A 70,502-nucleotide genomic window follows, 5' to 3' on the forward strand; every position below is an offset into this window, starting at 1 on the left:
CGACTTAACAGTCACCAAGTTGCATTCGAAAATACGCACTTGACTTGACTTACTGTTGGTGTAAATATTTGTATTTCGTGCTATTTTTAATTAATCTTTGCCGCAAAAACACAGTGTTCAGCTGAAGGCAAACTACGAAAGAGCAGAAAAAACATGTTGTTTTTTGTTGTTGTTGTTTCGCAACAGCAATTCAAATATTATGTAAAAGACTTTCGACAGGTGTTGTGTTGTGTTATTATCAACAGTCAACAGGATTTAAGATTGCACTTTCAACCAAACACGCACAAAACGTTATGGTCAAAATCATTAATCTTTGACAGGTAATGCAGGATTAATTAAATCTTTCAACATGACTTTGAGGTTGCTAATCAATCACAGGGACAGGTGCTGATTGCTTATCGGCTTTAATTACTTCACAATCGTGTGTTTGTAGGTTTTTCGTCTGTTGTGCGTCTAACACCTGTATACAAACAAATCGACAACAGTTTGTGCAAGTCTGCTTGCCCTCGACCTCAGCGAGCACCGCAAACACGCAAATGACGTGCAACGAAATTTCTATGGATTTTCAGGGCCGATACAAATAAGTAAAAAGGGGGTCGAATTCGAGCCTAAACTTTTGTTGTTATTTTGCAGGACAACTTATTCTCGAAGTCATTGAAGGGGCAAAGCAACAAAAAAAGTTTATGAGTTATATAGTCCGGTACAAAAAATGGACAAATGGGGGTGTAATTTTAGGCCCAAACTCTTGTTGTTACTTTGCTGGACAACTTACTCTCGAAATTATGGGTGGTAAAGACAAAGGGTGGTAAAAATAAAAGCTAAAACGCACATTATCGTTTTGCTGGACGGCTTACCATTGACCTCAGTTTTAATTCAGTTCAAACCGGCATTATAAAAATTCTGATAGAAGCTTGTTTTTTAGGTTTAATATGTTACGTATGGGTTTGTATATAATTGAACCCTAAATTCGACCTCCTTTAACCGATTTGTGTAGCACCCTTCAGAATTTTATAATATCCGATCTAACGGTTTGAACTGAACCAATGTCATAAGTCAGAAAAACATTTTCAAAAGCGTTGTTGTTATGCACGACAGAAGGCAAAATTTATTAAACATGGGGTGAACTTCGGGACATTTATTAGACCACAGAAAATCTACAGAAAGTTAGACGGATTAAACCTATACGCAAACAGTTTTTGTTTTCTGCTTAAAACTTTTACCCACAGTTTGTATCAAGTACTATTTTCTGTCTCGATTACATGACGGAGTGCGTTATCGCGCCTGTGGTCCTCTTATCACTAGGAAATCCACACACACAAATGTATACAACTTTAATCCGTCAAACCCCTAAACTACAGTTGCTACAAAACATCGGGTCCGACAAAAGATCGTCGCCTACAACGGCGCGATTTTATCGAGAAGTTGTTCTACCCTTTGAGCCTTGTGTACACAATCTGCGGTTTGAAAGAAAACCAAATGGAAACATGCGAAATTTCACGCAGAAGCCACACTTGGCGTATTTATATATCATCGTGAATTCATAGACATTATTTCTCAGTACAAGGTCTTGAGTTCGGGAAGTTTTTTTTAATACGATTTGAGTCGGAAAATGTGTAGTTTTCGAAAATTTGGGGAACCGCATGAAATCTCTTTTAAACTATATTTAGGTGGCTTTTGTACACTTACCTCGTTCTGTTTAAATCAATGCAAAATTCTAGTTTTGTTGTGTTTAAAAAAGCGCTCATCTTCAAATTAGAAAAAAGTGGAAGAAAATTAATAGGATGTTTCCCGTAACCCGTAAAATTCTTATCTATAAAGTTGTAAATGATTTTCATTACTTTCAAATCTCCCGTATACTGTAGTAACTTTATTTCTGTTGTTTTTTGTGGTTAAGTAAAATCGTATACCAGACAAATTACCTTGCACAAGTGGTAGATTGGAATCTTTAACCAAACCAGTAGAAGATCACGTTTAAACAGTCGCAATATGATTTCGATGGAGCCACGGCAGTCAATATTCAGGGAAAAGCATTTGGACGGCGGAATCAATATCCCGAAACTAAGCAAAACCAGCAACGGGATACAACGCGGATTAGACTCTTTGATTGAAGCTGAAGAAATTCGCATAACACGAGTCGTGAAAAGAGGAGGTGATTTTTTGGTCTTTTTTGTGTTTGGTAAATGAAACTAAGATACGATATAAAAATGCCAAGAACGCCTTAAAATGTTCTGGCCAAATACGGTCCCATTTTAAGCTGGCGGTTTTGTAACCTGCATGTTGAACCCCAAATTCTTTCGACCACAACACAAAATTTACGCCGAGTTTATAACCAGCAAAATTAAGCTTATAATCCGGCTAATGGAAACTTTGCAAGCTCCCGGAATTTGCAATAACAAACTCCTGATAATTAACAAAGCTTGTTGCAAGGATAGTCAATTTTTTGTACGTAAAGTCAATAAATTATACAAGCATCCAGACAATAAATGATAGCTGCACTGATGAGACCTTATATGTCGAAACAGTATAGGCTACATTGTCTGCAGCCTAATAATTTATAAATATTGTTGCATGAAAAACGCCATTCAAAATTAAACTGCTTTACAACACCAAGGTTGAAATTAGGGTTGTCTCGGGTGCGTCTGGTTAACGAACTGCTCGATGTTTTCATAGGAACAATCTGCAAGGGCGTGCACCAGTACAAAGTGACCGACGAACATGGAAATCTTATTTATACGGCAAAGGAAGGTAGGTGATTTACAGGGTCGGTAGAGTGTTTAATATTGTTTCCAAAAAGTTTGTTTCTATTAGCATTTATTTTTAAATTTGTTTTTTATGCCAAAAAATAGCCCTTTCAGTGAGAGATTGACACAGTGCTTGACTGGGCAATGCTTAGTATTCTACGATACACAAATCGTATACATTTTACAAAAGATTTTAATTCAAAACGGCAACGACTGTTTAATTTGTCGTTGAAATAAATTCCCGTACATTCTACAGCATTGATGTTCCTTATTGAACGAGTTTTAAACGGTAAACTCTAATCACAAACAATTTGTCTTCTGATCGTATCTGCGCCCTTAAATCACCGCTATACGGTTTGATGATATGCAGACCTAAAATTGGAATCAATTTGGCGGATAAACAGCAAATAAATTACGCTTTAACGGAATCCACTTATTTGTGTTATCAGGCATTAATAATATCATTAGACCGCGGTAAATATACAGAGACCTTATCCGTTAAAAGTTAAAACACGCTTTACCAGATCGCATGATATCATTCGCTGGCATTAAATACCACAGACGAATAAAGAACAACGTCTAACTTTGAAATATTGTTTGTTCAAACATTTTTCACGTTTTCCTTTCAGTGACAAGAAGCTTTTCGCGAACAAAACATAATGTACAGGTTTAAAAACATTTATCTAAATGTAGAATGAAACAATTTTCGCGGCCACACTTACTACTGAATCATATTAAAGGTATCTTTGAATCACCAAGCATGTGATTTTTGAGCGTCTGCAAAAACAGTCGAATCATGATTTTAAACATTTCTTATTGACCTTTGCTTGTAGGCAAGATTAAATTTAAGTTAAGAAATCGCATACTGCTTACACATTTTTTGCCGACTAAAAAATCCATACTGCGTATAAAACTCTCAGGCTATGTGGCCACAGCGTGCGTAGGCTATCTAGTGTTTCACAAGGTGGTCCTCAGGAAACTTGGGCTTCTTAAAAACGACTCGGGTTCGGTTTGGATTTCGGGCTCCGATTTCAGGCCCGTTTGCAACACTGTGTTAGACACATGACAAAATTTGGAGATCATTGCACTCATCCAAACGGTTGAGTCGCGATTGGAACCAATCTACTTAACGGATTCAAGCAAAGTCATTTTGTTAAGTCGACATTACAACCACTAACGTCATAAATTCTAACAAGCTAAATGTTGGAGTCGGAATTAGAACCACCAACCTTTAATTCAAGCAAGGTATTTGTTTCAAATCGTTGAGTTGGAATTACAAACAGCACCAACCTTTACAAATCTCATGCAATTTAATTGTTTTAAATACGAAAGAAAAACATTTTTAGAATCGTCATGTTGTTGTGTGCACTGCTGCGGGCCGGCTAGATCTTACGCCATGACAGTGGAAGATAAGGTAGGAGAACCAGTGATGCATTTCGAACGACCTGTACGATGTGATGACGCCTGCTGGTGCTGTTGCGGGTGCGCTCTAATGCGCATGCGCGTCAGGAACGCTAGTGACGTAGAAATTGGTGAAGTGGCACAAAAGTAAGTTTTTATGCTGTTTTGTCGAAAAATATTTGACAATACATTTACGTCTGAGGCAGTGGGGTCTGTGGAGTGTTTAAAGCAATGCTTTCTGGGTCGAGACCCAAAACTGGGTTGCCATCCGCAAACACAGTAACTGACATTACAAAAGTTATAAGTGGCGCAAAAAGCATTCGCAAATATTTAAAACGCAATTTGTGTAAAAAAATGCTGACGGTTAGAGCTATAAGGTTTGGGCTGAGGTTTTATAATAATAATAACATTAAAATCAACCGAAATACTTAATTCCTTATGTTAAATTTAGTCCCTAACCCCGTTCCAGTCTCACTGAAATAACTGCGCTCTTTACGCCATCTATTGGCATTTGGAAAACTTTAGTAGGCCCACTGTGAGTTCCTGTGATAGTGGATCTGCCATTTGATTCGGTTGATCTTATGATTACAGAAGCATTTTAGTTTCACATTTCTGTCTTATGATTTTTTTGCAGCAAAAAATTACTCTTGGGCTTATTGGCGAAAATAACCAAAACTTGCGATTTTTTCAATCTTCGCTTATAATTTACAGTTAGTATTTTGGTCGCTGCAAAAAGAGGTTTGGTAGGACTGAATTAAAGTAGTGAGTAAACTTATTGCAGCAATTTTATCGGGTCAAAAGTTCGCCTAAACACGTGAGGTGTGAATCGCTAACGCATTTTTAACCTTTACCGATAGACAAAATCCTAATTTTCTTCAACCCAAAATATCACGGACTTTTATAGAAATCAAATAGGTTTTCAAGTTAACATAAACAGAAGCCTTTGCGCTGTTGTGGGCCGTCTGCCCAAAACAAACAAAAACACAGTTTAAGTAAGTTCTACAAATTTTATAGCCAAGTCGGGCCATGATTTTCGGGCCGGGTTCGGGCTTAAGTTTCAATGAAACGCTATTGAATTGGACCTGGCTAACACTCAGTAGGCCTACATAAGTGCGGCAATTTCACCAACTTTCAGGCCGGGCTTAACGCTCGTACTTTAGAGTTCAGACCCAGTTTCGACCCTATACGCAAACTCGGTTACAATTTTGGAATTATACGGTACAGATTCAAAGCCGAAATTCTGAAAAACGATTTAAAGATTCCAACGAAAGGCCAACGAAGTATAAAAAATATTTAAACAGAAATTCTATGTGAATAAGATACTGGTGACGCTGTCAAGGCGAACGTATAAAATAACGTATATAAATCTCACAATCTTAGGACGATTAAAGTAATGTTTTTCATGGACCTTAAATCTACACACCAAAAGGTTCATTTTTGTCTTTTTCCACCTAGCAACCAGCTGGGTGACTCTATTTTTAAGTTTAAGTGTCAAAAATGTCTTAAAAAATTATTCAAAAAACTTTTTTAGTGGTTTCTGTAACACCTAACATACTTAGGTTTAGCACGTACCCCTAAATGGATGAGTAAGTATTTTGCAACAGTTACAGTTTGATTTCTCGCTAAGCGATAATACGCATTAAATCTTTGGCGGATAATCAAATACTACAGGCCAAAAAGCCATTAGGTCATTAATCCTTGTTCATTAAACCGACAGTAAGTTATACAAAGTAGCAAAATCACCCGCAAAACGTGCATTTATTTACCCTGTGAGAAAGGCGCTATAGTATTGTTACTTTGATGTCTTCAATAAGAAATTCTCATTTCACAACCCATGAATCTTGCGGTGCAGACTTGCACCATTGAAAATGCGTAGGCGCTCGTAACAGCCGTTAGAAAGCTCTTCTCAAATCGAATTAAAAGCAGAAGAAATTCTCACAAAGCGCTTTGTCCGTGCACTGTTTGACCACCTTAGGAAATTCAAAAAAACGTTTCTTTGCCGTTTGACCTTGTTACATAAGGTTGAACACGCGTTCCCAACCAGATTTGTGTAATCATTCGTGACCAAATGTTGCTTATATGTGATTAAAGGGCCAAAACTCAATCGCAATTCCAATTAAATATACTTTAAAAACTATACTATTTTTCCAGTTTTTTTTCGTAATAAAACGGTTTGATTTTAAAATCATCAACCCTCTTAAATCACCTAAAAATCTATTCTGTCTTTTTTGTCCAAAATTCGAAAATGAATCACAATTTTGCTCGTTATTGCCACCTAACGGCTATATTTTTAGGTGGAGTTTGTGGAAAGAAAAGTTTTCGATTGTTACCAACTTAACCAACGAGAAATGTACAATTTATGGACCGTGTCTAACCTGCCGATGTCTCACTGACATGTCATTCGATGTAAATATATAGGACTCAATGCTTCACAACGATTTTAGGACTTTATCTGTTGTTATTCAGGCGTAAAAAGCATTGGATTTACAGACTGAAAGTTTTGTCTGGTGTTTTATAAAACTCTATATGGTTAACAAATTCCAGCTGTCATGACAGTGCTAGAACCTTATTTCGATCTCGTTGTTATCAAAAGCTGTTTCCTTTGTCAAAAAGTTCAACTTAACTGCAAAATACTTGCCAATTTTTTGCGAAACACAGATGCCCCACACTTAAAAGTTTAAAAACTACTGATTATTTTTCTAACAGGTGATTTCTGAAGACAAAGGAGAAGTTGTGGCTGAAATATGGAAACGTTGGGTCCAATCAGACAAAGCAGAGACGAATGAAGACCATGAGCATTTCGGTGTTACATGTGAGTACTGAGCAAAACGGATTAGGTTTTGTCCTTGGTTACCAAACAAGCATTAGGCTAAATGTTAAACTATCTACTGGGCGCAGAAAAAGTACAGTAGGCCTACTTATAATTCGTTGCTATGTTATTTCAACTAACTCAATATAAACAGTACTAATTAAGTCAGCGTATTTCTAAAAAAAAAGAGTGGCAATTAGACTTCCAGCTCGACAAGGCATTCAGCCGCCATTCTACCTGTCAAAATAAAATGAAGAAAATCCAGCATTTCTCATACCCCTTTGAAATTGTTTTACAGTTAAACGACCAAGAGGTCCTAATTTCCGAGCTTTGCTTATTGCCTCTGCGTTTCTGCTGGTAAGTAAGCCATAAACCTGTCTTTACGGTAGGCCTAGCCTAGGGCCTAGGTTACTAAAACAGTTGTTTTCTGTTGCAGAACCACATGTTCTTTGAAATGAGTTGAACCTCTTTTGGCAAGTCTTTCGTTCGACGATGGTCCTCATTCTAGCGTTTTTATTGGCTAAAATAAATTTCGAACAAGGCACCATTTTGTTCGAAACATCAATTGTCCTTACTATTAATCAAAGTGTACCATTTCGCGTGTTAAAATTTTAAAAGTTGAACAAATAAAGCGTTTTGATACCGGATTGTGCTGTTTTTGTACACAACAGGTCCATCAGCGTTCAATTAAAACCTAGTGTCTTCCAGCTATTTTTAAATTAAGATGCGCCACACGAACTATTTCACACAGTAGCAGTCTTTCGAAAGACTATCCTTTTTTTGTTCGTAATAAATCTTCTTTTTACCCAGGCCCAGTGGTGGGATTCAGCCGGTTCGCGCCTGTCTCATGAAATTTTGAGATCAGCGAACAGGTTAGCATTACTGGTTACTGTCAATAGACTTTTTGCAACAGAACTGGCTGGAAAATATGACTTTCGTGATAGAACCGGCTGACAAAAAAATTGAATCCCACCACTGCCCAGGCCCGTAGTGATGCGCCGCAACATTGTTGTGCAACCATGACACAAAGGTTTCAACAAGCGTCGGTGCCACTTGTTCACAAAAATAATTATGTACGTGTTTGCTAGTCAAACGATGGGTTTGTGAGTTTAGTTATTAAAAGTTCACATGTTCTTTTTCTTCAGCACCGTTTGTCACACGCCAACGTCTTTAAAACCTGAAGGTAACTAGATCAAATTTACTAACTTTAACAAAAAACACCAGAATGATCCGGCACTTCCACAGGGAAGGCAACACACTGGACTTTTTGTAGGCATGAGACATTCAAGAGTTTCTCTGCCACAATTAGGCAAACAAAAAACCCACTGAATTTCACTGAACCAACCTGATTTTAAAGACTGTTCATTCCAAACAGTGTATAAGGTGGGTGAACTGTACAAGTAAAGGGGCTGTTCTTGATTATGTCTGTAGAAACTACTATGAACAACAAGCAGAAACTTAACGCACCACGAGTAACCATAAGACTTTTTAAAAATCTAAGCAATCAGGCTTGTTTTTGATGTAACCTTTTTGCTTTTTAACAATAGGCAGAGGTTTTAGAAATTTCACGCCACTGTGACATTTTTTTCAAGCATCAAGGCATGTTTTTGATGCAACTTTTTCTGAGACGCTTTGTAAAAATAAAATCGCAAGCAGCAAAAATGACAGACAACAAAAACTCAAATGACACCATTCATCCAAGAAGTGAAATGTAAAACCTTGGGAGTGCACATCTTTTTCATTCCATATATTTTTACCATAAGCTCCATAAACAATCGGTGCTACCTTGTAAATATATCTGTGTTTCGAAAACTTGATTTGTCCCTGAAAAAGAAACAGAGTTTGATGCTTTTTTAACTCCCAAAACAAGGTCATCCCATTAAAAAAATGTTGCTTTAAGTTATTTAAACACCTGAAATTCAAAAGTGCAATAATCAAATTGATACAAACAAATAAAAACTATAACAAATTTTAGCCAACGGCTCTCAAATTTGGTCCTTGTTAATGGTGAAACAAAGAGAAAAGTAACCACAAGGTAGTAAAAAAAAAAAACAATTTTGTATCCAAACCAATTTGTTCTGGATTTTTGTAAAAAAAACTACTTACTTAAGACTTTCATTGTGTGTTTTGTATTCCATAACAGTATTGGGTGGTAGATTCAAAACACGACGCAAAGTGTCTCTAATTCTTGAAGTTACCTGTTCATCCCCAGCAGTTCGATTCCAAATGGAAATAATGTCCTCCTTTAAACCAAAGTTGCCAATTAAAATGTCACATATAAAGGGATTGCAAAGTTAACACTGTGTTAAAATAGCCAGAAAAAAATTTCTGCAGATTTTTACAAAAATTATAAAGTAGCTGAAATGTAGGCCATTCATGTTGTGTAATGACAGCTTTTGTAAACTTTTGAATACTTATTGCCATTGTTATCAGATCAACAAAAGCTTAAAATCAGTGGTCTCAAACTTTTTTGGGAGCCAAAACTTTAAAGTAAGTCAGGGGCCGGATTATTGGAACTTTTGTTGCAGTGATAACATGACAAGAAAATATTGCGTTATTGAAATAATGCATTGTAAATAATGCATTTACCCGATTACCTACATTAAAAAACTATAATGTAATAAATAACAAACAAATTTACAGAACAGCAAACTGAAAGAACCAGTGCTATATTACTCTGCGTGAAAACAATGGCATTTGGCATCTAACCATCCATGTTAAGAAATAGGTTGGGGTTCAACAAGAAAAGACACCACCAAGACAGAATCCACCAGGCAGTTTTAGGCGCCGAAAGAAAGAGCACACACACAAAAAATGAAATTCTGCAGTATTGGTTTCCTTTAAATTAACAGCCGTTTTTTTAATTTAAAAACAAATGTGTTCAGTGGTAATCAAATCATTTACAGTGCATGAGAATAAAAGAACATCACACATTTCAAATTGTGACAAAAGCAGTATATACAAAACCCCTGTTTTAGTAAACTCAGTAGGTTTTAGTTGACATTACCTGAAATCTAATGGATATTACAGCTCCACAGACTTCATCACCAACCATAAATTGCTCCCCTAACATAGCAAGAATCAGATTTTCCCAACAGCGTGCAACAAGTCCTTTGCGCAAACGGACAATCCATTTTCCTCCCAAGCGATTTGCTTTGTCCTAAATGATGAGTTAATCATGCAGTAATGACCTAACAATGATTAAGCTACCTTCTCCAAAACTAAACTACACCCAAATTTGACCTGCATAATAGAAATGTATGCATGAAAGATATGCTCAGCAGTACCAAACCTAAATATTTACACATTTTTTACAGTTGCATACCTCCCATAGCGGTTTAATTCCACCCTTGAAGACATGAATGTCACTGTGTCCAGCCATCTCATTCACTCTTATCATATGGCTGTAAATTTTCCAAAACTGCTCAACCTGAAAATAGGCATACCATATTAAGAATGCTAACTTATTTGATTTCCTTCAGTAACAGAGAACTAAAAACATGTAACGCTTAAATTTGTAGTGGTATTATTTCGAATCAATTTTAATTTTGTTTGAGTAGTGGTAAATATAAAACAACAACATCATATAAGCTGATAATGGTAAAAAAATATTTTTACGCACAATGAGATTAACGTTTTGTTACAGTATTCTTCCCATAAAAGATAAACAACAACTAAGACATAAACGACTTGATGAGTTTTAGATAAATCAGTAAACAAAATATGTCCTCACACTAAAACTTACAGAGCAGAAGGTTCCGATGACATTCATATTTTTCTCAAAACTTGCTGCATCCTGTGCCCTTCCTGGTTGTTTCTTGGAGTACCAAATACAGTAGGTGTATTGCAAAGGGTGTTCTCCAGGTCCTGGAACAACATCTTTATATGATGGCACAGAGTTTTCCTTTGCCTCTTCTGAACCTGAACCGCTATCCTCATCTTGTAACCTAAAAAAGTAAAATTTAGAATAAAATGACATTTGTGGATTTCAACCTACTGACAAAATATCTTTATTTCTTTCTACTTCAAACAGTAGAAATAACATCAAAATTATTCTTTACATATTTTTATATTTATATAAAGTTGGCATCTTGACCTACTGTTAGCATAAGACATTGCCTGCTACGAAAATAAAACCAACTAATGAAAGTTATGATAACTAAGAATCAACTTACGCTTCGAATTTGTTGTTCATGATTGTACTTTGAAAAAGGGTTAAAAGCCTGATCAGCAAATAGAAAACTCAATAAACATGCGCTGATCCAAATTTTACGACGAATTCAATCCTCTCCTCTCTGTAGTCTTAAAACTTTGGCTAAGATATTTTATTGAAAAAAACAAACAATAGTGTCGTAGGTTTTGTCTGCAAGACGGTATTTTTCGCTACGCTCATTCGATTAAAGAGGAAAAATAGAAAACGCGGTGTAAAGTAAACACAACTGTAAAAATAAAGTTTTATTTTTATTTTAACCACGACATAAAAATGTTTTTCGCATATTCCATTGTTGACAAATGACCGATAGCCACTATTTCTATTATTTAGATCGGTGGTTTCTAAACCATTCGTGGTACGCAGAAGCTTTGGTACTAGAATAGCATTCTGAAGTTCTGCTGTACTCAATTAAAATCACATCTGTAAAATACCGCAGAACTGTCAGGACACAATGAAATAGGGATATTTTTTTAACCAACACGGTTTCCGAACTGTATCCATTCTTAACCGCCCTGGTATTGAGCGAAACTCGGCTCTGCATTCTTTGGCATTTGTTGGTTTCAGAAATCTGCCAACGTAGGAAAAATAGACCTATCACTTGGTCTTGGTCGCATTCAAATCAGAGTTTGGTGGTAAGCAGAATTGGGAAATTTTTGGCAGGTGGTCATTAAAAGGTTGACCAACAGTAATTTTTGACGAGCAAACGGATCTACCAAAATATTCATTCTTTTGATTGAAATAGCAATCAGAATAAAAATAGATTCGTGCATGCAAGGCAAGCTAGGTTTTGAAAACTCGGCCTACTACATAACGAACTACAAACAATGTAGTACTTTAAATTGTTGAAAATAACTTGAATATAAGTTTTTTAAATGTTTTGCGTGCCACGAAAAATAAACTCATCATCATCATTCATTTTTCTGTCACGCTTAATCCTTTTGAGCAGGGGTCGGCAACCTTTTTTGCACTGTGGACTGTTTTTTTAAACTAAAATTTTATCGCGGACCGGTCTTCAAAAAACTACAAATATTTAGCATTAAAAACGCTTAAATTAGTTTATCATCCCCGGGATACATGGGCACAATGTTTTAACCTAAAAAATTCTACGGCCCGGTAACGAACTCCTCGCGGACCGGTACCGGGCCGCGGACCGGCGGTTGCCGACCACTGCTTTTGAGGGTCGCGGGGGCAGCACAGAGTTGCAAGTCGGGCCGGGCTTTTCGGGCCGGGTTCGGGTTCGGGCCGGGTTCGGGCCGGGTTCGGGCTTAGGTATTTGTGAGAAAACGGGCTTAAAACGGGCCTGACTTTACGTTCCGTGTCCGCCATTTAAAAAAACAAAATAAAATCACTCGGCTAAGAAACTCTGGCTTTGACCTAATGCCCACTCTACTCTAAAACGTATTGTTTACCCCATGGTCTACTATTGATCATTGTATTTGTTGTCTATCTCTTTTTTCTTTCTCATCCTGTCAATCAAAATTTCGGGCCTAAACGGGCTTCGCAAAAACGTTTCGGGTTCGGGCCGGGCTTCGGGCTCATACTTTCGGGTTCGGGCCGGGTTCGGGCTCAGATTTCGGGCCCGCTTGCAACTCTGGGGCAGCAGCTCAAGATTGAGCCTCCACACCTCACGGTCTGTCACCACCTCCCTCAGTTCGGAAAAAAATAAAATAAACTGACAGCGCCAAACACGCGTGTCTTGGCTACTCACTATCTGCTGGAATTTTTGCACATCGAACGGTTTTTCCAACGTCCAGTGTTTGCAACAACAGCCTAACGTTTGTAGCCAGGCTGTAATTTTTAGTTAATCAGCAACGAATAACATAAAGTTAACATAACCTTTAATAGCACCTGGACTACACTGAGTTCTTGGAATCGCATTTGTTTTTAAGCTCTCACAAACAATAGAATTCTTGGAAACGGCAGTTTGCTGTTGGCCTGATGGTATTTTTATGGCCAACTGAGAAAGGCGTGTCCAGGCCATATGTGAATTTGCTTGTTGTTTTGATGCCTAGACCAGCCTATATGAGAAGCTGGACTACAAGATCATTTCTATTTTCGGTTCCAGTTTTTGCTTTGGAGGATTTGATTACTAAATGCAAACAATCTACTGCAACTTTTTGAGCTTTAAACTTACAAGTCAAAATCTTTACAGAAGCTAGGCTATATTGCTTCCATTTGTAAACAAACTAAAGGTGCTGACGCAGCATATTCAAATCAACAAAACGTGTTGATGCAGACGTACGTGTTTCATCATGTGTGTTCAATGGAGAGAAGGTAGGCTAAGCTTTTGGCTTGAGAAAAGTAAAACGCTTTTGGTTGTCTAGAACAGTGCTTGTCAACCTTTTTTGAAACTGTACACCCTTTTAACGTTTACTCAAAATTTGTACACCCCAGTGAAAAAAATATTCAACCCTGTAACACACTAAAACTGTGGTCCTAACTGAAATAATGACGAGCACAATACCAACAAGCCGTAATCCATAATTCACTTTCTACTTCAAAAAGAACTACCATTAACAACGATTATTATCAAGTGAAATATTAAATTATGATCTCACAAATAGAGTTTTGTAACTTAAAATCAACCTACACTTGAGATGTATGTTGTGCCATGAGTTGTACACTCCAGTCAGTCGGTTCTAAAACTGAAACCTACTTATTGTGTTACCTGGTCATAGGTATGTTCTATTTTGTATCTGGTACACCCCAGTACACCCCATCAAAGTGGTACACCCTTCAAAAAATATTGTACACCCTGGGGTGTACGATACACCCGGTTGAAAAGCACTGGTCTAGAAACAACAGGCAAAAAGCTGCAAATACAATCATGCCTTTGTTTACCTTTTCTTCTGTGGTTAACGGACGTTTTTTTAATTACTATTGACGAAACAACACGATATAATGCGCTTTACTTAAAACGAGTCCACCATTAAGACGCCCCTCTTTGATAATTCGTTCTATTGGCCTATTTTTAAATTTAGCTGTTTCATCTTGGTGTTAATCAAGTTTAATGGTGTGTTGTAATAATTAGCATACTGCTAGAAAGACAAAAAAATGTATAGCCCATCGAAAGTGTCAAAGCCTAAGTAGTTTGTCAGCTTGTGCCGCGAGATGACGGACAAAATACAAATTTACAGCAGAAAGTAGCGACACTAATAGGAACACTCTGCTGGCACGTAAAAGTCTCTAAATCGAAAAATGGCATGGCATGCCGTACCTTTCAATCAACTGCCCAAGTCTTCCGTATATTCCGCTTACAATTTGCTGTTGTGATGGATATGAAAATCTTTTACATGTGCTTAGCACTAAAAAACCGTTTCTGTAATTTTCGACATAAACTTGAGACGACGTCGTTTCGCTCGGTTGAGTGTTAAACTTCGGGGTTTCCCTATTTTGCGAACGTCTCGAAGAAAGCAGAAACACGTGCGTGTCCAGACAAAAAGTTAATGACGGTTATTGTTGTTCTGAAAATAAATCCGTAACAGCCACTATTCGCATGAGCAATAAAATTGGAACCCACAAAATGGCCTAAACACAAGACTTTTTGCGTTTAATGAAACAAAACGCCTAATGCAAACTAGCAAAGTATATTTCCTCAGTGCATTAATTTTGGTAATCAACCTAATCTGGTGCTTGAAGGAAGTCTACGTTTTACATTCCTTTACATGTTTAGCAAAATAAGATTTTTTACCTACTGTTTATGTGGCTTACAATCAACTGCGGCTTACATATTTATATCATATCAAAATAATTTCCACACTCCTGCTTTATGTTTTGTTTTTTGTGTTAAATTTTTTTTGGCATGTTAGCTTTCCACAGCAACAAACACTCTGCTGGGAATATTTTTTTGTGTTACTAACAATTGTCTACAAATAGTTGTATTATATACTGTATAATGAAGTTTTATTAAACAACAGTAGCTGATGTCACAAAGTGCAGCTTACAATCGAGGGTGGCTTGCAATCTACTAAATACAGTATATTGAGCTAGTTCTGTAACTCCTGTGTTGTTGTTTTTTAGGCAAACATTACATCATCTACCTCACCTGTCAATTAAGTATTGACCAAATACTATTCAATCACAAGTTTGTTCATTGGTGGCTTCTCAAACAAACTCTCATTATCATGATTTGAAGTGTTTGCTGTATGAAAAGCTTGTCAAACACTTGCTATAACTCTGAATGCAGAGGTAAGACGATGTCAACCCCAAGTAACCTTTGGACAAAGTTGACTCTGGTTCATTGCTTCAAAAACATCATGAAACAAGCTGCACTGTAGTTTTTTTCATGAAATGTTTGACACTGCAAAACCAAAAAAGTGTCAGTTTGTGGGTTTTAAAATACTAATGTTATGTAAACATTGGAAAGTATATTTACCGCAAATACCATCATATTTTTTTGTTTAACTTCTTGTTCTGTGGTTAACAAATGCTGTTTAATTACTCTTGGCAACACCTGGATGTGCTGTACTCAAAATGAGTCCACCATCAAGATGCCCCCATCTTGTATGTGTCCTGTGTATCCTGTGCAAGCAGGCCAACACTGGGTATGGGATGTTCAAAGTAGAATAACTGAGTATTCTAGAATAATTGTCTCGAAATAAAATATCGAATCCAGTTTTTATATCATTTTGGCCTAGCAAACGAAGTTGAGACATTCGGTGGTTAATTTTTAAATCCCTATTAAACTACCTGCCCTTCTGCAGTACAAAAGTGTCAAGTGCAAATTTCTAAATATGCCTCCAGTGTGCCACCGTTGTTATGACTGGATTCGAATCCAAAGGATTAGATACTTTGAACACATTAAATGCACTGACAATCGAGGGTGGCTTACAATCTACTAAATACAGTATATTGAGCTAGTTCTGTAACTCCTGTGATGTTTTTTTAGGCAACATTACATCATCTACCTCACGTGCAAATTAAATATTGACCAAATTCTTTTGAATCACAAGTGTATTTCTTAAACATGGGTTGTTTGTTCATTGGTGGCTTCTCAAACAAACTCTCATTATCATGATTTGAAGTGTTTGCTGTTTGAAAAGCTTGCCAAACACTCACGATAAATCTGAATGCAGAGGTAATACTATGTCAACCCAAAAAGTAACCTTTGTACAAAGTTAACTCATTGCTTTAAAAACAATGTAAAATGAGTTGTTTCATTATGCATTAGTAACGCCTGACTTAAAGTTTTACTGTAATGCAAATGTTTTTTTAATGCAAATGTTTGACATTGTAAAATCAAAACAACTGTGGTTTGTAGCTTTGTTGATTGGTGTTAAATACTAGGTAAATATTGAAAAGTACATTTGTTAAATGATAGGCCGTATTAGCTTCTGTAGCCATGGATTTCAATGTTAAACAATGATTTGGCATTTCACTATCATTAATCACATTATATATATGTTATTTTCCAACATGTAAAAAGTGATTTCTTAATGATCAGATATATTGTTAAAAACTCTTCAGTTGATTTAATCAAATATAGAATAAATACAAAATATAAAAACATGTTTTTAAATTACAGGGACAGTCTGGGATTTTTGCTAGTTTCAGTAAACCTTGAATGATGGATACACCGACTTTAGACAGGACTTGGATAAGACCAACACTTTTACTGTGTACTTATGGATTTTTTACATATGTGAAGCCATCTGAACCATTTATCACACCATATTTAATGGTACAGTATATAAAAATGCTGTATAACTGTGTGGTAGTTTTTAAGAGCAATAATACAAAAATTGTGCAAGACACAGTTCGCTTAATACATTATGGGTACATTTTCCCACTCTTTGTTTACATTTTTTTTGTTTTTGTTTGTTTATTAATTTTTTATTTACATTTTGTATTTGGGATGTGAAAAATCTAAATGTGTTCAGTTAACAATTAATTTTTGTTATGTTTTCTGGTTTGCAGACTTATGTCTAACTTAATCCACCAAGAATGTTTGCATCATAAAGTTTTGTTGTCACAAAAGTGTTAACAAATGAATGTTTGTAATGTCACAGTAATATAATACGCTAACCAGTAAGTTTGTGGCATAGCAGTGACCATAGCAGTGGTGTTTGAGAGTTTGATGAAAGAAATACACCAGGCTTAAAATTTGCAAGGTAGTATCAAATGGACACAATATATTGCTATGTGCACTTTGGGCCGTAAGCCTTACAGACCCACTTTTCTGAGTTGTGCCTAAAATTATACATCTAAACCCCGGAGTTAGACTACTACACATCCAAAGATATGCATCACACAAAAATTAAAATTAAAGTCATGTTTAGCATTTGTTTTTGTTTTAGGGGCCAAGGAAAAATCTGACTGAAGAGGAAGTAGTTAATGCAATTTATCCTGTTTGGATTTATTCCTACCTTGCTCTGTTGTTACCAGTGTTCATGCTTACTGACTATGTCAAGTACAAACCTGTCATCATCTTACAAAGCTTGGGGTAAAGTCAAACATTCGAAATATGTCTTAACCTTAAAACACACAGAAAATGCTGTAGTTGTGTTTACCATTGGCCCTTTAGAAAAGTCTAATTTCTCCTGTGTGAACCAGTTACTTTTCTGCTGTGGTGGCATAGAACAGATTTGGTGAGGCATGGCTTGTCAGCCTATTACTCCCAACCAACTGGAGTGCTGTAAGGTGGCTACATTAGCTCATATGGCCAATCTCTTGTAACCAGCCACACTGATGAGACCCAAAAGGCCAAAACAGTGTGCACTGTCTGCAGCTTATCATGTATTGACTTGATGCTTTTGTATAAAAATAATTTAAATTGGTATACTGTTAAGTGTTGCTGTAATTTGACAAGACAGTACTGTATACAATTTGAGTAAACCATTCTCCACACTTAATATCTTCTCAGTATTATCTCAAGCAAAACATAGCAATAAATTGTTGTTGTTTTTCAAAAAAAAAAAACATTCATCAGTATTGTATTTGCATTCAGAACATTTAAAACTCCTAAATTAAAAATGATACTGCATCAATAACTTTCATGCATTTTAACATACATGAAAATTTCTTCTAGGTATATATCCTGTTGGCTGCTGCTTGTCTTTGCTAATGGAGTTCCTTTAATGCAGTTAATGCAATTCTGCTATGGAATAGCAACAGCTGGTGAAATTGGATACTACTCGTACATTTATAGGTAAACATTTTAAAAGTTTTAACTATGCAATTAAACAGTTCATTTTCTTAACATTTTTTACTTAAAGAAATGTAAATTCTATTTGTTGCGTAAAAAATTGAAAGAGCTAACAATACATCAATATAAGTAGGCCATGGCCATGGCCATGGCTGTGGTAGGGATTTCTGATTCCTATGCAGTTAAATGGATTATACTATTTACCAAATAGTGACTATTTGGATCCATCTATATATATACATTTTAATCAAGTGTTCCTTTTCAAAGTTAGCCTGATTATAATGTAAGGAGCTAATTGCATTGTATTATCAAATGTACAGAAATACACAAAGAAAAAGACTGTCAGTCAGTATTATACACAAACATTACCTAATACTGTAAACCTTGGTTATTCCAGTCCCATTTAGACTATGCAAATTTGTAAGATTTCGCGGCGAACCGGATTAGCCAATCAAGTTTAAAGAGCTCTTCTGGCAAATGTGATTTTTGTTCCAACGTTTCGACTTCCTATACAAGTTGAAATGTCGGAACAAAAATCACATTTGCCAGAAGAGCTCTTTAAACTTGATACTATGGCTGGCAGCAATAGCTTATATATCGGATTAGCCAATGTTAATTTAGTTCAAGCCTTACCACATTACAAAGCATTTCTACACCAAATTTTGTCTGAGTTAGACAAAGATCGAATTATGCATATCTTAGTTTAACTAAGGTTTTCTATATTTATTTTTGTCATAGCATTGTAAAACAAGAGCATTACCAGCGTGTGACATCCTATGTTCGAGCAACTACATTATTTGGTCTTTTCTTTGGATCATTACTTGCTCAACTTTTGGTGTCCCTGGCCCATTTGGATTACCTCTACCTCAATGTCATATCCCTCGTTAATGTGACCATCGGCTTCTTTATCTCTCTCTTCCTTCCAATGCCAAAGAAGACCCTCTTCTTTTTTGTTGAATCCAAAGATGAGGATAACACAGAAGTGGGAACATCATTTTCATCCACTACTATTCTTCAGGAAAGCCAAAATGTGAGATGTTCTTCATAAGTTGTTAAATGTGCAATAAACTCTGCTATTCATGAGTGTTTTCCAACCTTTTAGTAGTAATGATTTTTACCCTTTTGGTTGTTAGCTTAATAGATTAAGCAACATGGGGATAACTTGCTCTTGGTGTTTGTTCCCTGCTTAGGTTTAGCCTTTTTATGTTGATGTATTGTTAGATTTTATAATATACTAGAAGTTCCATTTCTCAAGGGAAAAAAGTGTTGCATAAAGCAGAAAATATCATAAATTCAAAATAGTTTGTTGTTAAATAAAGAACTTCTGTGCAAATATGTTTTATATAATTAAAAAAAGAATTCTTTGGCAAAACACTATGGTTTTAAAACTCCCAGGTTAGAAACCACTGCTCTGTGGGTTTATTTCCATCAGGTGCAAAATAAAATTGTCTTTGACACAACCTTGTATGTTTTTTAGGCTAATTTTTCAGTAAATAAGACATAACATTGCATTTGACATTTCACAGAACCCACTTACGAAAACTGCAACTCCAGGCTGGAAGATTGTGTTGAAAAACTTGTGGTCTGATGTAAAAGTATGTTACACCAATGTTGTACTGCTTCGATGGTCCGCATGGTGGGCTTTGTCTACTTGTGGATGGTTGTTGGTTGTCAACTACATACAGAATTTATGGGAGACTATACAGCCTAGTGATCAGAATGAAATATACAATGGGGCTGTGGAATCACTTGCAACTGTTCTAGGTACTTATATTGTAAACAAGAAACAAGAGTGGGTCATGTACTTATATTCGAGTCTATGTGATAGGTAGCATACTGTATGGTTTTTTTTAGAGAAGTTACTGTACTGTCATTTTAATATTGTTGTTCATTATTCACCACCTTTTTGAGCTTCATATTATAAACAAAACTATTAGTTAGCGGACTGTCCCATATGTATCATATAATGAACCACCTGACGGAAAAATTAACTCTTACTTTTGTACCCGATGTGTGTTTAAAAGCGTTTCACCCATGCAACAAATGCAAAGTGCATTTATGACTGAGGTATTGTGTTACAGCAGTGTATGTATTTCCGCATTTAAAACTTTGATTTGTCCAACAGGGGCATTAGGTGCATTTTCTGTTGGCTTTATCAAGCTAAACTGGGCAACATGGGGAGAACTTGCTCTTGGTGTGTGCTCCCTGCTTAAGTTTGGCCTTCTGATGTTGATGTATTGGACGGAAAACATTTGGGTTTGTTACGGAGCCTATGTGATTTTCATCTTCCTCTATAACTTTGTTATCACGATTACACAGTAAGTGACATAAAAATCTTTTATTTTGCACACCTAGGGCTGTGATTCTTAACTTTTTATGGTCCATGGGCCATTGAAAGTAAAACTTAAAATCTATGGCCCCTGTATACTATTAAAAATGTAGAAAACCTTCAAGTCAAAAAGTTTGAAAATGGAATAAATGAGGTAATTGGATGCACATACCAGTATAATGAATCTGATTTCAAAATCGAAATTCCTTTCTATTGTGAAGAAAAAGGGCTTTTGCTGTTGTTAATTGTTGATAAATACATTTTGCTTTGCTGACAAAGTTTTTGGTAAGTATACTTGCAACATTTTTGGAACGCCATTCATTTCTGTGGCCAGTGAAAAACTAGTTATGCATTTAGCATTGTAGTAAACAAGACAAAGTCACAACAATACACAGTATCACTGATGGCCAAACTTTGTGCAGCATTAGCAAATATTTAAATGTCTTGTTGACTGCTTTGGTATAAATTGCACTTGTGTGGTTAGGCAGTATGTAGATTAGTGGTTGCCTGCAGGCTTAGGAAGTTGCACTGTTTTCTACATGAATTGTATTTAATACAGAAACAGAATGCCTGATACAGAAACATAACAGCATTTGTATGAATACAGAAACAGAGCTGAATTTATTTAGATTAGGGGTCAGCAACTCCTGGCAGTGTGCCAAGATTGGCACTGATTTTGGCAAGCCAAAATGATGTGCATGTTTAGACTTGTTTATAAGTATGAATTTAAACTGTTACATTGCTTGTTTTTAGGTTGTTTATCACTCAATAGTCTTTAACTCAAGCTTATATGCACAGATCTGTGTGGTTTCTGTTTACTATTGATCAGCTGCCAGGATCAAGTTATGTTTCTTAAATCAATCAAGTGACTGTCTTGTTGCTTGCAGTTCTGTTTTATTATTTTTTTAAAATGAAGGCCCGGATTTAAAACAAATATTCTAAAACAGCTGGATTTTGTAACTCATTATGCCAGTCTTCGCTATCCTGAATGGTTAGTTACCTAAGTCAAGTATAGTCAAGTTGTGGCAAATAGTTTGAATCAGTATTTGCCATTTTGGGCTTGTTTCAACCAGGCATTTATACTCTTGTTGATATGTTACACAAAACTAAGAAAAATATGTGATTGGTGAAAATATGTCGATTAAATAAAGATCAGCAGTTTAGACACAAACTTTTGCAACACTAACCAAGGTCATCTGTTCAGGTTTCAGTTGGCTGTTGGTCTCACAACACAAAGATTTGCTTTGGTTTTTGGTGTAAACACATTTGCAGCTGTTGCCCTTAATACAGTTCTAACAATCATTCTCATAGACAGAGTGGGCTTTGCACTCGATGTGGAAACACAATTTATCATATACAGGTAAATACATGACAATTAAAATGAGTTTAGCTGAAGTATTTCACCCGCTAAATCAAATGGCATTAAAATTCGGGATTGGTAAAACAATTCAAGTTGGCATTTAAAATGAAATACAGATTACCACCTGTAAAAGTAGATATAAACTTGCATTTGTCACAAAGTGAATAAATCATCAAATACAAAAAAAGCAGATACCTTGTCTCAAATAAAATAAATGGAAAAATCTGGTACTGTACTAATCACACATTTTTTAAGTTTGTGTTTTTTTGGTTTTGTTCAAACATTTTCGACATATTGATTTCTTATAATAAGTAATCAAGTTATAGAAACATAATGCATGTTACTTACTGTGGTTTATGCCCAGTTGTAGCATCAAACAGGTTTGGTGAGGCATAGTTTATCAGCTTGTTATTCCTAACAGACTGGAGTGTGTAAGGTGGCTACGCTAGGTCATACAGCCAATATCTTGTCACCAGCTGCACTGATGAGGCATCATGGGTTGAAACAGTGTGCAGCTTTCTAATACATGTTTTATTTTGCAGTGGATATTTTGGAATTATTTCCATAATTTTCCTGGGACATGGGCTGTATTATTTAGTCAAGAATGGATGCCATAGGCAACCTGAAACTGAAATGCAATCAGATGTGAAGGAAGTGGCTGACAAACAATTCAAGGAAGACACAGAAATATAAACAAACCAAAATAAAATCGATCAATCCAACAATAATAAATCAATCCTACAATAATAATTTTTACAACCCATATACTTCTAAAGTGGCATGTTTGAATGACAAGTGGTTGCTTTGAGATATCATGTTGTTGACAAAATAATTCAAGTAATTTGGAGTTCATTAACTAAAAAACTTTTTGTACTACCTACAAACATGTTTGTACTTCCTTCAAGATTTGATGAAGCCACATCTTCTTTATAATGTTTTAATTTTTTTATATGCATCAGATCAAAACTGATTTCAGGGATCATGAAGATTTACCTGACTTGGGTAAAATACTGAAATCTATACATTTGTTTATTAATTGTTCAGAGCTACAGTTTTACCCTTGTGTAAACTTCAAAATAAATTGTTGCACTGAGTATTTTTGGATGTTTGATACATTGTAATATTTTTTTTCTATATTGTAGACTATGCAATAATTATGGAGTATTTTTGATCAAGTAAATATTTTGCCTGTGTAAATTTCTCTAAATGTATTTTTCATAAATTAATTTTAGTTATCTTTTTTATAAGAGTGCTTACAAAAAAATGTAGTTGCATTCTCTTTCAACAGGCCATGATGACTTTATTTAGTAAAGTTTATAATAAGTAAATTAAAGAACAAAAAATGGCAAATGAATATCGAAAAACTGAATCATGGATATATCCCACTGTATTGCTTTGCTTGTGTGGAGTTTTCAACTATCTCAAACCTTCGGAACCATTTCTAACACCATATTTGATGGTACGTTTCCAATTGGTCCTTACTCCGAAAAAATATACTTACGACACCAAAGTACAGCTCATGTGTAACAAAACAATAAAATATATTATTTCCTTTTCACCTAAAACTAACTTAATTGTTTATGTTGTTAGTGAAACAGGCTAAATTGGTTCAACCTACATAATTGCTTAATTTATATCAAGCCTCTTGCAGGCCTGTCTAAGCTATTTTATCATATTGGTTTTCAAGCATAGCATTTGTATCACAGACTCTTGCTTAATTTGTTACAAAACACCAATCACCGGTCTCATCGTACCTTTCTAAGATACTGTAAGACCAGTGCTTTATTCTGGCATTAGTTAGACATTTTAGAACATCGGAAATACATATTGCACTTATAGTTTACATTATTACTGTGTTCCTAATAAAAACAAATGTAATCCGTTCTTTACTTAACAGGTATATATAGAAAGTTATTATTTTGTACATAAGTATTGATTGTGATTTATCCAGTTTTTTACCTATATGCATGTGCAAAGAAACAAATCAGTGCATTGCTAGACTTCTAAAATACACCTGTATATATTTGTTAACAAACTTATGATCAAATTACCAAAATCATAAAAGATTATGAAATTATCATCAAATAACAAATCAAAAATTTACAGCAACCAGTAATTTTACTAGCGAGAACAAGACAATTTCGTGTTTTTTTCATTAGGGTCCTGAGCAGAATCTAACATCTTCTCAACTAGTAAATTCTGTTTACCCAGTTTGGATATACTCCTATCTAGCTTCACTTATTCCAGTATTTCTTATTACTGATTATGTGAAATACAAACCTGTTATTATTGCACAGGGTATTGGGTAAGTGAATTTTGTTTCAATGTATTTTTTTAACCTGTTTTGTCTAGAGATTGTTAACAATTGTTTTTATAAATGAAACAGAAAATTTAAACAAATTTGATGTAGCTATATCTTATTCTACTTCCATCTAAAAGAAATCCTAGATATGTTAGGGTTGTCATTTATATGGAGGAAATGCTGGATGGTTTCAATAACTATGTTTGGTGACCCCAAAGTTATGTTACAATTCATTACACAGCATGTTGCACATTACCAACCCCAAAAGTGCCAGTTTTGATAAAATAGCATTACTATCAAAGAGATAAAATGTAAAGTTTTGTTTCTAAATAGGCTACAAAAAAATATTTTTAAGATCCGGCCTTTTTAACCAAATATTGTTAGTTTTTTTAAAATGTGTAGTTGCATGAATGTGTGCGGTAGAGTGCATGATACATCAAAATCAGCACAGAAAACCTTTACAAAGTAAATCTTTTAGTACCCCATAAAAAGAATTTAGAAAACTACTGTAGTTTATGCTACATGGCATTAAAAATCCAGACATTAAGACTGTTTTTTAAAATTATTTCCGGACATATATTTCATGTCCTTATTTCGGATATGTCCAGGAAATTCTGAGCCTCTGGTAACCCTAAGACATGCTACCCATAACACAATAACACAACAGAAACAATGGAAAAACAGCAACCATAAATCAGATCACTTAATTTCTGACTTGACTTTAAACTACAAAATTTCTTAACTTTCTTGAAATGTTTATTGTCCCCTATGTACCAATATTGTTTTCACACATGAAACATATGTAGTTTTTTTTGTTCAAGGTCATAATTTCTTAAACCAGGGTGGTCCAAGGCTAAGAGGTTGGAGGGACACATAAAGGTTTGGCAAGCACTTGGCTGGCCACAAAAGTAGAAACTTTTTGTATTAAAGCACTGAATTTGCTGTTTTAATTGACTATATGTTTTAAACCCCAAATATTATTACCATAATGTTCCTCTGCTAGCATTCAGTTAGAACTGTTTTAAAGTTCCTTGAAGTGCCAATGTTTTCTGCAATGATGTTTGCAGCCAAAAACTTAACACATTTATGTTGTCGCAAATCCAGAAAAAGTCTTTGACATGTCATATGTTGACCGGCTACTTGAAAATTTATTCAATGATTGTATGCAGAAAGGGTTCGGACCACCCTGACCTAAACCAAACTTCCGTGCTGTATGTCAACATTTTCATTTAATTTTACAGGTATATATCATGTTGGCTATTGTTGTGTTTTGCCAGTGGAGTGCCCATGATGCAGTTAATGCAGTTTTGTTATGGAGTTGCAACAGCTGGTGAAATTGGATATTACTCTTATATCTACACGTAGGGTGGCTGCATTTTTTGTTGTAGTTTGTTTTTAAGTTTGCGATATAAACTGCAAAACAATCCTGCATCAACATTTTATATAACCACTTTTGGAATGATACATTTTTAGTACTGTACTTGTGATAAAATACATGAAATTACTGAATTTCGGCTGAATTTACCTGTGAAGTGGTTTTCCTTTCTTTTTTAGTATTGTCGAGACAAATCATTATCAAAAAGTCACATCATATGTACGGGCTTCCACACTTCTTGGTTTGTTTATTGGGTCTGTTTTGTCACAAATGCTCTACTCCTTGGCACATCTCAGTTACTACTATCTGCACATTATTTCACTTGTCAACGTTTCCATTGCTTTTTTAATCTCACTCTTTTTACCCATACCAAAGAAAACAATATTTTTTTACATTTCTGACAATGAGTCAACTGCATCAGGAAGGGAGGAATTACAAGTTGAAGAAGAAAGTGAAGATTTAAAACAATCAACAGCAAAGGTTCGAGTATTTTTATTTTATATTCATTTTTATGGTCTTTCAAACTAAAGTTGTAGCTTGTGCAGTTGGAGTGATGAACATTGGTATTGTTTTCTCCACCCCAAGCAACTAACAATAGCTTGTTTTCACTGTAAGCCATTTGGTTAAACATAGACGAAAGCAATAATCATTTGTAAAATACCATGCTAAGTAGACAATGTGCTTACCATGATCAACTCATTGTATCACATGTTATATTAAATCTCTGGTCTCTTGTGGTTATATATGTGTGCTGTTAGCTCTAAATTGTCTCCAGATGAATTTAAAAGTTGTTAGTTTATTTGTGCTGACTGAGTTTTCTGCACTCCTGATTTTGTACTTGTGGCAACTTGCATGACCTTGCACTCAGTCTGTTCAGTTGCAGTTGTTAAACAGTTAAAGTTGACTTGATGTTTCTCTGAACGCGTTTATATGTCAACTCTTGTACATATGCTTGAGTTGAGTCTTTTCGCTGGTGAAAGACAACATAGTCACACAATTGCACTAAAACAATCATCAAGCCGGAAACAGCTGCTCAACGTTATGAAGCGCAAAAAATATATATTTAATAATTATGTGTTTATAACACTATTGAATAAGATAATTCAATGAATTAACAAATGCTATGTTCATATCATAAGCATTCCAGAATAATATGCTATATTTGTTTCAGAAACATGAAAAATCAAAAACATTCAAAGCAGTGGTTCTTGACTTACTTGGAGACCTGAAGGTTTGCTATACTAACAAAGTTCTGTTGAGATGGTCAGTCTGGTGGGCACTGTCCACATGTGGGTGGATATTGGTGGTCAATTATGTTCAAAATCTCTGGGAAACAATTTTGCCAAGTCGAACAGAAGTGATCTACAATGGGGCAGTTGAAACTGTTGCCACTGTGTTTGGTGAGAACTATGTTACATTTGTGTGATTAGATCCAAAAACTTGAAGGTTGAGGTTATTTTAGTAAACATTTGTATGGGTCCCTTTTCCTTCCTTTTCCATTTTCTGTCTAATACAAGTATGATAGATGCAGTTCGTTTTCGGTCAAGAACTTTATTCATATACTTGACACATAGGTACCTAAATGCACTGTAAAGCTCGACTACATTTGCAATTGTAAAAACTAACTGTATTTAATTGACTCACTAGTTTCATAGTTTGGTAATTAGTACATTAGTGAATGTTTGAAAGTATTTTGCAAATTTTAGTTGGATTTAGTTATTTTTCCATCCTTTACCCCTAAATATTTGGGTCAAAACCTCACTGTGCTGAAATTTAAATCAATAGTAGATAGTTTGCTGTTTGTATGTTAAATTTTTAAAAAAATTGTGTTCCAAATAAGTCAAAAAACATCCTTGCAGCCGAATTGTGTGTCAAAACTTCAACTGCCCTAGCTAGCTTTCCCTAAAAATGTGCTAATTATGGGTCCCCTTTCCTGAAGGGGACACATATTGATTTTACTCAAATTGTGTTTTTTTTATTTCTTTTTTTTCTTTCATTTTTGTTTCTCCCCAAAGTTTGTCCGACTCGTTTTTCCATGAAATGTTTGATGGATTTGGATGAAATTTACACAGATGGTAGATGTAGTTATGTAGATGTGCATCCCACTTTGTTTTTGTTGATAACCCCAGTATTTACCCCGCTCGCCCCCTAAAATGGGTATTTTTCCCCCGAAGTTTGTCCGACTCGTTTTTCCATCAAATGTTTGATGGATTTGGCTGAAACTTATACAGATGGAAGATATAGTTATGTAGATGTGCATCCCACTTTGTTTTTGTTGATAACCCCAGTATTTACCCCGCTCGCCCCCTAAAATGGGTGTTTTTACCCCGAAGTTTGTCCGACTCGTTTTACCATCAAATGTTTGATGGATTCAGCTGAAATTTGCACAGATGGTAGATATAGTTATGTAGATGTGCATCCCACTTTGTTTTGTTGATAACCCCAGTATTTACCCCACTAGCCTCCTAAAATGGGTGAGTTTTTAAACAGTGTCAGAATTGGCTGAAATTTAGATTTCTTGTATAATATGCCATTTATAGGTGTCGATTGTTGCGTTCAACCCTGTAGTCCTAACATTTACCCCACAAGCCCCTAAAGTATAAAACGTATTTGTATGTTACTGGTCACTACAAATGAAAGATTTCTTTTGAGCAATAGTGTTACAAGGGCAACCAGTTGTATGTTGCTCGTTGGTGGGTTGCTTGGTGGTCGTTTTTGCGCCATGGCAGTTAGGGACTTGTTAACAGCCCTATGACGTCAGAAACATTAACGGTTGTTGCTCAAAATACCTCTAGTGGTCGTAATTTTAAACATTGGCAGATTTGGCTGAAACTATTGATTAAGTCATTGTGGTTTTTATATATTTTTTAGTTTGTGTGTCAAACCCAATTAGTTGCCCTACTAGCCCCCTAAAATGGGTCAGTTTTTTAAAACATTAAATAGGACATACTTCAAACAATATCTGGGGTGAATCTAATTTTATAGCTTGTATTCTACATAGTATTATTATTTAAGCCCAGTGCCAATCACTGTGTTTTACCTTACAACACCCGACTTTCTCATGGTTATCTCTTGAATTGCATTATTTTCAACTTTACGTGTGTGGGGACTCATGAGTTTTTGCCTGCAGAAACGACTAAAGTTATAAAAGACGGTGGCTAATATGGGACCCAATACAAAATAAGCATAGGAAATATATTTATGTTTTAAAATAGCTTATAGTGTAATGTATATGCAAGGGCAATATGTGCTAAGCCACCCTTCTAGTTCATATCTGCATTTAATACTGCAAAATGTATTTTTTCTACAGGTGCACTTGGTGCTTTTTGTATTGGTTTTGTCAAACTTAACTGGAACCTATGGGGTGAATTGGCGTTAGGATTTTTCTCATTGCTAAAGTTTGCACTGTTGATGTTGATGTATTGGACTGACAACATTTGGATTTGCTATTCAGCCTATGTAATATTCATTATACTCTACAATGTTGTTATTACCATCACTCAGTAAGTTCATTCTGTTTTTTTACATATCATCTGTATTGAGTGGAAAACACTGAACCAGTTTCCTATTGCAAAGTAAGCTTAGATTACTTCAGGTTTTTCTAACCGGTTAAATTCATTCAACCTATCTCCAATAGGGTAACAGTGTCCTAACATCCTGTTTAAAGTTGATTGATTAACAACAAACAGTGTGTCAGTTAAAGTCAGACACTATGTATTGTAATATACCTAAACGATCTTTTTTTCATAATGTAGTTGGCTGCAGTAAAAACTTATCTAAAGTTTTGAGATGATTTAACAAATTCTGCTACATCATCACTTAACAAAATTCCTTTAGGTTTCAACTTGCAATTGGTTTGACCACTGAGAGCTTTGCACTTGTTTTTGGTGTAAACACATTTGCAGCTGTACTTCTCAATGCAGTTCTAACAGTAATATTGATTGACAAAGCCGTCCTTGGACTTGATGTTCGAACACAATTTATTGTTTACAGGTGAGCATATTTGACACAAATGTTCGATTCATATGCATAGCACTATAAATACTTTTTTACTAAGATTGCTCCTTTGTTCGTTTTAACTTTATTTATCAGAACATGTTTTTTATGGTTTTTGATACTACAGTATTAGACTGCAAAGTTACATAAAAAATACTTGTTTTATCTACAGTGTTTATTTTGGAATCGTAGCATGTGTATTCTTAATACACAGCGCCTACAACCTTTATCAAAAGTTTTGTCAGCAAAAACAAACAAGCGACAGCACATCTGCAACTGGCGACAAAGATAAACAAGAAAATGTTGAACCTCTGATGGAAGCCACAATGTGATAACAGAAATTGCAGTGTATTATCAAGATTTAGTCAAATTGTTTTAATTGTAGAAGCCATGTACTATTTTTGCTTTGCCAAATATAAGAGTTTACATAAGCACTCAAGGGCAATTATGTCAACACAAACTATATCAATACCAACATAAAACCATCTGATCTTTGGAGTCTGCAACTTCACACTAGTGTCTTGCACTTAGGTTCGTTTGCTTCATACTTTTTGACAAGCTTATACAAACGAGCATGAACTAAAACACTGAAAAGACCAGAAACCAAAAAACTCGGATTTAGCGATTTTATCAGGCAGTCCCGTAATTTCATCAAAAAAAACCAACAAAAGTAGTCCTAATGTTTTAACGAAGTTTATTCACTATTCCTGCTGGTCTGTTCCACGGTTTACGTATCATGTCGAATGCACAAAATAAGTTTTTGACAGCATTTATGTGAAACTTGATGTCGTTTAAGTAATAGTTGTACAAGTTGAGCCAAATTTATTTGCGTTGTTATGGTTGAAAGGTTACTTAAAACAGCATGGGCGCCGAAGTGCCGCACAGCATTTCGCATGTGAGGGTGGCAGAACCCACAGGTTCTGCTGGTCAAACGGAAACAATCTTGAAGGTGATTGTCCTTAACTTGCTCGTGGTGAATTTTACTTTGCACACACAAAAATTGTGCGGGCAACGACCGCTGTTCCACCTTTTTGAGGTGATGATAATATCGACACCACTGCCCAATATATCTGAAACGGCCGCTGTGATGTATCATACATAACAATGCAAATACTAGCGGCAAAGTCACAATGCATGGCTTCAAAACCAATTAAAGACTGTTGAAACTTGTTTTTCCCTGTCACAAAGTTAGAAGTGACCACAGGGGGAAAGGCAGTGCGATGTTTTTTTAATCTTTAAACGTGAAAACGATTAATGCATCTTGCGTTTTCTAACAATGTTTTTTGCATCTAAGATATTTATTTGCAAAAGTCACAGACACATCTCCGTGAAATTTTGGTTCAATTCAATACTGCACTACAGCGTTCCATTCGATTGTTATTTGTACCGCGTCCACCTGTAGATCAAACGGAGCACTGAACTATTTGATATAAGTTTCATGCTTACGCAAATCACCAAACTTAGATGAAAATTCCTTTTTGTCATGTGGTATCACAGAAACAAGAAATCTTGCTTTATGGTTTAATTGTTCTTTTTTGGTGTAGTGAAGTAAGCAATCATTGTCAGTTTCCTTTTTCACAATCTGAAGTCACCACTTCGTCCAACTGCGCCCGATACTTAATAAAGAATGTGAAATTTAGTTATTACTTGTCTTCATTGAGTTTTGGCAGGACACGAGAGCCTTTTATTATTTCCAACTACGTATTGATGGGGCTCCTACCAGTTGTTGTGGACGCTGAGATGGGTATTTTAGCTTTTGTGGCAATACCCGTAACAATATCCTGAAAAACCAATTGTCGTTTAGTCCACGTACAAATAACGGTAGAACTACTAACACTGAGCTTGGGCTGGCCCCCGCTCTGGGAATTTCTGGTAGGTGGCGCTAAGGAGAATAGGCGTTTATGGTGCTGACTCAGCAATTATTCTTACCATAAACCCAAACTGCTGTAACAGCACCATAAACGCCTATGCTCCTTAGCGCCACCTACCAGAAATTCCCAGAGCGGGGGCCAGCCCAAGCTCAGTGTAAGTAGCTCTACCACAAAAACCTACTGCCATTTTAGCTATGTTTTGGTTAAGTTTAATAAAGGTTTAAAATTGGTGCTATAGTTACAATTAGGAAAAAACGATTGTTAATTTTTTCGATAAAATTTCGAATTTGAATTCGAACGCAACCATCGATGGTGCGCGCCAACACAACGAACGATTTCGCAACGTTTTCTCACCACGAGGTTTCATTTGAGGTTGGATGCCAGACTATTTGCATGGTAAGTGTTGTGTTAATTAGTTTTTAATTAATGTAAAAACTATGTAGTTACCAAGAGTTATGTTATCTTGATATTGCATAGAAAATATGTCCTAGAAAATATGAGATCATTATCCTGGTCTAATTATGTGTGTTTTTACAGACGTTCGTTTATTTTGTCCAACTTCAATCCATTCATCGTCATATCGACCAACATCTTTCAACTTCAAATATTCACTTGTATGTAAACATAAGAGTCTGTCGTGGGTCAACTGGGTTAGCGGAACTGTTAGGCTTAACTTAGGTTAACTGGCGCTAGGGTGAGTGACCTTTTCTATGTCCAAGTAAGACCTGAAGAGTCTTTCTTGGTCATAGAAAGGCCCAAGTCTGTAGGAGTGCTACTATTGTCAGCAAGTTAGCGCTAGGGCTATAACTAGAGTAGCACTTGTTAACTAAGGTTAGGCTAGATAACATAGGTGGGGTACGATTGGGATTCGCACGCCACTAGGGACATTAGCTTAGAACGATTTCTAACTAGGTGTGGCGTGTTGCTAAATGGCTTTAGTTAATATAAGGTTCGCTTAGAAACACGGCCTGGGCATGGCCTCCACCGCATTGCATTGGCCGCGGTGTAGGCGTGACCAAGTAGGGACACCGTTATTCCCAATGATGGCTCAGGCCCGTGAGCTGGAGGGGACCGACTTTGCATTTTGCCTGAAAAGTCACGTGAGCCACCCCGTAGGGCGCAAACTGTTGTTAAATTTTCCAGCCCTGCGTTTGCGTAATTCCCTGGGTCCTTGACAAGGGGGGTCTCTAAGGGCAGGGATCAGTGATGCACTGTTGAGTTATACGCTGTAATCATCACTGAACCCTTTTAAACAAACCATTGCGCCTTTGCTAACTGTAATTATAGGGATGTTGTGGATTTGTTTTTGGGTTTTGACCAGCTTTAGTTGTTCTTGTTTGTATTTCTTGTTCACTTGTACTGAATAGAAAATTTGAACTAGATATGAAGCATGGATATAACTCACCTTTTTTGTTCGTGTAAAAATGTCTTCTAGACTCAAATGCGCTAAAAATGCCCCCTATCCCACTTGTGCTGGTCAAGCCCATTTTTCTTGTGGATTTAGATTAACTTACTGATAACTACAGTTCCGTTTCCTGCTTGGCCAGGCCACCCAGTCATCATGGGGCAGTGGCTGTTTGGGTGGTTGTAAAACACGACAGACTCACTTTCTACTTTTATAGGCTAATTTGCGGCGGTTGTATGCAGTGCAGACAAGCTTTTTTTTGTATACTTTTGCATCGGCCGCACAGGAGGTGAAGGTGGTTCTAGGCGTTTTTCAGGTTTATCTCCTAAATTTGCTAATCAACTTCTTCATTGATGCTGTGACCAAGTGCAACTGCCATTAATATTATTGTAACCTGAAGTTTTTACCTTGCGCTTTCCCTCTTTCATCAACAAAAATGTGTGATGTGTCCACTTTATCTATCCTTTAATTTCTTTTAGTTAGACCAGTTCTTGGGGGGTGTTGTGCCTTTTACATCAGCCGAACAGGTTCTTATTTTTGTGTCATTGTTTATTGCACGTCGCTCTTAACCATATGAACCACCATCGCCAAGTGTAAGGAAAGTAGTTGAAAAATCAGAATTGAAATCTTGGTTTCAGATATTTTACTTCATTCCAGGTATGTATTATTGTCTTACATTGAAATTTGCTGTTCAGTGTAAAAACCATTTGCTTTATTTTTCAGGACTTGCTATTGATTGAATGATGTTGTTGTTTTGTATCAATTTGTGATGATTTAGCCAAAAAAATTGCCATTGTGCATTCCTGCAACTTTTGAAGGTATTAATGTTTATTTGTAACATTAAATCTTAATCTGTTTTTGCAAGTTTAAGTATTATCTTTTAATCGTTTTTGCAGTTATTAACATTCCATTAAACTTTTTAGATGTTTTGCAGGTTTTAACAATATCGTTTAATCCTTACTGCAGCTATTAACATTACACTAAACTTTTTAGATATTTTGCAGGTTTTAACAATATCGTTTAATCCTTTCTGCAGCTATTAACATTACACTAAACTTTTTAGATATTTTGCAGGTTTTAACAACATCTTTGTTGCAGCTATTAACATTATATTAAAATTTTAGATATTTTGCAGGTTTTAACAATATCTTATCATTTTTGCAGCTATTAACATTATAATAAACTTTTTAGATATATTACCCGTTTACAGTAATAAATAATATTTTGTTTTTCTTCAACACGTTTAGGGCTTGCTTTTTGCAGATTTACAGTTTTGTTTTTCAGGTTGTTTTAGGGCTTTTATATTTAAAAATGACCTTGGTTTTTGTTTTGCAGGTTTAGTATTAAAGCTTAGGGTTGGGTTTTATTGGGTAACTGGGTTGGTAACTAAAAATGTAAGGTAACTGGGGTTTTCTCTGCAGGTTTACGCTTTGTTCAGGTTTAATAGGGTTTCTGTTTTTTTTTTACATGTTAATCAGGTTGTTTGCGCGTTTTTTGTTTTGCAGGAGCTGTGTTTCCTATTTTTACAGATGTAGGGATTTTATAATTATGTAGATTTAGATATTTTAAGCAAGTATATGTTGTTGCATGTGGAATTCATTGTCTTTCTCCGAGCTTTGATTTTGGATTGGTATGTTTTTCAACGTAAAGCTAGTAAGTTGTCCTTTTGCACATCAGGAATCCAACTCTTATTTTGTAAACTGTATTGCTATTGTTTCAGATGTTGCATCATATAAAACGTAAAAGTAAGAGTGGCTAACCAGTGATCTTCAGGGCCGGGCAGTTTATCATCAAAACAAGTATTTCTGTGATTTCTCCAACATAGTATTTCTCAGAAGTCTGATTTTCGATTTGAATGTAAATTCATCAGAAAAAACTTGTAAGTTATACTTTTGCACATTAGTAATCAAACTCTTATTTAGTCAATTTTATTACTATTGTTTCAGATGTTGCATCGTTTAAATCAAGAAGAAGTGGCCAAGCAGTGATCCTCAAGGTAGAGCTGTACACCAATAAAACTAAGTGCACTTCCACAACAAAGACAGAACAGTAGTCAGTTACAAGGTATGCAATTTGTTTTATTGCTTGATATAGAGAGGTAATGTGTAAAAGGAGTGGTCTGCGGAAAGTCAGTTGCAAAAAATCAAATTGTGTCGAAGTGACAATACTTTTTTATGTTTATTGGTTCACATATGTGCATAAAATTCAATGTACACCAACAAGTGTGTTAAACTGTCACACAATGCCACAATATTGTTCCCACTGACATCTAAAGTAATGGTATTGCAACAACAAAAAATCTAGAATGTCATGTAATAGACACATTTTAGGTCAGAACCAGAACCAGTATTGCAGTGAGGTGTAAAGGCAAAAAACCTTAAGAACCATTGTGTTAAAAATAGCCCTTAGTATAAACATTGTTCTTAATGGCATAAGTTAAAACTGTTTTTGCCCCTCAATATCGTTAAGTTGACATGTGCAGTTTTGGTTCTGGTTTTAAACTTTATTGAGGTTTGAGTTATAAATTTGTTAACTGATAATTGGGTTTTGTATAAGTATACACTGATGTTGTTGATTAACATAAAGGTTAAAATATGAACTACATATCTCCAAGAATGTAAATTTTTGTCATCTTGGTTACTGTTGATCAACTTTAAGGTGTTGCGGAAAAGGCACATTTATGAACGATTTGCTAGAGATTATAGAAATATGTGTTTGGGGACTGGGGGCCTATATATATATATATTTGTTTTGCGTGGAAAATCGATCATGTTACATGGTCAAATAGGGTGCATAGTATATCGTCAAATGGGATATAATAAAGAATATCAAGCAACATCAAGGAAAAAGCATTTCATTACATGAAATACTTGATAGTAAAAGGGTTGTTACAACAGGTTGGGCATGTTCCATGGCCTCTTACATTACTAAAATGTAAAGATATGGAAGCCACCTTTTGAGCTTTATATTATTATTAGTTTACTTGTTTTTATTTTTTATTTTATACCAATTGATCCCTTGTTTGTATTTTAACCTGTACATTTTCATTTTAGACCATGTAGCCTCCGAACCGATGATCAAGACATGCCGATTTTCAAGTCCACCATCTCGAACGGACCAGACTTACAAGACACATATTGGCAGATGACAGTGCAAGCTTTTTTGCTATCGAACAGAATAGGACCAACTTATTTCATTCAAAATTCTGAAGTACTACACATTCTGATGTACAATTCTGAGGTACTGCACGTAACATTGAAATTATTTTGCCCTTATTTTTTAACATATCAAAACTTAGAACTTGCAATGATATGAAAAACATAATGAATGCAGTTTGATTTTGGCTTAAACTGCGTTGCTATCTCTGTCCTTGTCGTTTTTTGTTAATTGTTACGTGCAACTTTACACAACAATTAGCTTAAATGCTGTGTTTAAATGTAGCCCAAATGTTATGATAGGCATTTTATTGCACTTCGCACATCCAAAATCTCCGCATAGTGTTCTCCTGGTGCCAAATGTACATATTTTTTCAACTGTCATCTGTTTTAATGCTTGTGTTTCACGTATGTATTTAAAATCCATATCCTGCTATTCATTTCAGTGTAATCTGTTGTTTATAATTTTGTTGTACATTCATTATTGTGGAATTTAACCGGGATGGTGGCTTTCCTATTTGTTGCCAATTTATTTAAGTAACATCGTGTTTAATGGCTCCACATACGCTATAGGTTATACTGGACATATACATGTATGTTTCCTAATTTCATGAAATTCCCTTGTGTGACATTTAATAATATATCTGCATGTAAAAACTGCTGTAGATTTGAATTGGTAACAGCACTCATGTTTAAGATTCTGAAGGATAGGGCCTATCTAAAGAATTTATAGTGCATTCAATGAAACTTTTAAACCAAATGTTTCTGTTCTGTTAAACACACTAATTTGACCTGAGCTGTTCATGATTTGTTTTAAATATATGTACCATTTGCATTTAATATCCTTAATAAAGAGTGAGAAAAAATTTTTTTGCTAAATTGTTTAGTCGTATTTCCGTTTTGCACTTATTGATGGCAACTTTTTCTGTATTGTAAGACATAAGCTGATATTTATTAGTGCTACAGCTTCCATTTGATTCTGTTTATCCTGTGCCACATTCGTTTTGTTGTTAAGAAAGAATACAACTGAAGCAAGTATATACTTGTTGGTGGCATCGTTTATTAATTTATAGCAGACCAGACATGCAATAACAAGAATAATAATTCAAATGTTGTCTTTAAAAATTCGTTGCGTCTGATATTTAAACTAGTGATGTACCGAACTCGCCTCAAATGGGTAGGACCAAAACCGACCATTGTTCAAAAATTCAACAGTTTACATAAAAAATTAATAAACTAATACCGGTACTCAAAAACATAACATAGCCGTTTTTATTATTTTTTACGTTTTGAGGGCCTGTGGGTAAACCGCTGGGTAATCCAGGGTCAAACTTTGGAAGAGTCTCCAAATAATCCACTATTACGTGAAAATAAACAATCTTTCTTGAACAAACGCGTTGAACACACCCGCTTTAGACAAAAAAGAAGAAATAGCGACGAACATAGTATTTGCTGTCTTGCAAGGAAAGGACGCACAATAAGAGTAATGCTTGTGACACCGAAATATTGTTTTTCGATTTGTTATTAAGCGGCTATCAGTTACTAAGCTATTAAATACAGTTTGGTTGTTGGCTAGGGGTTGAACGTCAAAACAAAAACATTTAAAACCCATCCCTTATACCAGGGGTTCTTAAACTTTTTCGGTCGTGCCCCACTTGACACTATTTATTTATTCTCACGCCCCCCCTAAAAAACGTTAGCACTGATGATGCTTGTCTTGTTTTTCGGAGACAACATACATCGTAGGTCCGCTTTAAGCTACTATAAAGTTAGTTCCGAACGTTGGAAAAGCCACTTCAAAGGCTTTTGCGCCCACAGAGCGACGTTGCCAGTATTCTTGTAAACTACGCATATGTCGCCCAGAAATTGTTGATGCTCTAAAAGTCAAGGCAATTTCTGATGCGAAATTAAGAACAAATCAAAAATGTACCGCCGACTATATAGCACAGGGGTCACCAAACTATGGCCTGCGAGGTCATTTCATCCGGCTCGCGACCCAAATTTTGGTTTGGCATATCGTATTGATAACTTTGTTACATTCAAAAATTAATCTACGCCTTACGAAAGTTTACTGTCACGACATGTAGAATTAATATTACCGTGCCTACTTTCATGGGATTGCAACGCCCAGGATTGATCCAAAGCCAGTTTTTGTCACAGACAAGGCACAAAGTGTTAATTGTGAGCAAACGATTGCCTTATTTTGTTACTTGTGACGTAATATACATGCATTGCTTTTAAAATGAGATTTAACAATTAACAGATTTAAAATGGATTTTTAGAACGACCATATCTTGGCGCCCATATAAAAATCGCCTCGTGGGCTGAAAATCCATTCAATGAAGAGTTTACTTTATTTCCAAACAATAAGTTCGAAATCAGCGCCGACATTATTCCTATGCATTCATTTACAATTTTTTCAGGTGAAACCTTTGCAGCCAGATTGTGCTGCGCCCCTCTTGAGAACCCCTCACGCCCCCTAAGGGGGCGCGCGCCCCAGTTTAAGAACCCCTGCCTTATACGCAATAAAAGTCAATAAAGCCTTGATGCAAAACGCAGTATAGTCCAACGCAGTATTTCGTTAAAAGCAGAATTTTATACCAGGACGAAATAAATAAATTGTTGCCCAATTACCAGAACGATAAAGCATTAATAATCTAAAAATGGACCAAAAATCAGTTTTTTTTAATTCCGATATTTCGTCCTAGACATTAACAAAGACTTGCTTGAATATCTCAGCGTTGTGCCAATGATGGAAAAAGTTCCAACCATGTGGTTCTTGAGTGGCGTGATAATTTTAAGAGACAAATATCATGTAATGTATTACCCATCTAAGCAAAATTGTGATTTGGCATAACTTCTTTCATTGTTCAGTTAAGCTATAAGGATTGTTAACATCACGGAAAGATATTCTTTTCTTAAGACCTGAATCAAAATAAAACTACCGTTACAAACTTAATGTGGCCAGACCGGAACAAAATAAAAATACCAGAACTGGAAAGAATGAACGCGAAAAATAAATTGCACAAAACGAATACGGTAACGATATTTTATTTAGAATCGTTCGGGTATATACTATTGGTTGAAGCGATCTTAATTTTTACAAGAATTTTTGTCTTCGTTTTTTCAAGGTCTAATGGATTTAGATAATAATCACTACTGCTTAGAAGAAGGTGTAAGTTTATGCAAAAAAACAACAACAGCAACATCAACAGATAACTAAAATCCTTTTGCCGTGAAGCCACAAAACCTCGATGACGACTTGCAATATTGAAAATATTTGGTTCAAAGGTATACGCTAGTTATCGTCACAGTTCAGCGGATTCTTAAAGACGAGCCTAGGAGAGTTTGGACGGCGCAACGTGACTTGAAGTAATCCTCTCAAGTTGATTACGATTAACCCGTTGCTAAAATATCAAGGCTGGTTTAGTCACTGTCACTTCTCTATATTGTCAAGCGTCCAAAAACGGTGATCAGGATAATCCTTTGGTAGAATTCAGATCTAGTTTGTTGTAGTCTCTTTAGCAAATACTCGGCTAAATTATTATGCAGTGCGTCTAGGAATTCATTTGGTGCGATTTGTGCCTCCAATGAACAGGGCAAATGTTTTTGATTGAAACTTGAGTTATCACTGTGCCGCATGAAAACTGGAACTGCGTTTTGAATGGTTGAAAAAATTTAGAATAGCCAGCGGTTTATTTTGTGCACAGCTTCGCTCTAAACGTCGATGCCAGGCTAGGACAATTGAGCCACCTGCCTGAGTGCCTTCAGCTATTGCTCCTGAAGTTTTGGTGAATCTAGGCTCATTAAAACGTGCTGAAATTCTCGCAATTCTCTTATGAATTAAATCTTAAAATCCTGATTTTTGCAATACACGTAATTGATAGCTAATAATGACACAGAGAGCGTTTCTTTTCTTTCTCTGTATTCTTGAATAGACGTTTCAAATTTCCCGTCGTTGTATGGAATGTACTTGCACACGAAAATGCAAACGTTAATGTAAGCATTGTACAAGACAATATCATGGCCGCTACAGCTGATAATTTAAAATGTAATGAAACACAGTATTTATAAAACAAGAATTTTACACAAAAACCTGACTTTCATAACTCTCCAAACTTATAGATTCCGGTTTAAACCTAGAGTGAGATTCGGTAGGAGGCCAAAGCTTTAAAATGAAAAAAAAAGTAAAAAACATTTTTTTGGCCTTATTCAATAAAACACTACAAAATTAAAGCACCCCTATCAATTTAGGAAACGAGCAGACATTTTCAAAATAAAAAACAGAAACAAAATGTTCATTCAAAAAAAAATTTGTCGGATTATGACGACATTGGACTCCTATTCAATATCATCTCAAAATAGGGAAAGCACCAATCGGTGGTAATGATAAAACAACAAATATCATTCCTAAAAAACAAGAAAATTACGCTACCTGGCGAATGTCAGTTTGCTCGTCCAAAACCACAAGTCGTACCCACCAACGCCCAACAAACACTAAGTTGCTCGATGTCTCGGCTCAGGTTCAGCGGGTGAACACCGGTGGAAACATCGGCCAAACGTCGGCGACCGCCTGCAACCGCGACACTTTGTGTTTGTGGGTGCACCACAAACACTGGAAAATGGAGTCTGATGTGGTTATGACATCGACTCCCTGGTGCCTGGCACGCGGTCTGCTCCAAAAACGGGTCGTGACAAGCAGGACCAGTGACGGAGCGGGTCGATTTCAGCGACCAAGTTCCATCCAACAGTCTTTGAGGAGGGACCTGCTGACACAGTGCGCGCTTCGACTCGGGGGATTCTCGCGCCGAAGCAGTCAGTCACGTGACTAGGAACTATTCAACCGTGTCCACGTTGCGACCACGTGATTGCATGAAAATGAGTCCACCGAAAAGGAAACCACAAACAGAAAATATGGACATCTAATGAAATAGCCCAAGTTTTAGGGCTCGAGTGAAGCTCGTTCTGGTTGTTTCGACAGCTCGGACGTCGGCTCGTCCCCAGCTCCGTCACAGGTGACGTCAGAGCTCGGGAATCGGCTTCACGGCCGGTTTCCCGAGCAACGACGCTATTCTGTTTCGACAGCAACGGGGGACTAGTCGAGTTGGCTTCTGTTTGTAGCGCCGGCCTCTCGGCTTGCTCGAGAGGATCGGTGCTGGGCCTTGTGCTCGGCACCGCTCCTCTCTTGTAGCGAGTCGAGGTCTTGGCGTTGCCCGAGTCCACGTGGACGTGGGGATTACTGTTAACCATGACGACGTATACGACGACGGAGACCACCACATTTTGTCGTGCAGCTGCTGCGGCTGCTGCGGCTGCTGCTGCTGCTGCGAGGCGGCGGTCCCCCCAAAAGTATTCGGATTTTTACGTAGCTAGCGATGATCAGGAAATGAGACAAATGACAAAAGAGTACAAGGCTCTTTTATACCAAGCCCGCTCACAGTAGCCAAGCACAGCGGGAGCAGAAGCATCCCGCTAGGCGGCTTCTTGAACAAGAAAGGGGAGCAATGCTGGAGCACTTAGCCCCAGCACTGCGCCCTCCCTCGCCCAAGGGAAGCGGAGCTGGTCCGTAGCTTGTCACGAGGCGATGGTACTTAGCAACGCAAGCTTCCACGACACCGCAAAGCAAAGTGCACAGCACTTGCTAGGCAGTGACGCGTTAGCCCCGAAGCAGCAAGACTTCGGCTCCCAAAGCTTACAAGAAAAGGAAAAATTGCCCCTTTTCAATTACACCAACAAACTTCTGTTTGTGGTTTGTGGGAATGTGCTGCAATTGTTCGAAGAGAAAACGTTTTGTCACGTGAGAACAACAGCAAGCCAGCGACGTGGCATTAGGTGGTAACGTGGCGAAGGGATGTCGCACTTGCGCAGGCGAGCGCTCAAGCACGCCAAACGCAAAGCCCTCACCACAACTAGACATCGTCTCAACACGACCGTCTAGCGGGCGTAGGGCTGTTCGTTTTCCGGTAGCACCGGTTAGGACGGCTTGTAAAGCACAAGTCGCACCCAACGACGCCCAACAAACGGTAAGTTGCTCGGTGGCTCGGCTCAGGTTCAGCGGGTGAACACCGGTGGAAACATCGGCCAAACGTCGGCGACCGCCTGCAACCGCGACACTTTGTGTTTGTGGGTGCACCACAAACACTGGAAAATGGAGTCTGATGTGGTTATGACATCGACTCCCTGGTGCCTGGCACGCGGTCTGCTCCAAAAACGGGTCGTGACAAGCAGGACCAGTGACGGAGCGGGTCGATTTCAGCGACCAAGTTCCATCCAACAGTCTTTGAGGAGGGACCTGCTGACACAGTGCGCGCTTCGACTCGGGGGATTCTCGCGCCGAAGCAGTCAGTCACGTGACTAGGAACTATTCAACCGTGTCCACGTTGCGACCACGTGATTGCATGAAAATGAGTCCACCGAAAAGGAAACCACAAACAGAAAATATGGACATCTAATGAAATAGCCCAAGTTTTAGGGCTCGAGTGAAGCTCGTTCTGGTTGTTTCGACAGCTCGGACGTCGGCTCGTCCCCAGCTCCGTCACAGGTGACGTCAGAGCTCGGGAATCGGCTTCACGGCCGGTTTCCCGAGCAACGACGCTATTCTGTTTCGACAGCAACGGGGGACTAGTCGAGTTGGCTTCTGTTTGTAGCGCCGGCCTCTCGGCTTGCTCGAGAGGATCGGTGCTGGGCCTTGTGCTCGGCACCGCTCCTCTCTTGTAGCGAGTCGAGGTCTTGGCGTTGCCCGAGTCCACGTGGACGTGGGGATTACTGTTAACCATGACGACGTATACGACGACGGAGACCACCACATTTTGTCGTGCAGCTGCTGCGGCTGCTGCGGCTGCTGCTGCTGCTGCGAGGCGGCGGTCCCCCCAAAAGTATTCGGATTTTTACGTAGCTAGCGATGATCAGGAAATGAGACAAATGACAAAAGAGTACAAGGCTCTTTTATACCAAGCCCGCTCACAGTAGCCAAGCACAGCGGGAGCAGAAGCATCCCGCTAGGCGGCTTCTTGAACAAGAAAGGGGAGCAATGCTGGAGCACTTAGCCCCAGCACTGCGCCCTCCCTCGCCCAAGGGAAGCGGAGCTGGTCCGTAGCTTGTCACGAGGCGATGGTACTTAGCAACGCAAGCTTCCACGACACCGCAAAGCAAAGTGCACAGCACTTGCTAGGCAGTGACGCGTTAGCCCCGAAGCAGCAAGACTTCGGCTCCCAAAGCTTACAAGAAAAGGAAAAATTGCCCCTTTTCAATTACACCAACAAACTTCTGTTTGTGGTTTGTGGGAATGTGCTGCAATTGTTCGAAGAGAAAACGTTTTGTCACGTGAGAACAACAGCAAGCCAGCGACGTGGCATTAGGTGGTAACGTGGCGAAGGGATGTCGCACTTGCGCAGGCGAGCGCTCAAGCACGCCAAACGCAAAGCCCTCACCACAACTAGACATCGTCTCAACACGACCGTCTAGCGGGCGTAGGGCTGTTCGTTTTCCGGTAGCACCGGTTAGGACGGCTTGTAAAGCACAAGTCGCACCCAACGACGCCCAACAAACGGTAAGTTGCTCGGTGGCTCGGCTCAGGTTCAGCGGGTGAACACCGGTGGAAACATCGGCCAAACGTCGGCGACCGCCTGCAACCGCGACACTTTGTGTTTGTGGGTGCACCACAAACACTGGAAAATGGAGTCTGATGTGGTTATGACATCGACTCCCTGGTGCCTGGCACGCGGTCTGCTCCAAAAACGGGTCGTGACAAGCAGGACCAGTGACGGAGCGGGTCGATTTCAGCGACCAAGTTCCATCCAACAGTCTTTGAGGAGGGACCTGCTGACACAGTGCGCGCTTCGACTCGGGGGATTCTCGCGCCGAAGCAGTCAGTCACGTGACTAGGAACTATTCAACCGTGTCCACGTTGCGACCACGTGATTGCATGAAAATGAGTCCACCGAAAAGGAAACCACAAACAGAAAATATGGACATCTAATGAAATAGCCCAAGTTTTAGGGCTCGAGTGAAGCTCGTTCTGGTTGTTTCGACAGCTCGGACGTCGGCTCGTCCCCAGCTCCGTCACAGGTGACGTCAGAGCTCGGGAATCGGCTTCACGGCCGGTTTCCCGAGCAACGACGCTATTCTGTTTCGACAGCAACGGGGGACTAGTCGAGTTGGCTTCTGTTTGTAGCGCCGGCCTCTCGGCTTGCTCGAGAGGATCGGTGCTGGGCCTTGTGCTCGGCACCGCTCCTCTCTTGTAGCGAGTCGAGGTCTTGGCGTTGCCCGAGTCCACGTGGACGTGGGGATTACTGTTAACCATGACGACGTATACGACGACGGAGACCACCACATTTTGTCGTGCAGCTGCTGCGGCTGCTGCGGCTGCTGCTGCTGCTGCGAGGCGGCGGTCCCCCCAAAAGTATTCGGATTTTTACGTAGCTAGCGATGATCAGGAAATGAGACAAATGACAAAAGAGTACAAGGCTCTTTTATACCAAGCCCGCTCACAGTAGCCAAGCACAGCGGGAGCAGAAGCATCCCGCTAGGCGGCTTCTTGAACAAGAAAGGGGAGCAATGCTGGAGCACTTAGCCCCAGCACTGCGCCCTCCCTCGCCCAAGGGAAGCGGAGCTGGTCCGTAGCTTGTCACGAGGCGATGGTACTTAGCAACGCAAGCTTCCACGACACCGCAAAGCAAAGTGCACAGCACTTGCTAGGCAGTGACGCGTTAGCCCCGAAGCAGCAAGACTTCGGCTCCCAAAGCTTACAAGAAAAGGAAAAATTGCCCCTTTTCAATTACACCAACAAACTTCTGTTTGTGGTTTGTGGGAATGTGCTGCAATTGTTCGAAGAGAAAACGTTTTGTCACGTGAGAACAACAGCAAGCCAGCGACGTGGCATTAGGTGGTAACGTGGCGAAGGGATGTCGCACTTGCGCAGGCGAGCGCTCAAGCACGCCAAACGCAAAGCCCTCACCACAACTAGACATCGTCTCAACACGACCGTCTAGCGGGCGTAGGGCTGTTCGTTTTCCGGTAGCACCGGTTAGGACGGCTTGTAAAGCACAAGTCGCACCCAACGACGCCCAACAAACGGTAAGTTGCTCGGTGGCTCGGCTCAGGTTCAGCGGGTGAACACCGGTGGAAACATCGGCCAAACGTCGGCGACCGCCTGCAACCGCGACACTTTGTGTTTGTGGGTGCACCACAAACACTGGAAAATGGAGTCTGATGTGGTTATGACATCGACTCCCTGGTGCCTGGCACGCGGTCTGCTCCAAAAACGGGTCGTGACAAGCAGGACCAGTGACGGAGCGGGTCGATTTCAGCGACCAAGTTCCATCCAACAGTCTTTGAGGAGGGACCTGCTGACACAGTGCGCGCTTCGACTCGGGGGATTCTCGCGCCGAAGCAGTCAGTCACGTGACTAGGAACTATTCAACCGTGTCCACGTTGCGACCACGTGATTGCATGAAAATGAGTCCACCGAAAAGGAAACCACAAACAGAAAATATGGACATCTAATGAAATAGCCCAAGTTTTAGGGCTCGAGTGAAGCTCGTTCTGGTTGTTTCGACAGCTCGGACGTCGGCTCGTCCCCAGCTCCGTCACAGGTGACGTCAGAGCTCGGGAATCGGCTTCACGGCCGGTTTCCCGAGCAACGACGCTATTCTGTTTCGACAGCAACGGGGGACTAGTCGAGTTGGCTTCTGTTTGTAGCGCCGGCCTCTCGGCTTGCTCGAGAGGATCGGTGCTGGGCCTTGTGCTCGGCACCGCTCCTCTCTTGTAGCGAGTCGAGGTCTTGGCGTTGCCCGAGTCCACGTGGACGTGGGGATTACTGTTAACCATGACGACGTATACGACGACGGAGACCACCACATTTTGTCGTGCAGCTGCTGCGGCTGCTGCGGCTGCTGCTGCTGCTGCGAGGCGGCGGTCCCCCCAAAAGTATTCGGATTTTTACGTAGCTAGCGATGATCAGGAAATGAGACAAATGACAAAAGAGTACAAGGCTCTTTTATACCAAGCCCGCTCACAGTAGCCAAGCACAGCGGGAGCAGAAGCATCCCGCTAGGCGGCTTCTTGAACAAGAAAGGGGAGCAATGCTGGAGCACTTAGCCCCAGCACTGCGCCCTCCCTCGCCCAAGGGAAGCGGAGCTGGTCCGTAGCTTGTCACGAGGCGATGGTACTTAGCAACGCAAGCTTCCACGACACCGCAAAGCAAAGTGCACAGCACTTGCTAGGCAGTGACGCGTTAGCCCCGAAGCAGCAAGACTTCGGCTCCCAAAGCTTACAAGAAAAGGAAAAATTGCCCCTTTTCAATTACACCAACAAACTTCTGTTTGTGGTTTGTGGGAATGTGCTGCAATTGTTCGAAGAGAAAACGTTTTGTCACGTGAGAACAACAGCAAGCCAGCGACGTGGCATTAGGTGGTAACGTGGCGAAGGGATGTCGCACTTGCGCAGGCGAGCGCTCAAGCACGCCAAACGCAAAGCCCTCACCACAACTAGACATCGTCTCAACACGACCGTCTAGCGGGCGTAGGGCTGTTCGTTTTCCGGTAGCACCGGTTAGGACGGCTTGTAAAGCACAAGTCGCACCCAACGACGCCCAACAAACGGTAAGTTGCTCGGTGGCTCGGCTCAGGTTCAGCGGGTGAACACCGGTGGAAACATCGGCCAAACGTCGGCGACCGCCTGCAACCGCGACACTTTGTGTTTGTGGGTGCACCACAAACACTGGAAAATGGAGTCTGATGTGGTTATGACATCGACTCCCTGGTGCCTGGCACGCGGTCTGCTCCAAAAACGGGTCGTGACAAGCAGGACCAGTGACGGAGCGGGTCGATTTCAGCGACCAAGTTCCATCCAACAGTCTTTGAGGAGGGACCTGCTGACACAGTGCGCGCTTCGACTCGGGGGATTCTCGCGCCGAAGCAGTCAGTCACGTGACTAGGAACTATTCAACCGTGTCCACGTTGCGACCACGTGATTGCATGAAAATGAGTCCACCGAAAAGGAAACCACAAACAGAAAATATGGACATCTAATGAAATAGCCCAAGTTTTAGGGCTCGAGTGAAGCTCGTTCTGGTTGTTTCGACAGCTCGGACGTCGGCTCGTCCCCAGCTCCGTCACAGGTGACGTCAGAGCTCGGGAATCGGCTTCACGGCCGGTTTCCCGAGCAACGACGCTATTCTGTTTCGACAGCAACGGGGGACTAGTCGAGTTGGCTTCTGTTTGTAGCGCCGGCCTCTCGGCTTGCTCGAGAGGATCGGTGCTGGGCCTTGTGCTCGGCACCGCTCCTCTCTTGTAGCGAGTCGAGGTCTTGGCGTTGCCCGAGTCCACGTGGACGTGGGGATTACTGTTAACCATGACGACGTATACGACGACGGAGACCACCACATTTTGTCGTGCAGCTGCTGCGGCTGCTGCGGCTGCTGCTGCTGCTGCGAGGCGGCGGTCCCCCCAAAAGTATTCGGATTTTTACGTAGCTAGCGATGATCAGGAAATGAGACAAATGACAAAAGAGTACAAGGCTCTTTTATACCAAGCCCGCTCACAGTAGCCAAGCACAGCGGGAGCAGAAGCATCCCGCTAGGCGGCTTCTTGAACAAGAAAGGGGAGCAATGCTGGAGCACTTAGCCCCAGCACTGCGCCCTCCCTCGCCCAAGGGAAGCGGAGCTGGTCCGTAGCTTGTCACGAGGCGATGGTACTTAGCAACGCAAGCTTCCACGACACCGCAAAGCAAAGTGCACAGCACTTGCTAGGCAGTGACGCGTTAGCCCCGAAGCAGCAAGACTTCGGCTCCCAAAGCTTACAAGAAAAGGAAAAATTGCCCCTTTTCAATTACACCAACAAACTTCTGTTTGTGGTTTGTGGGAATGTGCTGCAATTGTTCGAAGAGAAAACGTTTTGTCACGTGAGAACAACAGCAAGCCAGCGACGTGGCATTAGGTGGTAACGTGGCGAAGGGATGTCGCACTTGCGCAGGCGAGCGCTCAAGCACGCCAAACGCAAAGCCCTCACCACAACTAGACATCGTCTCAACACGACCGTCTAGCGGGCGTAGGGCTGTTCGTTTTCCGGTAGCACCGGTTAGGACGGCTTGTAAAGCACAAGTCGCACCCAACGACGCCCAACAAACGGTAAGTTGCTCGGTGGCTCGGTGGCTCGGCTCAGGTTCAGCGGGTGAACACCGGTGGAAACATCGGCCAAACGTCGGCGACCGCCTGCAACCGCGACACTTTGTGTTTGTGGGTGCACCACAAACACTGGAAAATGGAGTCTGATGTGGTTATGACATCGACTCCCTGGTGCCTGGCACGCGGTCTGCTCCAAAAACGGGTCGTGACAAGCAGGACCAGTGACGGAGCGGGTCGATTTCAGCGACCAAGTTCCATCCAACAGTCTTTGAGGAGGGACCTGCTGACACAGTGCGCGCTTCGACTCGGGGGATTCTCGCGCCGAAGCAGTCAGTCACGTGACTAGGAACTATTCAACCGTGTCCACGTTGCGACCACGTGATTGCATGAAAATGAGTCCACCGAAAAGGAAACCACAAACAGAAAATATGGACATCTAATGAAATAGCCCAAGTTTTAGGGCTCGAGTGAAGCTCGTTCTGGTTGTTTCGACAGCTCGGACGTCGGCTCGTCCCCAGCTCCGTCACAGGTGACGTCAGAGCTCGGGAATCGGCTTCACGGCCGGTTTCCCGAGCAACGACGCTATTCTGTTTCGACAGCAACGGGGGACTAGTCGAGTTGGCTTCTGTTTGTAGCGCCGGCCTCTCGGCTTGCTCGAGAGGATCGGTGCTGGGCCTTGTGCTCGGCACCGCTCCTCTCTTGTAGCGAGTCGAGGTCTTGGCGTTGCCCGAGTCCACGTGGACGTGGGGATTACTGTTAACCATGACGACGTATACGACGACGGAGACCACCACATTTTGTCGTGCAGCTGCTGCGGCTGCTGCGGCTGCTGCTGCTGCTGCGAGGCGGCGGTCCCCCCAAAAGTATTCGGATTTTTACGTAGCTAGCGATGATCAGGAAATGAGACAAATGACAAAAGAGTACAAGGCTCTTTTATACCAAGCCCGCTCACAGTAGCCAAGCACAGCGGGAGCAGAAGCATCCCGCTAGGCGGCTTCTTGAACAAGAAAGGGGAGCAATGCTGGAGCACTTAGCCCCAGCACTGCGCCCTCCCTCGCCCAAGGGAAGCGGAGCTGGTCCGTAGCTTGTCACGAGGCGATGGTACTTAGCAACGCAAGCTTCCACGACACCGCAAAGCAAAGTGCACAGCACTTGCTAGGCAGTGACGCGTTAGCCCCGAAGCAGCAAGACTTCGGCTCCCAAAGCTTACAAGAAAAGGAAAAATTGCCCCTTTTCAATTACACCAACAAACTTCTGTTTGTGGTTTGTGGGAATGTGCTGCAATTGTTCGAAGAGAAAACGTTTTGTCACGTGAGAACAACAGCAAGCCAGCGACGTGGCATTAGGTGGTAACGTGGCGAAGGGATGTCGCACTTGCGCAGGCGAGCGCTCAAGCACGCCAAACGCAAAGCCCTCACCACAACTAGACATCGTCTCAACACGACCGTCTAGCGGGCGTAGGGCTGTTCGTTTTCCGGTAGCACCGGTTAGGACGGCTTGTAAAGCACAAGTCGCACCCAACGACGCCCAACAAACGGTAAGTTGCTCGGTGGCTCGGCTCAGGTTCAGCGGGTGAACACCGGTGGAAACATCGGCCAAACGTCGGCGACCGCCTGCAACCGCGACACTTTGTGTTTGTGGGTGCACCACAAACACTGGAAAATGGAGTCTGATGTGGTTATGACATCGACTCCCTGGTGCCTGGCACGCTGTCTGCTCCAAAAACGGGTCGTGACAAGCAGGACCAGTGACGGAGCGGGTCGATTTCAGCGACCAAGTTCCATCCAACAGTCTTTGAGGAGGGACCTGCTGACACAGTGCGCGCTTCGACTCGGGGGATTCTCGCGCCGAAGCAGTCAGTCACGTGACTAGGAACTATTCAACCGTGTCCACGTTGCGACCACGTGATTGCATGAAAATGAGTCCACCGAAAAGGAAACCACAAACAGAAAATATGGACATCTAATGAAATAGCCCAAGTTTTAGGGCTCGAGTGAAGCTCGTTCTGGTTGTTTCGACAGCTCGGACGTCGGCTCGTCCCCAGCTCCGTCACAGGTGACGTCAGAGCTCGGGAATCGGCTTCACGGCCGGTTTCCCGAGCAACGACGCTATTCTGTTTCGACAGCAACGGGGGACTAGTCGAGTTGGCTTCTGTTTGTAGCGCCGGCCTCTCGGCTTGCTCGAGAGGATCGGTGCTGGGCCTTGTGCTCGGCACCGCTCCTCTCTTGTAGCGAGTCGAGGTCTTGGCGTTGCCCGAGTCCACGTGGACGTGGGGATTACTGTTAACCATGACGACGTATACGACGACGGAGACCACCACATTTTGTCGTGCAGCTGCTGCGGCTGCTGCGGCTGCTGCTGCTGCTGCGAGGCGGCGGTCCCCCCAAAAGTATTCGGATTTTTACGTAGCTAGCGATGATCAGGAAATGAGACAAATGACAAAAGAGTACAAGGCTCTTTTATACCAAGCCCGCTCACAGTAGCCAAGCACAGCGGGAGCAGAAGCATCCCGCTAGGCGGCTTCTTGAACAAGAAAGGGGAGCAATGCTGGAGCACTTAGCCCCAGCACTGCGCCCTCCCTCGCCCAAGGGAAGCGGAGCTGGTCCGTAGCTTGTCACGAGGCGATGGTACTTAGCAACGCAAGCTTCCACGACACCGCAAAGCAAAGTGCACAGCACTTGCTAGGCAGTGACGCGTTAGCCCCGAAGCAGCAAGACTTCGGCTCCCAAAGCTTACAAGAAAAGGAAAAATTGCCCCTTTTCAATTACACCAACAAACTTCTGTTTGTGGTTTGTGGGAATGTGCTGCAATTGTTCGAAGAGAAAACGTTTTGTCACGTGAGAACAACAGCAAGCCAGCGACGTGGCATTAGGTGGTAACGTGGCGAAGGGATGTCGCACTTGCGCAGGCGAGCGCTCAAGCACGCCAAACGCAAAGCCCTCACCACAACTAGACATCGTCTCAACACGACCGTCTAGCGGGCGTAGGGCTGTTCGTTTTCCGGTAGCACCGGTTAGGACGGCTTGTAAAGCACAAGTCGCACCCAACGACGCCCAACAAACGGTAAGTTGCTCGGTGGCTCGGCTCAGGTTCAGCGGGTGAACACCGGTGGAAACATCGGCCAAACGTCGGCGACCGCCTGCAACCGCGACACTTTGTGTTTGTGGGTGCACCACAAACACTGGAAAATGGAGTCTGATGTGGTTATGACATCGACTCCCTGGTGCCTGGCACGCGGTCTGCTCCAAAAACGGGTCGTGACAAGCAGGACCAGTGACGGAGCGGGTCGATTTCAGCGACCAAGTTCCATCCAACAGTCTTTGAGGAGGGACCTGCTGACACAGTGCGCGCTTCGACTCGGGGGATTCTCGCGCCGAAGCAGTCAGTCACGTGACTAGGAACTATTCAACCGTGTCCACGTTGCGACCACGTGATTGCATGAAAATGAGTCCACCGAAAAGGAAACCACAAACAGAAAATATGGACATCTAATGAAATAGCCCAAGTTTTAGGGCTCGAGTGAAGCTCGTTCTGGTTGTTTCGACAGCTCGGACGTCGGCTCGTCCCCAGCTCCGTCACAGGTGACGTCAGAGCTCGGGAATCGGCTTCACGGCCGGTTTCCCGAGCAACGACGCTATTCTGTTTCGACAGCAACGGGGGACTAGTCGAGTTGGCTTCTGTTTGTAGCGCCGGCCTCTCGGCTTGCTCGAGAGGATCGGTGCTGGGCCTTGTGCTCGGCACCGCTCCTCTCTTGTAGCGAGTCGAGGTCTTGGCGTTGCCCGAGTCCACGTGGACGTGGGGATTACTGTTAACCATGACGACGTATACGACGACGGAGACCACCACATTTTGTCGTGCAGCTGCTGCGGCTGCTGCGGCTGCTGCTGCTGCTGCGAGGCGGCGGTCCCCCCAAAAGTATTCGGATTTTTACGTAGCTAGCGATGATCAGGAAATGAGACAAATGACAAAAGAGTACAAGGCTCTTTTATACCAAGCCCGCTCACAGTAGCCAAGCACAGCGGGAGCAGAAGCATCCCGCTAGGCGGCTTCTTGAACAAGAAAGGGGAGCAATGCTGGAGCACTTAGCCCCAGCACTGCGCCCTCCCTCGCCCAAGGGAAGCGGAGCTGGTCCGTAGCTTGTCACGAGGCGATGGTACTTAGCAACGCAAGCTTCCACGACACCGCAAAGCAAAGTGCACAGCACTTGCTAGGCAGTGACGCGTTAGCCCCGAAGCAGCAAGACTTCGGCTCCCAAAGCTTACAAGAAAAGGAAAAATTGCCCCTTTTCAATTACACCAACAAACTTCTGTTTGTGGTTTGTGGGAATGTGCTGCAATTGTTCGAAGAGAAAACGTTTTGTCACGTGAGAACAACAGCAAGCCAGCGACGTGGCATTAGGTGGTAACGTGGCGAAGGGATGTCGCACTTGCGCAGGCGAGCGCTCAAGCACGCCAAACGCAAAGCCCTCACCACAACTAGACATCGTCTCAACACGACCGTCTAGCGGGCGTAGGGCTGTTCGTTTTCCGGTAGCACCGGTTAGGACGGCTTGTAAAGCACAAGTCGCACCCAACGACGCCCAACAAACGGTAAGTTGCTCGGTGGCTCGGCTCAGGTTCAGCGGGTGAACACCGGTGGAAACATCGGCCAAACGTCGGCGACCGCCTGCAACCGCGACACTTTGTGTTTGTGGGTGCACCACAAACACTGGAAAATGGAGTCTGATGTGGTTATGACATCGACTCCCTGGTGCCTGGCACGCGGTCTGCTCCAAAAACGGGTCGTGACAAGCAGGACCAGTGACGGAGCGGGTCGATTTCAGCGACCAAGTTCCATCCAACAGTCTTTGAGGAGGGACCTGCTGACACAGTGCGCGCTTCGACTCGGGGGATTCTCGCGCCGAAGCAGTCAGTCACGTGACTAGGAACTATTCAACCGTGTCCACGTTGCGACCACGTGATTGCATGAAAATGAGTCCACCGAAAAGGAAACCACAAACAGAAAATATGGACATCTAATGAAATAGCCCAAGTTTTAGGGCTCGAGTGAAGCTCGTTCTGGTTGTTTCGACAGCTCGGACGTCGGCTCGTCCCCAGCTCCGTCACAGGTGACGTCAGAGCTCGGGAATCGGCTTCACGGCCGGTTTCCCGAGCAACGACGCTATTCTGTTTCGACAGCAACGGGGGACTAGTCGAGTTGGCTTCTGTTTGTAGCGCCGGCCTCTCGGCTTGCTCGAGAGGATCGGTGCTGGGCCTTGTGCTCGGCACCGCTCCTCTCTTGTAGCGAGTCGAGGTCTTGGCGTTGCCCGAGTCCACGTGGACGTGGGGATTACTGTTAACCATGACGACGTATACGACGACGGAGACCACCACATTTTGTCGTGCAGCTGCTGCGGCTGCTGCGGCTGCTGCTGCTGCTGCGAGGCGGCGGTCCCCCCAAAAGTATTCGGATTTTTACGTAGCTAGCGATGATCAGGAAATGAGACAAATGACAAAAGAGTACAAGGCTCTTTTATACCAAGCCCGCTCACAGTAGCCAAGCACAGCGGGAGCAGAAGCATCCCGCTAGGCGGCTTCTTGAACAAGAAAGGGGAGCAATGCTGGAGCACTTAGCCCCAGCACTGCGCCCTCCCTCGCCCAAGGGAAGCGGAGCTGGTCCGTAGCTTGTCACGAGGCGATGGTACTTAGCAACGCAAGCTTCCACGACACCGCAAAGCAAAGTGCACAGCACTTGCTAGGCAGTGACGCGTTAGCCCCGAAGCAGCAAGACTTCGGCTCCCAAAGCTTACAAGAAAAGGAAAAATTGCCCCTTTTCAATTACACCAACAAACTTCTGTTTGTGGTTTGTGGGAATGTGCTGCAATTGTTCGAAGAGAAAACGTTTTGTCACGTGAGAACAACAGCAAGCCAGCGACGTGGCATTAGGTGGTAACGTGGCGAAGGGATGTCGCACTTGCGCAGGCGAGCGCTCAAGCACGCCAAACGCAAAGCCCTCACCACAACTAGACATCGTCTCAACACGACCGTCTAGCGGGCGTAGGGCTGTTCGTTTTCCGGTAGCACCGGTTAGGACGGCTTGTAAAGCACAAGTCGCACCCAACGACGCCCAACAAACGGTAAGTTGCTCGGTGGCTCGGCTCAGGTTCAGCGGGTGAACACCGGTGGAAACATCGGCCAAACGTCGGCGACCGCCTGCAACCGCGACACTTTGTGTTTGTGGGTGCACCACAAACACTGGAAAATGGAGTCTGATGTGGTTATGACATCGACTCCCTGGTGCCTGGCACGCGGTCTGCTCCAAAAACGGGTCGTGACAAGCAGGACCAGTGACGGAGCGGGTCGATTTCAGCGACCAAGTTCCATCCAACAGTCTTTGAGGAGGGACCTGCTGACACAGTGCGCGCTTCGACTCGGGGGATTCTCGCGCCGAAGCAGTCAGTCACGTGACTAGGAACTATTCAACCGTGTCCACGTTGCGACCACGTGATTGCATGAAAATGAGTCCACCGAAAAGGAAACCACAAACAGAAAATATGGACATCTAATGAAATAGCCCAAGTTTTAGGGCTCGAGTGAAGCTCGTTCTGGTTGTTTCGACAGCTCGGACGTCGGCTCGTCCCCAGCTCCGTCACAGGTGACGTCAGAGCTCGGGAATCGGCTTCACGGCCGGTTTCCCGAGCAACGACGCTATTCTGTTTCGACAGCAACGGGGGACTAGTCGAGTTGGCTTCTGTTTGTAGCGCCGGCCTCTCGGCTTGCTCGAGAGGATCGGTGCTGGGCCTTGTGCTCGGCACCGCTCCTCTCTTGTAGCGAGTCGAGGTCTTGGCGTTGCCCGAGTCCACGTGGACGTGGGGATTACTGTTAACCATGACGACGTATACGACGACGGAGACCACCACATTTTGTCGTGCAGCTGCTGCGGCTGCTGCGGCTGCTGCTGCTGCTGCGAGGCGGCGGTCCCCCCAAAAGTATTCGGATTTTTACGTAGCTAGCGATGATCAGGAAATGAGACAAATGACAAAAGAGTACAAGGCTCTTTTATACCAAGCCCGCTCACAGTAGCCAAGCACAGCGGGAGCAGAAGCATCCCGCTAGGCGGCTTCTTGAACAAGAAAGGGGAGCAATGCTGGAGCACTTAGCCCCAGCACTGCGCCCTCCCTCGCCCAAGGGAAGCGGAGCTGGTCCGTAGCTTGTCACGAGGCGATGGTACTTAGCAACGCAAGCTTCCACGACACCGCAAAGCAAAGTGCACAGCACTTGCTAGGCAGTGACGCGTTAGCCCCGAAGCAGCAAGACTTCGGCTCCCAAAGCTTACAAGAAAAGGAAAAATTGCCCCTTTTCAATTACACCAACAAACTTCTGTTTGTGGTTTGTGGGAATGTGCTGCAATTGTTCGAAGAGAAAACGTTTTGTCACGTGAGAACAACAGCAAGCCAGCGACGTGGCATTAGGTGGTAACGTGGCGAAGGGATGTCGCACTTGCGCAGGCGAGCGCTCAAGCACGCCAAACGCAAAGCCCTCACCACAACTAGACATCGTCTCAACACGACCGTCTAGCGGGCGTAGGGCTGTTCGTTTTCCGGTAGCACCGGTTAGGACGGCTTGTAAAGCACAAGTCGCACCCAACGACGCCCAACAAACGGTAAGTTGCTCGGTGGCTCGGCTCAGGTTCAGCGGGTGAACACCGGTGGAAACATCGGCCAAACGTCGGCGACCGCCTGCAACCGCGACACTTTGTGTTTGTGGGTGCACCACAAACACTGGAAAATGGAGTCTGATGTGGTTATGACATCGACTCCCTGGTGCCTGGCACGCGGTCTGCTCCAAAAACGGGTCGTGACAAGCAGGACCAGTGACGGAGCGGGTCGATTTCAGCGACCAAGTTCCATCCAACAGTCTTTGAGGAGGGACCTGCTGACACAGTGCGCGCTTCGACTCGGGGGATTCTCGCGCCGAAGCAGTCAGTCACGTGACTAGGAACTATTCAACCGTGTCCACGTTGCGACCACGTGATTGCATGAAAATGAGTCCACCGAAAAGGAAACCACAAACAGAAAATATGGACATCTAATGAAATAGCCCAAGTTTTAGGGCTCGAGTGAAGCTCGTTCTGGTTGTTTCGACAGCTCGGACGTCGGCTCGTCCCCAGCTCCGTCACAGGTGACGTCAGAGCTCGGGAATCGGCTTCACGGCCGGTTTCCCGAGCAACGACGCTATTCTGTTTCGACAGCAACGGGGGACTAGTCGAGTTGGCTTCTGTTTGTAGCGCCGGCCTCTCGGCTTGCTCGAGAGGATCGGTGCTGGGCCTTGTGCTCGGCACCGCTCCTCTCTTGTAGCGAGTCGAGGTCTTGGCGTTGCCCGAGTCCACGTGGACGTGGGGATTACTGTTAACCATGACGACGTATACGACGACGGAGACCACCACATTTTGTCGTGCAGCTGCTGCGGCTGCTGCGGCTGCTGCTGCTGCTGCTGCTGCTGCGAGGCGGCGGTCCCCCCAAAAGTATTCGGATTTTTACGTAGCTAGCGATGATCAGGAAATGAGACAAATGACAAAAGAGTACAAGGCTCTTTTATACCAAGCCCGCTCACAGTAGCCAAGCACAGCGGGAGCAGAAGCATCCCGCTAGGCGGCTTCTTGAACAAGAAAGGGGAGCAATGCTGGAGCACTTAGCCCCAGCACTGCGCCCTCCCTCGCCCAAGGGAAGCGGAGCTGGTCCGTAGCTTGTCACGAGGCGATGGTACTTAGCAACGCAAGCTTCCACGACACCGCAAAGCAAAGTGCACAGCACTTGCTAGGCAGTGACGCGTTAGCCCCGAAGCAGCAAGACTTCGGCTCCCAAAGCTTACAAGAAAAGGAAAAATTGCCCCTTTTCAATTACACCAACAAACTTCTGTTTGTGGTTTGTGGGAATGTGCTGCAATTGTTCGAAGAGAAAACGTTTTGTCACGTGAGAACAACAGCAAGCCAGCGACGTGGCATTAGGTGGTAACGTGGCGAAGGGATGTCGCACTTGCGCAGGCGAGCGCTCAAGCACGCCAAACGCAAAGCCCTCACCACAACTAGACATCGTCTCAACACGACCGTCTAGCGGGCGTAGGGCTGTTCGTTTTCCGGTAGCACCGGTTAGGACGGCTTGTAAAGCACAAGTCGCACCCAACGACGCCCAACAAACGGTAAGTTGCTCGGTGGCTCGGTGGCTCGGCTCAGGTTCAGCGGGTGAACACCGGTGGAAACATCGGCCAAACGTCGGCGACCGCCTGCAACCGCGACACTTTGTGTTTGTGGGTGCACCACAAACACTGGAAAATGGAGTCTGATGTGGTTATGACATCGACTCCCTGGTGCCTGGCACGCGGTCTGCTCCAAAAACGGGTCGTGACAAGCAGGACCAGTGACGGAGCGGGTCGATTTCAGCGACCAAGTTCCATCCAACAGTCTTTGAGGAGGGACCTGCTGACACAGTGCGCGCTTCGACTCGGGGGATTCTCGCGCCGAAGCAGTCAGTCACGTGACTAGGAACTATTCAACCGTGTCCACGTTGCGACCACGTGATTGCATGAAAATGAGTCCACCGAAAAGGAAACCACAAACAGAAAATATGGACATCTAATGAAATAGCCCAAGTTTTAGGGCTCGAGTGAAGCTCGTTCTGGTTGTTTCGACAGCTCGGACGTCGGCTCGTCCCCAGCTCCGTCACAGGTGACGTCAGAGCTCGGGAATCGGCTTCACGGCCGGTTTCCCGAGCAACGACGCTATTCTGTTTCGACAGCAACGGGGGACTAGTCGAGTTGGCTTCTGTTTGTAGCGCCGGCCTCTCGGCTTGCTCGAGAGGATCGGTGCTGGGCCTTGTGCTCGGCACCGCTCCTCTCTTGTAGCGAGTCGAGGTCTTGGCGTTGCCCGAGTCCACGTGGACGTGGGGATTACTGTTAACCATGACGACGTATACGACGACGGAGACCACCACATTTTGTCGTGCAGCTGCTGCGGCTGCTGCGGCTGCTGCTGCTGCTGCGAGGCGGCGGTCCCCCCAAAAGTATTCGGATTTTTACGTAGCTAGCGATGATCAGGAAATGAGACAAATGACAAAAGAGTACAAGGCTCTTTTATACCAAGCCCGCTCACAGTAGCCAAGCACAGCGGGAGCAGAAGCATCCCGCTAGGCGGCTTCTTGAACAAGAAAGGGGAGCAATGCTGGAGCACTTAGCCCCAGCACTGCGCCCTCCCTCGCCCAAGGGAAGCGGAGCTGGTCCGTAGCTTGTCACGAGGCGATGGTACTTAGCAACGCAAGCTTCCACGACACCGCAAAGCAAAGTGCACAGCACTTGCTAGGCAGTGACGCGTTAGCTCAGCCCCGAAGCAGCAAGACTTCGGCTCCCAAAGCTTACAAGAAAAGGAAAAATTGCCCCTTTTCAATTACACCAACAAACTTCTGTTTGTGGTTTGTGGGAATGTGCTGCAATTGTTCGAAGAGAAAACGTTTTGTCACGTGAGAACAACAGCAAGCCAGCGACGTGGCATTAGGTGGTAACGTGGCGAAGGGATGTCGCACTTGCGCAGGCGAGCGCTCAAGCACGCCAAACGCAAAGCCCTCACCACAACTAGACATCGTCTCAACACGACCGTCTAGCGGGCGTAGGGCTGTTCGTTTTCCGGTAGCACCGGTTAGGACGGCTTGTAAAGCACAAGTCGCACCCAACGACGCCCAACAAACGGTAAGTTGCTAGGTGGCTCGGCTCAGGTTCAGCGGGTGAACACCGGTGGAAACATCGGCCAAACGTCGGCGACCGCCTGCAACCGCGACACTTTGTGTTTGTGGGTGCACCACAAACACTGGAAAATGGAGTCTGATGTGGTTATGACATCGACTCCCTGGTGCCTGGCACGCGGTCTGCTCCAAAAACGGGTCGTGACAAGCAGGACCAGTGACGGAGCGGGTCGATTTCAGCGACCAAGTTCCATCCAACAGTCTTTGAGGAGGGACCTGCTGACACAGTGCGCGCTTCGACTCGGGGGATTCTCGCGCCGAAGCAGTCAGTCACGTGACTAGGAACTATTCAACCGTGTCCACGTTGCGACCACGTGATTGCATGAAAATGAGTCCACCGAAAAGGAAACCACAAACAGAAAATATGGACATCTAATGAAATAGCCCAAGTTTTAGGGCTCGAGTGAAGCTCGTTCTGGTTGTTTCGACAGCTCGGACGTCGGCTCGTCCCCAGCTCCGTCACAGGTGACGTCAGAGCTCGGGAATCGGCTTCACGGCCGGTTTCCCGAGCAACGACGCTATTCTGTTTCGACAGCAACGGGGGACTAGTCGAGTTGGCTTCTGTTTGTAGCGCCGGCCTCTCGGCTTGCTCGAGAGGATCGGTGCTGGGCCTTGTGCTCGGCACCGCTCCTCTCTTGTAGCGAGTCGAGGTCTTGGCGTTGCCCGAGTCCACGTGGACGTGGGGATTACTGTTAACCATGACGACGTATACGACGACGGAGACCACCACATTTTGTCGTGCAGCTGCTGCGGCTGCTGCGGCTGCTGCTGCTGCTGCGGCTGCTGCTGCTGCTGCGAGGCGGCGGTCCCCCCAAAAGTATTCGGATTTTTACGTAGCTAGCGATGATCAGGAAATGAGACAAATGACAAAAGAGTACAAGGCTCTTTTATACCAAGCCCGCTCACAGTAGCCAAGCACAGCGGGAGCAGAAGCATCCCGCTAGGCGGCTTCTTGAACAAGAAAGGGGAGCAATGCTGGAGCACTTAGCCCCAGCACTGCGCCCTCCCTCGCCCAAGGGAAGCGGAGCTGGTCCGTAGCTTGTCACGAGGCGATGGTACTTAGCAACGCAAGCTTCCACGACACCGCAAAGCAAAGTGCACAGCACTTGCTAGGCAGTGACGCGTTAGCTCAGCCCCGAAGCAGCAAGACTTCGGCTCCCAAAGCTTACAAGAAAAGGAAAAATTGCCCCTTTTCAATTACACCAACAAACTTCTGTTTGTGGTTTGTGGGAATGTGCTGCAATTGTTCGAAGAGAAAACGTTTTGTCACGTGAGAACAACAGCAAGCCAGCGACGTGGCATTAGGTGGTAACGTGGCGAAGGGATGTCGCACTTGCGCAGGCGAGCGCTCAAGCACGCCAAACGCAAAGCCCTCACCACAACTAGACATCGTCTCAACACGACCGTCTAGCGGGCGTAGGGCTGTTCGTTTTCCGGTAGCACCGGTTAGGACGGCTTGTAAAGCACAAGTCGCACCCAACGACGCCCAACAAACGGTAAGTTGCTCGGTGGCTCGGCTCAGGTTCAGCGGGTGAACACCGGTGGAAACATCGGCCAAACGTCGGCGACCGCCTGCAACCGCGACACTTTGTGTTTGTGGGTGCACCACAAACACTGGAAAATGGAGTCTGATGTGGTTATGACATCGACTCCCTGGTGCCTGGCACGCGGTCTGCTCCAAAAACGGGTCGTGACAAGCAGGACCAGTGACGGAGCGGGTCGATTTCAGCGACCAAGTTCCATCCAACAGTCTTTGAGGAGGGACCTGCTGACACAGTGCGCGCTTCGACTCGGGGGATTCTCGCGCCGAAGCAGTCAGTCACGTGACTAGGAACTATTCAACCGTGTCCACGTTGCGACCACGTGATTGCATGAAAATGAGTCCACCGAAAAGGAAACCACAAACAGAAAATATGGACATCTAATGAAATAGCCCAAGTTTTAGGGCTCGAGTGAAGCTCGTTCTGGTTGTTTCGACAGCTCGGACGTCGGCTCGTCCCCAGCTCCGTCACAGGTGACGTCAGAGCTCGGGAATCGGCTTCACGGCCGGTTTCCCGAGCAACGACGCTATTCTGTTTCGACAGCAACGGGGGACTAGTCGAGTTGGCTTCTGTTTGTAGCGCCGGCCTCTCGGCTTGCTCGAGAGGATCGGTGCTGGGCCTTGTGCTCGGCACCGCTCCTCTCTTGTAGCGAGTCGAGGTCTTGGCGTTGCCCGAGTCCACGTGGACGTGGGGATTACTGTTAACCATGACGACGTATACGACGACGGAGACCACCACATTTTGTCGTGCAGCTGCTGCGGCTGCTGCGGCTGCTGCTGCTGCTGCGAGGCGGCGGTCCCCCCAAAAGTATTCGGATTTTTACGTAGCTAGCGATGATCAGGAAATGAGACAAATGACAAAAGAGTACAAGGCTCTTTTATACCAAGCCCGCTCACAGTAGCCAAGCACAGCGGGAGCAGAAGCATCCCGCTAGGCGGCTTCTTGAACAAGAAAGGGGAGCAATGCTGGAGCACTTAGCCCCAGCACTGCGCCCTCCCTCGCCCAAGGGAAGCGGAGCTGGTCCGTAGCTTGTCACGAGGCGATGGTACTTAGCAACGCAAGCTTCCACGACACCGCAAAGCAAAGTGCACAGCACTTGCTAGGCAGTGACGCGTTAGCCCCGAAGCAGCAAGACTTCGGCTCCCAAAGCTTACAAGAAAAGGAAAAATTGCCCCTTTTCAATTACACCAACAAACTTCTGTTTGTGGTTTGTGGGAATGTGCTGCAATTGTTCGAAGAGAAAACGTTTTGTCACGTGAGAACAACAGCAAGCCAGCGACGTGGCATTAGGTGGTAACGTGGCGAAGGGATGTCGCACTTGCGCAGGCGAGCGCTCAAGCACGCCAAACGCAAAGCCCTCACCACAACTAGACATCGTCTCAACACGACCGTCTAGCGGGCGTAGGGCTGTTCGTTTTCCGGTAGCACCGGTTAGGACGGCTTGTAAAGCACAAGTCGCACCCAACGACGCCCAACAAACGGTAAGTTGCTCGGTGGCTCGGTGGCTCGGCTCAGGTTCAGCGGGTGAACACCGGTGGAAACATCGGCCAAACGTCGGCGACCGCCTGCAACCGCGACACTTTGTGTTTGTGGGTGCACCACAAACACTGGAAAATGGAGTCTGATGTGGTTATGACATCGACTCCCTGGTGCCTGGCACGCGGTCTGCTCCAAAAACGGGTCGTGACAAGCAGGACCAGTGACGGAGCGGGTCGATTTCAGCGACCAAGTTCCATCCAACAGTCTTTGAGGAGGGACCTGCTGACACAGTGCGCGCTTCGACTCGGGGGATTCTCGCGCCGAAGCAGTCAGTCACGTGACTAGGAACTATTCAACCGTGTCCACGTTGCGACCACGTGATTGCATGAAAATGAGTCCACCGAAAAGGAAACCACAAACAGAAAATATGGACATCTAATGAAATAGCCCAAGTTTTAGGGCTCGAGTGAAGCTCGTTCTGGTTGTTTCGACAGCTCGGACGTCGGCTCGTCCCCAGCTCCGTCACAGGTGACGTCAGAGCTCGGGAATCGGCTTCACGGCCGGTTTCCCGAGCAACGACGCTATTCTGTTTCGACAGCAACGGGGGACTAGTCGAGTTGGCTTCTGTTTGTAGCGCCGGCCTCTCGGCTTGCTCGAGAGGATCGGTGCTGGGCCTTGTGCTCGGCACCGCTCCTCTCTTGTAGCGAGTCGAGGTCTTGGCGTTGCCCGAGTCCACGTGGACGTGGGGATTACTGTTAACCATGACGACGTATACGACGACGGAGACCACCACATTTTGTCGTGCAGCTGCTGCGGCTGCTGCGGCTGCTGCTGCTGCTGCGAGGCGGCGGTCCCCCCAAAAGTATTCGGATTTTTACGTAGCTAGCGATGATCAGGAAATGAGACAAATGACAAAAGAGTACAAGGCTCTTTTATACCAAGCCCGCTCACAGTAGCCAAGCACAGCGGGAGCAGAAGCATCCCGCTAGGCGGCTTCTTGAACAAGAAAGGGGAGCAATGCTGGAGCACTTAGCCCCAGCACTGCGCCCTCCCTCGCCCAAGGGAAGCGGAGCTGGTCCGTAGCTTGTCACGAGGCGATGGTACTTAGCAACGCAAGCTTCCACGACACCGCAAAGCAAAGTGCACAGCACTTGCTAGGCAGTGACGCGTTAGCTCAGCCCCGAAGCAGCAAGACTTCGGCTCCCAAAGCTTACAAGAAAAGGAAAAATTGCCCCTTTTCAATTACACCAACAAACTTCTGTTTGTGGTTTGTGGGAATGTGCTGCAATTGTTCGAAGAGAAAACGTTTTGTCACGTGAGAACAACAGCAAGCCAGCGACGTGGCATTAGGTGGTAACGTGGCGAAGGGATGTCGCACTTGCGCAGGCGAGCGCTCAAGCACGCCAAACGCAAAGCCCTCACCACAACTAGACATCGTCTCAACACGACCGTCTAGCGGGCGTAGGGCTGTTCGTTTTCCGGTAGCACCGGTTAGGACGGCTTGTAAAGCACAAGTCGCACCCAACGACGCCCAACAAACGGTAAGTTGCTCGGTGGCTCGGCTCAGGTTCAGCGGGTGAACACCGGTGGAAACATCGGCCAAACGTCGGCGACCGCCTGCAACCGCGACACTTTGTGTTTGTGGGTGCACCACAAACACTGGAAAATGGAGTCTGATGTGGTTATGACATCGACTCCCTGGTGCCTGGCACGCGGTCTGCTCCAAAAACGGGTCGTGACAAGCAGGACCAGTGACGGAGCGGGTCGATTTCAGCGACCAAGTTCCATCCAACAGTCTTTGAGGAGGGACCTGCTGACACAGTGCGCGCTTCGACTCGGGGGATTCTCGCGCCGAAGCAGTCAGTCACGTGACTAGGAACTATTCAACCGTGTCCACGTTGCGACCACGTGATTGCATGAAAATGAGTCCACCGAAAAGGAAACCACAAACAGAAAATATGGACATCTAATGAAATAGCCCAAGTTTTAGGGCTCGAGTGAAGCTCGTTCTGGTTGTTTCGACAGCTCGGACGTCGGCTCGTCCCCAGCTCCGTCACAGGTGACGTCAGAGCTCGGGAATCGGCTTCACGGCCGGTTTCCCGAGCAACGACGCTATTCTGTTTCGACAGCAACGGGGGACTAGTCGAGTTGGCTTCTGTTTGTAGCGCCGGCCTCTCGGCTTGCTCGAGAGGATCGGTGCTGGGCCTTGTGCTCGGCACCGCTCCTCTCTTGTAGCGAGTCGAGGTCTTGGCGTTGCCCGAGTCCACGTGGACGTGGGGATTACTGTTAACCATGACGACGTATACGACGACGGAGACCACCACATTTTGTCGTGCAGCTGCTGCGGCTGCTGCGGCTGCTGCGGCTGCTGCTGCTGCTGCGAGGCGGCGGTCCCCCCAAAAGTATTCGGATTTTTACGTAGCTAGCGATGATCAGGAAATGAGACAAATGACAAAAGAGTACAAGGCTCTTTTATACCAAGCCCGCTCACAGTAGCCAAGCACAGCGGGAGCAGAAGCATCCCGCTAGGCGGCTTCTTGAACAAGAAAGGGGAGCAATGCTGGAGCACTTAGCCCCAGCACTGCGCCCTCCCTCGCCCAAGGGAAGCGGAGCTGGTCCGTAGCTTGTCACGAGGCGATGGTACTTAGCAACGCAAGCTTCCACGACACCGCAAAGCAAAGTGCACAGCACTTGCTAGGCAGTGACGCGTTAGCTCAGCCCCGAAGCAGCAAGACTTCGGCTCCCAAAGCTTACAAGAAAAGGAAAAATTGCCCCTTTTCAATTACACCAACAAACTTCTGTTTGTGGTTTGTGGGAATGTGCTGCAATTGTTCGAAGAGAAAACGTTTTGTCACGTGAGAACAACAGCAAGCCAGCGACGTGGCATTAGGTGGTAACGTGGCGAAGGGATGTCGCACTTGCGCAGGCGAGCGCTCAAGCACGCCAAACGCAAAGCCCTCACCACAACTAGACATCGTCTCAACACGACCGTCTAGCGGGCGTAGGGCTGTTCGTTTTCCGGTAGCACCGGTTAGGACGGCTTGTAAAGCACAAGTCGCACCCAACGACGCCCAACAAACGGTAAGTTGCTCGGTGGCTCGGCTCAGGTTCAGCGGGTGAACACCGGTGGAAACATCGGCCAAACGTCGGCGACCGCCTGCAACCGCGACACTTTGTGTTTGTGGGTGCACCACAAACACTGGAAAATGGAGTCTGATGTGGTTATGACATCGACTCCCTGGTGCCTGGCACGCGGTCTGCTCCAAAAACGGGTCGTGACAAGCAGGACCAGTGACGGAGCGGGTCGATTTCAGCGACCAAGTTCCATCCAACAGTCTTTGAGGAGGGACCTGCTGACACAGTGCGCGCTTCGACTCGGGGGATTCTCGCGCCGAAGCAGTCAGTCACGTGACTAGGAACTATTCAACCGTGTCCACGTTGCGACCACGTGATTGCATGAAAATGAGTCCACCGAAAAGGAAACCACAAACAGAAAATATGGACATCTAATGAAATAGCCCAAGTTTTAGGGCTCGAGTGAAGCTCGTTCTGGTTGTTTCGACAGCTCGGACGTCGGCTCGTCCCCAGCTCCGTCACAGGTGACGTCAGAGCTCGGGAATCGGCTTCACGGCCGGTTTCCCGAGCAACGACGCTATTCTGTTTCGACAGCAACGGGGGACTAGTCGAGTTGGCTTCTGTTTGTAGCGCCGGCCTCTCGGCTTGCTCGAGAGGATCGGTGCTGGGCCTTGTGCTCGGCACCGCTCCTCTCTTGTAGCGAGTCGAGGTCTTGGCGTTGCCCGAGTCCACGTGGACGTGGGGATTACTGTTAACCATGACGACGTATACGACGACGGAGACCACCACATTTTGTCGTGCAGCTGCTGCGGCTGCTGCGGCTGCTGCTGCTGCTGCGAGGCGGCGGTCCCCCCAAAAGTATTCGGATTTTTACGTAGCTAGCGATGATCAGGAAATGAGACAAATGACAAAAGAGTACAAGGCTCTTTTATACCAAGCCCGCTCACAGTAGCCAAGCACAGCGGGAGCAGAAGCATCCCGCTAGGCGGCTTCTTGAACAAGAAAGGGGAGCAATGCTGGAGCACTTAGCCCCAGCACTGCGCCCTCCCTCGCCCAAGGGAAGCGGAGCTGGTCCGTAGCTTGTCACGAGGCGATGGTACTTAGCAACGCAAGCTTCCACGACACCGCAAAGCAAAGTGCACAGCACTTGCTAGGCAGTGACGCGTTAGCCCCGAAGCAGCAAGACTTCGGCTCCCAAAGCTTACAAGAAAAGGAAAAATTGCCCCTTTTCAATTCCACCAACAAACTTCTGTTTGTGGTTTGTGGGAATGTGCTGCAATTGTTCGAAGAGAAAACGTTTTGTCACGTGAGAACAACAGCAAGCCAGCGACGTGGCATTAGGTGGTAACGTGGCGAAGGGATGTCGCACTTGCGCAGGCGAGCGCTCAAGCACGCCAAACGCAAAGCCCTCACCACAACTAGACATCGTCTCAACACGACCGTCTAGCGGGCGTAGGGCTGTTCGTTTTCCGGTAGCACCGGTTAGGACGGCTTGTAAAGCACAAGTCGCACCCAACGACGCCCAACAAACGGTAAGTTGCTCGGTGGCTCGGCTCAGGTTCAGCGGGTGAACACCGGTGGAAACATCGGCCAAACGTCGGCGACCGCCTGCAACCGCGACACTTTGTGTTTGTGGGTGCACCACAAACACTGGAAAATGGAGTCTGATGTGGTTATGACATCGACTCCCTGGTGCCTGGCACGCGGTCTGCTCCAAAAACGGGTCGTGACAAGCAGGACCAGTGACGGAGCGGGTCGATTTCAGCGACCAAGTTCCATCCAACAGTCTTTGAGGAGGGACCTGCTGACACAGTGCGCGCTTCGACTCGGGGGATTCTCGCGCCGAAGCAGTCAGTCACGTGACTAGGAACTATTCAACCGTGTCCACGTTGCGACCACGTGATTGCATGAAAATGAGTCCACCGAAAAGGAAACCACAAACAGAAAATATGGACATCTAATGAAATAGCCCAAGTTTTAGGGCTCGAGTGAAGCTCGTTCTGGTTGTTTCGACAGCTCGGACGTCGGCTCGTCCCCAGCTCCGTCACAGGTGACGTCAGAGCTCGGGAATCGGCTTCACGGCCGGTTTCCCGAGCAACGACGCTATTCTGTTTCGACAGCAACGGGGGACTAGTCGAGTTGGCTTCTGTTTGTAGCGCCGGCCTCTCGGCTTGCTCGAGAGGATCGGTGCTGGGCCTTGTGCTCGGCACCGCTCCTCTCTTGTAGCGAGTCGAGGTCTTGGCGTTGCCCGAGTCCACGTGGACGTGGGGATTACTGTTAACCATGACGACGTATACGACGACGGAGACCACCACATTTTGTCGTGCAGCTGCTGCGGCTGCTGCGGCTGCTGCTGCTGCTGCGAGGCGGCGGTCCCCCCAAAAGTATTCGGATTTTTACGTAGCTAGCGATGATCAGGAAATGAGACAAATGACAAAAGAGTACAAGGCTCTTTTATACCAAGCCCGCTCACAGTAGCCAAGCACAGCGGGAGCAGAAGCATCCCGCTAGGCGGCTTCTTGAACAAGAAAGGGGAGCAATGCTGGAGCACTTAGCCCCAGCACTGCGCCCTCCCTCGCCCAAGGGAAGCGGAGCTGGTCCGTAGCTTGTCACGAGGCGATGGTACTTAGCAACGCAAGCTTCCACGACACCGCAAAGCAAAGTGCACAGCACTTGCTAGGCAGTGACGCGTTAGCTCAGCCCCGAAGCAGCAAGACTTCGGCTCCCAAAGCTTACAAGAAAAGGAAAAATTGCCCCTTTTCAATTACACCAACAAACTTCTGTTTGTGGTTTGTGGGAATGTGCTGCAATTGTTCGAAGAGAAAACGTTTTGTCACGTGAGAACAACAGCAAGCCAGCGACGTGGCATTAGGTGGTAACGTGGCGAAGGGATGTCGCACTTGCGCAGGCGAGCGCTCAAGCACGCCAAACGCAAAGCCCTCACCACAACTAGACATCGTCTCAACACGACCGTCTAGCGGGCGTAGGGCTGTTCGTTTTCCGGTAGCACCGGTTAGGACGGCTTGTAAAGCACAAGTCGCACCCAACGACGCCCAACAAACGGTAAGTTGCTCGGTGGCTCGGCTCAGGTTCAGCGGGTGAACACCGGTGGAAACATCGGCCAAACGTCGGCGACCGCCTGCAACCGCGACACTTTGTGTTTGTGGGTGCACCACAAACACTGGAAAATGGAGTCTGATGTGGTTATGACATCGACTCCCTGGTGCCTGGCACGCGGTCTGCTCCAAAAACGGGTCGTGACAAGCAGGACCAGTGACGGAGCGGGTCGATTTCAGCGACCAAGTTCCATCCAACAGTCTTTGAGGAGGGACCTGCTGACACAGTGCGCGCTTCGACTCGGGGGATTCTCGCGCCGAAGCAGTCAGTCACGTGACTAGGAACTATTCAACCGTGTCCACGTTGCGACCACGTGATTGCATGAAAATGAGTCCACCGAAAAGGAAACCACAAACAGAAAATATGGACATCTAATGAAATAGCCCAAGTTATAGGGCTCGAGTGAAGCTCGTTCTGGTTGTTTCGACAGCTCGGACGTCGGCTCGTCCCCAGCTCCGTCACAGGTGACGTCAGAGCTCGGGAATCGGCTTCACGGCCGGTTTCCCGAGCAACGACGCTATTCTGTTTCGACAGCAACGGGGGACTAGTCGAGTTGGCTTCTGTTTGTAGCGCCGGCCTCTCGGCTTGCTCGAGAGGATCGGTGCTGGGCCTTGTGCTCGGCACCGCTCCTCTCTTGTAGCGAGTCGAGGTCTTGGCGTTGCCCGAGTCCACGTGGACGTGGGGATTACTGTTAACCATGACGACGTATACGACGACGGAGACCACCACATTTTGTCGTGCAGCTGCTGCGGCTGCTGCGGCTGCTGCTGCTGCTGCGAGGCGGCGGTCCCCCCAAAAGTATTCGGATTTTTACGTAGCTAGCGATGATCAGGAAATGAGACAAATGACAAAAGAGTACAAGGCTCTTTTATACCAAGCCCGCTCACAGTAGCCAAGCACAGCGGGAGCAGAAGCATCCCGCTAGGCGGCTTCTTGAACAAGAAAGGGGAGCAATGCTGGAGCACTTAGCCCCAGCACTGCGCCCTCCCTCGCCCAAGGGAAGCGGAGCTGGTCCGTAGCTTGTCACGAGGCGATGGTACTTAGCAACGCAAGCTTCCACGACACCGCAAAGCAAAGTGCACAGCACTTGCTAGGCAGTGACGCGTTAGCCCCGAAGCAGCAAGACTTCGGCTCCCAAAGCTTACAAGAAAAGGAAAAATTGCCCCTTTTCAATTACACCAACAAACTTCTGTTTGTGGTTTGTGGGAATGTGCTGCAATTGTTCGAAGAGAAAACGTTTTGTCACGTGAGAACAACAGCAAGCCAGCGACGTGGCATTAGGTGGTAACGTGGCGAAGGGATGTCGCACTTGCGCAGGCGAGCGCTCAAGCACGCCAAACGCAAAGCCCTCACCACAACTAGACATCGTCTCAACACGACCGTCTAGCGGGCGTAGGGCTGTTCGTTTTCCGGTAGCACCGGTTAGGACGGCTTGTAAAGCACAAGTCGCACCCAACGACGCCCAACAAACGGTAAGTTGCTCGGTGGCTCGGCTCAGGTTCAGCGGGTGAACACCGGTGGAAACATCGGCCAAACGTCGGCGACCGCCTGCAACCGCGACACTTTGTGTTTGTGGGTGCACCACAAACACTGGAAAATGGAGTCTGATGTGGTTATGACATCGACTCCCTGGTGCCTGGCACGCGGTCTGCTCCAAAAACGGGTCGTGACAAGCAGGACCAGTGACGGAGCGGGTCGATTTCAGCGACCAAGTTCCATCCAACAGTCTTTGAGGAGGGACCTGCTGACACAGTGCGCGCTTCGACTCGGGGGATTCTCGCGCCGAAGCAGTCAGTCACGTGACTAGGAACTATTCAACCGTGTCCACGTTGCGACCACGTGATTGCATGAAAATGAGTCCACCGAAAAGGAAACCACAAACAGAAAATATGGACATCTAATGAAATAGCCCAAGTTTTAGGGCTCGAGTGAAGCTCGTTCTGGTTGTTTCGACAGCTCGGACGTCGGCTCGTCCCCAGCTCCGTCACAGGTGACGTCAGAGCTCGGGAATCGGCTTCACGGCCGGTTTCCCGAGCAACGACGCTATTCTGTTTCGACAGCAACGGGGGACTAGTCGAGTTGGCTTCTGTTTGTAGCGCCGGCCTCTCGGCTTGCTCGAGAGGATCGGTGCTGGGCCTTGTGCTCGGCACCGCTCCTCTCTTGTAGCGAGTCGAGGTCTTGGCGTTGCCCGAGTCCACGTGGACGTGGGGATTACTGTTAACCATGACGACGTATACGACGACGGAGACCACCACATTTTGTCGTGCAGCTGCTGCGGCTGCTGCGGCTGCTGCTGC

General features: G+C 44.1%; 4 protein-coding genes and 1 long non-coding RNA gene across 5 annotated transcripts; 4 read left to right on the plus strand and 1 right to left on the minus strand.

Annotated features, from left to right (window-relative positions):
• The first annotated feature begins 441 nt into the window (after positions 1-441).
• On the plus strand, positions 442-7,598 carry LOC145229846 (phospholipid scramblase 1-like). The gene is made up of 7 exons (XM_080095174.1): positions 442-2,149; positions 2,671-2,745; positions 4,088-4,289; positions 6,437-6,548; positions 6,849-6,954; positions 7,250-7,308; positions 7,388-7,598. The coding sequence occupies exons 1-7, from the start codon at positions 1,987-1,989 to the stop codon at positions 7,412-7,414; spliced, it is 744 nt and encodes a 247-aa protein (XP_079951300.1). The 5' UTR covers positions 442-1,986; the 3' UTR covers positions 7,415-7,598.
• A 907-nt stretch (positions 7,599-8,505) lies between these two features.
• LOC145229847 (eukaryotic translation initiation factor 4E type 2-like) lies at positions 8,506-11,330 on the minus strand. The gene is made up of 6 exons (XM_080095176.1): positions 11,127-11,330; positions 10,697-10,898; positions 10,277-10,381; positions 9,959-10,111; positions 9,058-9,194; positions 8,506-8,775 (listed from the first exon to the last, which is right to left on the minus strand). Exons 1-6 carry the CDS (start codon positions 11,144-11,146, stop codon positions 8,733-8,735), a joined length of 660 nt encoding a protein of 219 aa, XP_079951302.1. The 5' UTR covers positions 11,147-11,330; the 3' UTR covers positions 8,506-8,732.
• Positions 11,331-14,525: 3,195 nt separating this feature from the next.
• On the plus strand, positions 14,526-23,180 carry LOC145229702 (thiamine transporter 1-like). Its single transcript, XM_080095036.1, has 11 exons — positions 14,526-14,749; positions 15,185-15,352; positions 16,053-16,241; positions 16,689-16,844; positions 17,461-17,606; positions 18,192-18,311; positions 19,047-19,338; positions 19,835-20,072; positions 20,434-20,626; positions 21,842-21,997; positions 22,540-23,180. Exons 4-11 carry the CDS (start codon positions 16,728-16,730, stop codon positions 22,688-22,690), a joined length of 1,413 nt encoding a protein of 470 aa, XP_079951162.1. The 5' UTR covers positions 14,526-14,749; positions 15,185-15,352; positions 16,053-16,241; positions 16,689-16,727; the 3' UTR covers positions 22,691-23,180.
• A 109-nt stretch (positions 23,181-23,289) lies between these two features.
• LOC145229701 (thiamine transporter 2-like) lies at positions 23,290-31,309 on the plus strand. The gene is made up of 8 exons (XM_080095035.1): positions 23,290-23,456; positions 24,157-24,302; positions 25,541-25,660; positions 25,854-26,154; positions 26,846-27,074; positions 28,985-29,177; positions 29,512-29,667; positions 29,843-31,309. Exons 1-8 carry the CDS (start codon positions 23,340-23,342, stop codon positions 30,000-30,002), a joined length of 1,422 nt encoding a protein of 473 aa, XP_079951161.1. The 5' UTR covers positions 23,290-23,339; the 3' UTR covers positions 30,003-31,309.
• Positions 31,310-34,446: 3,137 nt separating this feature from the next.
• On the plus strand, positions 34,447-37,143 carry LOC145230550 (uncharacterized). The gene is made up of 4 exons (XR_013860679.1): positions 34,447-34,599; positions 34,667-34,825; positions 34,893-35,010; positions 36,000-37,143. It is a non-coding gene; the product is annotated as an uncharacterized LOC145230550 (long non-coding RNA).
• Positions 37,144-70,502: the final 33,359 nt, after the last annotated feature.

Source organism: Phallusia mammillata, chromosome 5, assembly GCF_965637545.1.
Source record: "Phallusia mammillata chromosome 5, kaPhaMamm4.hap1.1, whole genome shotgun sequence".
Taxonomy (NCBI): domain Eukaryota; kingdom Metazoa; phylum Chordata; class Ascidiacea; order Phlebobranchia; family Ascidiidae; genus Phallusia; species Phallusia mammillata.

Excerpts from the sequence above, each read along its gene's own strand:
- LOC145229847 (XM_080095176.1), bottom strand. The coding sequence starts at position 11,146 with ATGAACAACAAATTCGAAGC. Across the intron at positions 10,899-11,126 it reads ATGAACAACAAATTCGAAGC|GTTACAAGATGAGGATAGCG; the intron begins GTAAGTTGATTC and ends TTACTTTTTTAG. Across the intron at positions 8,776-9,057 it reads ACACACAATGAAAGTCTTAA|GGACAAATCAAGTTTTCGAA; the intron begins GTAAGTAGTTTT and ends TTTCTTTTTCAG.
- LOC145229701 (XM_080095035.1), top strand. The coding sequence starts at position 23,340 with ATGGCAAATGAATATCGAAAAACTGAATCATGGATATATCCCACTGTA. Across the intron at positions 24,303-25,540 it reads ATTATTGCACAGGGTATTGG|GTATATATCATGTTGGCTAT; the intron begins GTAAGTGAATTT and ends TTAATTTTACAG. Across the intron at positions 26,155-26,845 it reads TAAAACAATCAACAGCAAAG|AAACATGAAAAATCAAAAAC; the intron begins GTTCGAGTATTT and ends TATTTGTTTCAG.
- LOC145229846 (XM_080095174.1), top strand. The coding sequence starts at position 1,987 with ATGATTTCGATGGAGCCACGGCAGTCAATATTCAGGGAAAAGCATTTG. Across the intron at positions 6,549-6,848 it reads TCACTGACATGTCATTCGAT|GTGATTTCTGAAGACAAAGG; the intron begins GTAAATATATAG and ends TTTTTCTAACAG. Across the intron at positions 7,309-7,387 it reads TTGCCTCTGCGTTTCTGCTG|AACCACATGTTCTTTGAAAT; the intron begins GTAAGTAAGCCA and ends TTTCTGTTGCAG.
- LOC145229702 (XM_080095036.1), top strand. The coding sequence starts at position 16,728 with ATGATGGATACACCGACTTTAGACAGGACTTGGATAAGACCAACACTT. Across the intron at positions 16,845-17,460 it reads TTATCACACCATATTTAATG|GGGCCAAGGAAAAATCTGAC; the intron begins GTACAGTATATA and ends TTTTTGTTTTAG. Across the intron at positions 18,312-19,046 it reads TACTACTCGTACATTTATAG|CATTGTAAAACAAGAGCATT; the intron begins GTAAACATTTTA and ends TTTTTGTCATAG.